The following is a 66200-nucleotide window of genomic DNA, read 5'->3' on the forward strand; positions in this document are numbered from 1 at the left end:
TCCTGTCTCTCTCTGCTGCATCCACCAGCCCCACTGATGGTGCGGTCATGAAGACTGAAGCTGAGGATCCTCAAGGCTACTCAACACAGGGTACCTGGAGACAATTCCGTCACTTATCAGAGAGATGCAGGGGCAAGTACGCCTGGCCACATAGGCACTCGCCAATCAGCCTGCTGAACAGACATGGGTTTTATTTGCAATGCTTGGGCAAAACATATGGGAGCCAGAAGGGGACCATAATGTTATCACCAAATGAGTGGCCGTTTAGGGATGACATAGTTGTCAAGCCAGAGGTGGGATGACCATACCTTTTGATTTGGTTACTAAGTAAAATTCTAATTATATTCCACCTATTCTCTTTACCTTCAACATATCTGACAGGTCACTAATTTAGGATTCTGCCTATGTCTCACAACCTACTTGGCTACTCAACATCCATCCATGTCTCTTAAGCTACTAGCTTTCTTCTTCTCTATGCTTGACACATTTTGAGTTTCATTCATCCTGTTTACTTTTCTTGTCCTCTGTAGCAGAACTGAATATTCTCAAATACAGCACACTCCGCTATAACAATGTTTTAAATGAATAAAATGAAATGCATAGGATTAAAAACGAAACCAGCTACATAAAAACACAGTTCTACATTAAATAAGATCTAGTAGCAGAAGGTGTAGTAACTACCTCGATTTCAAGTAGCGATGAACTTATATTGAGTTCTCGCCAACAACTGGAAAGTGATATGAAAACATCTGTGATGTCTATTGCTGACACAGTCACAGGTGCTAATACGCCTGGGATTTGTATTCTCGCATTTAAAATTCGTAATGAAGGAGATGCTAGAGGTCAGTTAGTACTCAGTCCGGAAAGTCTGCGGACTGTCGCCAGAACCCCCGCCGAAGGAGGGCCAGCCCGGGTGGACCTCCCTCTCGCAGATCAACCCTTGGCCCAGCCCTGCGCCTTCCAGCCCTGGGCGCCCTCCGGGGAGAGAGAGGACACACTTGTAAAAGGAGATGGGGGTAGAATTAGTTGTGAGAGCAAGTAAGCCTTGCTGCGGACAAATGGGTTAAAGGGGTGGCGCCGGCTCCTTCGAAGACCCACTGGCGCGACGCGAGCCCCGCCTCCGCCCGCAGCAGCCGCCCGCCGAGCTCGCGCAGCCGCAGGCGCCGGGGCAGCGCCCCCGCCCCCGCCCCCCGGCCGGCAGGGGGCGCGCGCGCCGGCGGCCCCGCCCCGTGAACGCGGGCGCCGGGGGCGTTCCCGCGGCGGGCCAGGCCTCGGCGAGCTCCCGGGGCGCGGCGGGGGCTGCGCGGCGCTCGGGCGCGTGCACGCGGGGCGGGAGCGGCGGCGGCACGAGGAGGAGGAGGATGGCGGAGTCTTCGGACAAGCTCTACCGGGTCGAGTACGCCAAGAGCGGACGGGCCTCCTGCAAGAAATGCAGCGAGAGCATCCCCAAGGACTCGCTCCGCATGGCCATCATGGTGCAGGTGCGGGGGGGCCGCCTGCTGCGCGGCGGGGCCGGCGCGGGGAGGGCTTGCCCGGAGGAGCGGGCCGGGCCTGCTGCTCCGACCCCGCGCGGGGCCTGCGGGCGCTCGGCTCCTCCTCCCGCGTGGGGCCCACCGGGGGGACCTTCCCGGAAGGTTTTGCTGATCTTGCAGGAAAAGCCCGGGAAGTGCATTCTGCAGCTCGTGGTGCCTTTTGCTTTGTAAAAATAAGGAGCCGCTTCTATCTTCATTTCTGGGGGGGGCGGGGGGGGGGTGGAGTGGAGTTCTTGTTTTTTTATTGCCATTCGCCTCAGGGGAAGGAAATGTGTGTGATCTTTGGAAGCTGGTCTGGTTTTGACCTGCCTTGTTCGGGAAGATTTTTGTCCTACATTCATGGTGGCGACTGGCACGTGAGGGTTTTTTTAAATAAAATCTATTTCGGGCTTTTATTTCAACTCCCGCTCACTTTGATTTTTTTTTAATTGTGCAAAACCACACAAGTCGATGTCATTTCTGTACAGTGCTTTCACTTTTGGCCTAATGCGTGGTTTAAAATAACGTTTTCCCCAAACTTTCCAGGTTCACAGGCGCATTCTCTTCTTGATGCATTTGCAGCCAGCTGGTTTGAGTGAGAGTGGCTCCCGGATTCCTCATCTGGGCTTCTTGACGGCTTAGGGTCCGCCCCCGGTGTTCGCTGAGGCTTCAGAGTGTCTGGGGGTGTTGGGTGGGCTGTGAGCTCTGTCTGAAGGCCCCTGCCGAGGCTGAGGGGTTTCTGCCCCTCCAGCTTGCTCATGTCTGCCTGAGTAATCTTGGTTCTCACCTGCCCTGCCCTGCCCCCCCCCCCAACATAAAGCTGTCTATTATCCAAACATGGTGCTCATGGTCAAGGTAATTTGGTTTTCCCTCCCTGCGGTGAGACAGTCCTGTGTTTTAGGAATGCTGGGATCACCTTCGCTGGATTTCCGCTTACGGGGTGGAAGAGAGTGGGTACCAAGTACTCAGGGTATCTCATTTTGTCATGTTTCAAGGACTGAGGCTGCCATCTTGGTATCCTCAGGGCCTACATAGCTCAGTACTTGCACACAGTACTTATGCAGTAAATACGCACTGAGCATGTCTTGGGTTCCAGGCACTGTTCCAAGCACTGTTTGGTGGGAGAGGCACCAAGAGACGCTCTGACCTTGGCAACTTCCAGTTTGGTTAAAGGGAAGATGACTGGTAATACTGTAGAGGAGTGGGTCCCACCTGATGGAGCTGGTGGGAGCTTGATTATAGGAGTCGGTTATTCACAGAAGTGGCAGGAAGTTGAGGACGGAGAAGCAGGCAAGGCGGCCTGCCATTTGAAGAACCATATGTCCCACTAAGCATCTTGCAACTTTACCCTGAATACATGGGCAGCCTGGTCTTAGGAAGCTCCCTCCTACTGCAGGGGGCTCTTAACATGGTGTCTGGGATGGTGGAGAGAACTCCAGGTCTATGAATTTAGGGGAGAAATTTACATCCCTTTGTTCACTAAACTCTAGATACAATTCATTATTTCCTCCAATTATGAATGTAAGCAGCAAAGCAGAGGCCTGTTAGCAGTAAATGATCTTTGTCACCTACAGTAATTACAGATATTTTCATATCACTTTGCATTTGTTGGGGCTTTCCCAAAATATCATTCACGCTCATCACTATTTCAGAATTACAGTAGGTCTTAGAATGGGTGCTAGATCTCTATTTAATGTTTTAAAACTCATGGCTTACTGTATCCCAGTAAGCTTTTTAAATGTTTTGATAAGTATTTCAGTATAATTGATTTCCTTTGTGAGCCTGTGTATTTTATTATGCGTTTTTAAGTGTTACTCCAAGGAAGGGACGTCCATAGGTTTAAATGAAAGAGGACCCAGTTCTATTGGGAAGGACAGACAGAAAACCTAAATACAGCCAGTGTGTAGAGGCAGGAAGGACACAGGAATTGAGAGGAGTGCTGGCTGTGTCTGGGGGAGTCGGGGATGGCCCCATTGAGGAAAAGACTGCTGAACCAGATAAAGTTGGACATTCTGGGCCCTCATTCGGCATACGTGATAGTGAAAGAAATCATTGTTACGAGTAAATACGGTTTTCTGTAATTGTCATCGGAGGTGGAGTTTTAATCCAGAGTCTAATGTTGGTCTTGTATGCTGAGCTGGCGGAGCCGGGAAAGAAAGAAGCCTTTCTTCTCTGTCTTGGCTTTGAATACCTTCTTTTGCATTTCTATGGGAGGCTTGTTCTCTCGGTATCAAATACCTGCTACTTTAGCCGGCCTGCCCTGGGCAGCCTCCAGGGGATGGGCTAGGACTTCTCCTTTAGACTGGGAGGGGGTTGTGGTGGGCCCCTCTGTTCCTCTGTCTTGGAGGGCTTGAGTCCCCCAGTGTGGCCATGTACAGTGCGGTACTGGTCATCCCGCTCTCTGTGGGCTGGATGGGCACTGGTATGGCCTGTTTCACACAGAAGGAAGCAGACAGTGGCTGAGTGAGGACCCTGCTATGTGGTCGATGCTAAGTGTTTGCTGAATCCACAGCCAAAGATTGTGCTGCTTGCTGGAGCTGTGCGGCTGCCAGGTAGTCTTGTGACCTTGGTCTAGTGCTCTTCCTGCCTTAGCATCCTGAGTCCTAAGTTCTAGGGTAAAGCTTTGCTTTGGTCAAGGATTCTTATCTTGAGGGAGATTGGGGGCCCTTACAGGCCCCCAAGCCTGTGCTGTGAGTATGCCTTTGGGCAGCACCCCTCTGGTGCCTGGCATAGCCACATGGTTGGGGACTGTCGACACAGATAATCCATAGTCAGTTTATAAATAAAAATTGGGATGAGTTTATCATGAGCCAAGTTCAAGGACTGTAGCCTGGTGCCTTCCTTTCCCAAGGAAGAAGGGCACCAAAGAAGTGGGGTGTACAGAGTGTTATATACTGTCTTGCAACAAAGAGCATACATCACATGTGACGGGACTATCTCTTTTACCGTTGTCACAAGTTACTTAGCTGGCACAGCAGGTCGGTGGTCAGCAGGTCAGGGGTCACAAGGTGAGCACAGCACATCAGTAATTAATCCTTAGTTTCCAAGGAGAGATGCTTGTCTTTAAAGAAATGCCAAGATGAGGCCAGCCCTGTGGCCGAGTGATTAAGTTCACGTGCTCTGCTTCAGTGGCCTGGGGTTTCACTGGTTTGGATCCTGGGCACGGACATGGCACCACTCATCAGGCCACGCTGAGGCAGCATCCCACATAGCATAACCAGAGGCACTCACAACTAGCATATACAGCTATGTACTGGGGGGGCTTTGGGGAGGAGTAGAAGATTAGCAACAGATGTTAGCTCAGGTGCCAGTCTTTAAAAAAAAAAGAAATGCCCATATGGGGGAAGTTACATCCCTATCTTTAAGGGCATCGTTCTAGGCTTTGGGACATTGTAAATGTTTAAAACAGATGTATAATGCATGCTCAACAGACCACATCGGGCCCTTTTGGAAAAACTCCAGTATATCCTGTTGGTTTTTATTGATTTATCGTTTTTCCCCTTTTGATCACTAATCTTTTGATAGATAGCATTGATGATCAAAATATTGTCCCTTGATGCCAGGGTGATTGCTGCCTGCCCTGGGTCCATCATGTCCCTTGGTGCTAGGCTTTTATCTCATTTATTTTCCCAGTTATCCACACTGGGGGGGAAGTAAACAAGCATAGATATACACATATTAACAGGAAGCATTTCATAAGTTATATAATTTTTCAATCAGTTTTCAATCATTGCACAAACATTGTGCGTATGCTTTTACATGACTCCTCATGCTCACATTGTTTACAGTTATAGAACAGGTATAGTAACAGTGACGACAAGTCAATATTTGAAAAGATTAGTTTTATGATGAGTTCTTTGGCATAGTCTTTATCAGAAAAGGAAATTGGTCCAGGATTGTAAGACTGATCGACCATCTCAAGTCACTGAGCAATCATTACTCCAGCCTGTATACCAGTCTTCCAACACTGAGTAAAGAAAATAGTAATTAGTTTGAATATTATGACTAAGACAAGAATAGAAATAGGAATTGCAATCCAGGTCCAAAAAGGAAACCAGTCTCTGAAAGGGGCCGACCAAACAAGTCAAGACTGGGTGTAGAATCACTTAAAATCTTCACCTGCTTTTTCATGTGCTTTAGCAGAGATAACACATTGGACGATTCATCAGATATAAAAACAGCATTCAGTTCAAATGATTGTGTATGTACCATCTTGGGATTAGTTAAAATATCGAAGGCCATTCTATTTTGAAGGACAGCCTTTCTCATTAAAGACATTTCAGTATTTAATGAGGCTATTTCTGCTTGACTGTTGTTAGGGGCTTGTTCAGTAAATTTAGTCAAGGCTTCTATATGTGATATGACGTCTTCTAGCCTCAAGGAACAAATTGAGCCACTTGGTGGCCATACCAGTGGAACACCAAATGAGCCCATCTGGCCTTAAAGAGAAGAAGATTGGCAGCAGGTGTTAGCTCAGGGCGAATCCTTCCCTGCATCCTAGGGAACCTCAGGGTGCAGTGTTTTAGCCGTCCAGACAGTGGCCAAGGCCAGAGGTTTGTCCCACGTAGCTGTTGAGTTTCATTAGGAGCCACCCGATAAATGCCTGGCCTTCAAGACCATTCTGTTCAAACCAGTCACTTTCTTTAAGTATGACAGTATTCTGAAAACCTTAAATGGAACAATTATAAAATACATGTATGATTTAAGCATTACAAAGGTTTAAATGAGGAGATAGGAAGTTGGGAATACAGGCCTGGTCCGGAGTCTTAGGACAGCTGTCTACAACAGATGCCGTGTTCTCGTCCTGGTTTGGAGATATTTACATTAATCAGTTGAAGTCTGGTGTCGGAAAAAGGAACTGAAACCCACTCAGGTAGTGAAGCCTTTTTTTTTTCAAATGAGAAATGTGAATCCATGAGTCTGTGCCTTTTGATTCTGCAGCACGTGAATTGGTTAAAAGTACCTGATAGGGTCCTTTCCGACAGGGCTGCAAAGAGTCTTTTATCTAATGTCTTTTCTTTTCCTTTTTTTTTTATTTTAAAGAAAGACAGCAGTTTGTTTTTTTTTAAAGATTGGCACGTGGGCTAACAACTGTGGCCAATCTTCCCCCCTACCCACCCGCCCCCCCCGCCCAAAGATTGGCACCTGGCCTAACAACTGTTGCTGATCTTTTTTTTTTTTCTGCTTTATCTCCCCAAACCCCCCCCCGTACACAGTTGTATATCTTAGTTGCACATCCTTCTAGTTGTGGGATGTGGGACGCTGCCTCAACGTGGCCTGACGAGTGGTGCCATGTCCCCGCCCAGGATCCGAAGCCTGGGCTGCCGCAGTGGGGTGCCGAACTTAACCACTGTGCCACGGAACCAGCCCCTCTAATGTCTTTTCTAATAAAATCTCGAGATCAGAGTCCCTGATCTTAAAGGTCGTCTTCTCCCGTGAGCTCACTGTGAAAAGAATCGGCTACCAACGTCTCATTTCTTTCAAGTGTCTCAATGAGACCTTGACAATAATTAAGAGATCTCCTTTAAGCAACATTGGTTCAAAACATTCTTTCGTCTAATTGCGTAGGCTGTCCAGTTATCGTCTTGAAAGGGGCAGCCGATGATTACCAAAGGACGTAGATCTAAGCTGGAGGAGCACTACAGAAGAACTTTTCGCTGTGAGAGGTTAAATCTTCTGAAAGCTTTGCCAATTGAGTTATGATTGTGCCATTAGTTAAAATGTATTATTGGCCAAATGTCACAAATAGATAGAATTTTTTGTCTGGTGAAATGAATTTGCTGGTCTCTGTGTAACCCTGTAGGAAATCCCCAAACAGGAATTGCCCTTTCCAATAATAATTTACCTAAAGCCGTTGCTCTTCTGCAAGGAAAGGCCTTAACCCAATGTGAGAACATACAGATCATTACAAGATGTATTTATCCTTGAGATGGTGGCATTTAATCAAAGTCCAATTGCAGTGCCTCAGAGGGTCCCTGGAAGAGGAAAGTGGCCTCGTGACTCATGAAATAGTTTCCTTGGATTCTATTTTGGGCTTATAGCACAGTGAATATAGGCTTTATGAGCCACTGTGGGAGAAAGTTTCCTAAAGTATTGTTTTCCCCGAAAATCATCATATCAGATACCCAGTGGGTTAAGTGGTGCATAAGCTGGAGCAGTGGCAATTGTGCTCCAGTAGACACTATGGGTTTTGTTTTTGTTTTGGGTTTTTGTCGGGCCGGGGGAGGTTGCTCGGGAAGATTCACCCTGAGCTAACATCTGTTAGCGGTCTTCTTCTGTTTTGTTCGTGGGTCACCTCCACAGCATGGCCACTGATGAGCAGTAGGTCTGGGCTGCTGAAGTGGAGCATGCTGAACTCAACCCACAGGCGACGGGGCTGACCCCACTATGTTTTTTTTTTTATTGGGCCTGAGCCACATCTGCATGGTGGTGTCAAAAATTCCCCCTTTTGTTGCTGCCTTCGTTTCTCCTCTTCTGTGGCAATTTCTTGAGTCTGTAGGAGGAAATCTTTTTCTGGGTTGACAGAGTTAATAGAAAGTGGGCATTCTCGAGGCTGGACAGCGTATTCAGCTTGATAATGTCCTTGCTTATCGTTTAAGACCCATCTGTAAACCAAAGTAGATAACAGAATGCAGTCGTGGTGTTACCAATTTTACCTCCCTCTGACGGGACTCCAGCCCACATTTGGGGGAGCTCTGGGGAAGGGCCCATGGGTGGGCTCAGGCCCACAATCCGTCCCTTCACCGGAGGGTTCTTTTCTGTTCAGTGTCATTGATTTGAAATGAAACTGAAGCTGAGCGTGCAATGGCACAAGCTTTTAATCAATGGCCAAAGAGTGGAGCCATGGGAACTATGTTCTCAAAGCAGCTTCTCAGCTCTTAGGGCAAGTAAGCAGCTGTTATAAGAGGCTGAGGTAATGAAGGGGAGGAGTATTCATGGTATTCGGGGAGCAGGGTGGGCTTTCTGGGGGAACAAGGGTGCCACCTCTGTTCTTTCCTTGATTGTGTCCTGCCGTTGCCATGGCGCTGGGGGGTGTGTTATGTAGCATGGTAACATATTACAGTGAGCATATGATGAGCTGCAGGTCTGTGTCAGGTCAAGTCAGACTGCCATGTTTTGCCTGCAACCAGTTGTAACTGGTTTCAACCATCTGTCTCAGCCATCTCCTTCCTCGTATTTTCCTGTAAGCTAAAGAGAATGGTTAGACTTCTGAGCAAGGTTGTGGTTAATGTCTTATGGGAGACAGTAGTCATTTTCCTCCTGTGGTGCTGGAAGCAGGGTAGCAGGGTTAAGATGGTGAATAATATTTACCTATGCACTAGAACCTAAGAAGGTTTGTCACCATTTACTTGACACAGCTTCCCATGCAATTTAGCATACCAAACAAGCCTAATTCGTATCTCCCTCTTTATAGAAAGAGAGAACAGATCTCTTTAAGAAGTCCCCAGGGGTCCTCTGAAAATGCTCAGAGAAATTTTCAAGTCAAAAGAAAGACTTCACTTTGGATATGAATATTGGGGAGTTTGTCAGAAGTATGAAAAGGTTTTAAAACACTTGGTCAAACAAGATCAAGTGCATGCTGATCTCTTGTCACTGTGAAACAATGGTTGCTGTGAAACAATGCATAGTTACCATTTAACCAAAGTGAGACTCACTCAAAAGTAGGGAAATCTTTTTATAATCTCTTTATCAAGAGCAGACTACAAGTCCAGGAAAGTTATCCTTTTAAGAAAGAAAAAATCAAGTTCTAATTTTCGTACCAGCTTTTTATATTAAAACTTACTCGGATAAATAACCTTAGCCAATTTGACCATGAATCACATATGTTAATTAGAATTTTTAACCTTTATAGACCTTAATTTTTTAGTGGAAGCTAAGAAATAAGCAATTACAAACTGTCTTCTACATTAGCATCCTGTGACTTGGCAAATTTAGAAATACCTTTCTATAGTTTCTAGAAACATGCTACTTCATAGTATGATTTTTGAATAAAATAAAGATATTTTTACTAGTGGACCCAAACATCTTTTGGTTTTTCTGTAATAAGTCAAAAATAGATAAACCTATATTTAGTGATTAACATCTAATATTTTATCTTATTGGGAAGTGATTTAGGTACTCAGTAAATTTTATCGTTTAATTCAAGTAGCAAAACTCTAAGGTTTCAAGTTACCAAAGGGTTTTGAAATTATTTTAAGTACGTACACCATAACATATAATTATTGTTAAAAAGTTCACCCAACACTCTTCTCTTTTTCACACCTATTTAAGTTACTTGTTTCCATACTGATAACTCTGAAAACATGTTTATTTTAATCAAACCAGCAAACTTAAATAAGCTTTCACTTTTCAGAATTGTTTGATATCATGTTAGCTTGAAAGGCATTTGGGTTAGTTTCCATTACATTTATAAAAGCGCTTATTTTAAGCCTATTAAATAGCGCTCTTTAGGAGTTACACCATCCGGAGGTGAGATATCACACACAGACAGAGCATCCACAGACATATGTGCACAGAGACTCCACAGCTATTGTTTTAAAATTCTGTCATGAATCAGGTACGGTAATACAAAGTTCCGTAGTCACAAAAGAATGATTGAATCCAAATTTTGTTTTAAGCTTTTTCTACTAACATTTGCAGAGAAAACACTCAAGGTGCTAGATTTTGGACGACGGTGCTCTTAGGGCCATTTTTCTTTTTTTTCTTCAGTCTTAGGAATCTGTGATGGTCTAGATAGCAGTTCCCAGAGAGGTGAGGCAGTAAGCCTTTTTGAGATAAAGGAAATGGGTGGGATCTGAACTGCCTTTCGAGCTGCTTTCCACTTTGGCAAAGGTTTGTAAGTCCAAGACAGTTGCTCTTAATTTCCCAGAAATTTGGGTTGTAACTTAAATGATCTTATAGATCAATACACCTGTCCACCTACATCACCCTAATTTACTTCTTTTCCTCTGGGTGTTTAGTTTTATTTTAACTTAGGGAAGAAGACCTAAAAATTCTTCTCGAGCTCTGAATATCAGCTTCTTGTTTGGCTGAATTTCTGGTCATAAGGTCCTAAATGCTTTCATATCCTTCTCAGGTTTCATCCAGGACAAACAGTAGCTACCTGGCAGTATTGAATAATTCCAGTAATTGTTAATGTAGCAATTTCCCAGAAAGTCTTTCAGAGTCACATTAACTCTGGGAGTAGATTATGGGGGTGTCTTAAAGCCATGGCCTAATATAGTTTCCTTTAGGTACCTTTCATAACTTAATTTTCTATTAACTTTTTGCAACAAAACTTTCAATAAGGTTATTTTGGAATTTTGAAGTCTTTGTTTGTAAGTGCCCTTCTTAAATGATGTTATCTAATTGGAACATTCCTTCTGATGGCCTACGTAATTCTCCTGAGGCCGGTGGCAGTTTGGTAAGACCCATTCCACTAATGCAGTGCAACCCACATTTCTGTCTGACATCTCTGACCACAAAATGGGGTATAACCACATTTTTGTCTGACTGTATTTTGGGGCCCCAAACTGACGATTATTAAGCCAAGCCCTCAGGACACGAAATAAGCTTAGTAAGTTATTTTTGGGTTTTTTGCTATTCTTTCTAAATATTTACAGCTTCCAGAACCTTTAGTTTGAGCCATTGTGGCAGAAGTTGGTGAGCTTGACTTTTTAAAAAATTTCTCTATTACCTGGCTTAAAAAGGAGCCCCATGGTGGCCAGTGCGATTTTAAATTATCCTGGGTTATCTTGCCAGCCATTTATAGCTATCCCCATTTCGTTAAGCACTTGCAAGTCTCAGCATGAAGCTGGCCGGAGTTCTGAGGGGAGGCTGCCCATTCGGGAACTTGTCAGCTATTAGAAGCTCAATTTCCTGCTTTTAGGATCATTTTGCTATAAAGTCTGAACAATTTCTAGGGACAGTGTAGTGGGTCAGAAACGTGCTGTTTGTGAGCGTTACTCCCTAAAGAAAGGTTGTAAGCACTCTCTTTTGTGCCTTAGTTTCTCCTGCCGGCTGTCTAAAACTACTGTATGGGCTTGGAGCTTGTGGGCAACCAGCCCTCTTATGCGTGTCCCTGGACAAGCAGTCACTTACTTAAAGTGAAAGATCACGATGGAATTCCCTCTGGGATGGTTGCACATCTGAACCTCAGACACTTCCGCTGGGTTCTCAATCACCTGAGAAGGCCTTACGGCTGGGAGGAGCAGTGTCCCTTCTCTCTGGAGCTGAGCAGGTTCAGACTCTCATTTCTCTATCAAGCAGTTCATTCAGGCTTTGTAAACACAGTTGTTTCCAATTTAAAGGCAAATTTAAAAGGTCAGCCTGCCCCATTCACTCCCAAGTTTCCCCTAGGATCCCCTGGCCTAGGAAGTTCCCCTAGGTTCCTCTTACCTAGGAGATGTACCTGTACCCCCTTAATACAGTTAGTCTTAAGGCTTGAAAGAACTCATATAAACTTTGGACAATCGACTTAAAATGAGGAGGTCCAGGTTTCAGGAGAACTCACCAGCATTGCCTGAAGAATGCAGTGATCTGGGGGTGCTCGTGAGCCCCTGTGGGTACTGAACACCGGTTCATTGCAGATTTACCGTAGTCTGAAATCCTGCCAACTGCACCAAGAAATCTCAGTGCAAATAATCCATAGTCAACCTATAAATCAAAATTGGGGTGAGTTTATCATGAGCCAAGTTTGAGGACTGTAGCCTGGGACCTTCCTTTCGAAACCAAGGAAGGAAGGGCACCAAAGAAGTGGGGTGAACAGAGTGGTTATATAGCACCTTGGAGCAAAGAGCATACATCACATATGACTGGTCTCTCTCTTTTACTACTGTCATGAGATGCTTAGCTGGCACAGCAGGTCAGTGGTCACAAGGTGAGCACATAGGTGGGTAATTAATTCTTAGTTTCCAGGAAGAGATGCTTATTCTTGAAGAAATGCTGATAATGGGGGCAAGTTATGTTCCTGTCTTTAAGGGACATCATTCTTGTCTTGGGATATAGTAAATGTTTAAGGCCGAGGTACAGTGCATGCTCAACAGGCCACGTCAGGCCTTTTTGGAAAAACAAGGTCAGGCCGAATTAGTTTTATCCCAGATGGCTTCCTCATATACTTCAATGTGTATCCTGTTGCTTTTCACCGATTTGTCAGGACACAGCACCCAGACCGAGGTTTAAGGAGCAGGTGTGGGGCCCTAGCAGAGCCAGGAGGAAGTACCACGACCATGAGTTCCAGTGTGAGGCAAAGCCACTGAGCCATGTGCCCTCATTTGCATGAATGTTGTAGGACAGGTAGACAAGGGGTGCCAAGGCAGGAAGAGCCAGATCAGGGCCGCTGCAGATGATGTCACAAGACAGCTGGATGCCTAAGGATGTGTTGGCTGCCTTGGTGAAAGTCTGAGAGCCAGAACACGAGTCCACTCTGAAATGCCGTTTGTTGTCTGGTTTGGGGGGGACCATCTTGTCCACAGCAGGAATACCCCCATCCTTCATTTCTTCCCTCCACAGACACTTGGAGGGCCCTCTGTGAGCAGGCACTGCTGGGTGCTGGCAAGACCAGCATTGCGCGCCTCGGGGATGACCCTGTGCAGGATACAGCCATTGATCAAATAATCACCTAGATGGGTCGTTCTTACCTGGGGCACCTGAGGAAGTGCTGTGTGCTCTGTGTAGGGCTGGGGAGCGGAGGGAACAGCTCCTGCTGCTGAAAGCCCAGGCTGCTTGGTGCTGAGTTGTCCTGGCAGAGCCCCAGCCCTAACCTTACAATTTAATGTGTTGAATCCAGAGAGAGGCCTCCCACGTAGTAGGGGAGGGCAAGTTGGGAGACGTCACTGGTTTTTCAGAATATTTCCCCTGTCCTCCATCCTAAAAGTTACATATAGTATTTATTTTAATGCTGTTGTAGTATTTTTATTCCATCTGCGTGACATTGAGGTTTATGTTCTATAAAAGCAGACGTTTGGGGCCTCTCTTGCTTCAGTCAGAACCGGTTGTGTATTTTTAAGCAGCACTTCCTGCTGAGCAATGTAGTGGAAAGAACTGCGGTGTCGGGTTCAAGTGGGGGCTGAGTCACTTGCTGCCTGGGTGACCCCCTCTCCTTTAGGCTTCTGTAAAATAGGGGTGCCGGCTCCCCCCAAGAGGCAGTTGTTGGGTTACACATGATGGCTTGTGAAGGGCGCTAGGGACCCAGTAAATGCCAGTGTTCGTTCCACTCCTAGTCACTGTCACCGTCCACTCTAAAGCCAGACAGTGCTGGTGCCTGGGTGCCTGGGAGCACGAGCCTGGCACCATCACAATGGAATGGATGCTGTCAGAGCGGTACCTCCTGAGTGTGAAGCAGTGAAGAGGGGGGAAGACGATTCCTGTGCTCTCTGCGTCCTTCTGGTTGGTGTAAGTTAAATTGACGTGAGACAGAATAATGGAGAAAATCAAACAAAGCTTAATAACATGTATACATGGGGAAACCCAGGAGAACCGAGTAACTCGTCAAAATGGCCAAAGCCACCACCTTGAATACCATCTTCAGCTAAAAACAGAGGAGGAAGTTGGGGGTAGTGGTTTGGGACTTCACAGGGGAGAAAGGCAATTCATGTGGAGATGGAAAAGCAAGTGTTTGATAAACAAATGTTTGCTGGGCCATCTGTAGACAACGACCAGAGAGAGAGAGAGAACTTGGATAAAAATGGGCTTAGCGAGGATCCTACCCCATCTGTCATGCCCAGAGATATCTATGGCCATGGCCTGTCAGGCCTTCTGTCTTCAAGTTTTTTTCTTTTAGGCAGTTAGGGGGAAAGGTCAAAGTTTCTTTCAGAATCTTTTGTCCTTAAAAATAATCAAGCCAGGGGCTGGCCCCGTGGCCGAGTGGTTAAGTTCGCGCACTCCACTGCCGGCGGCCCAGTGTTTCGTTGGTTCAAATCCTGGGCGCAGACATGACACTGCTCATCAAACCACGCTGAGGTGGCGTCCCACATGCCACAACTAGAAGGACCCACAACGAAGAATATACAACTATGTACTGGGTGGCTTTGGGGAGAAAAAGGCAAAAATAAAATCTTTAAAAAAAATAATAATAATCAAGCCAAAGAGACACATATTGGGGTGGCCAAGTCTGATCCCCCACAGTAGCAAAGGAAAGGAAAGACCCACCGTGAGAGGGGAACCACCACATGGCTGGACTTCCCGGTTTCTGTTCCGGGAAATGGCACTCCCTGAAGGCCCCGGGGACTCTGTCATCGGCCCTCTGTGGCCTGCCTCCCGGAACCCATTCTCTTTCCTTCTTCCTCATAGAAGTTAATTCATTCCACTCACATCTGTGTGGCTGCTGCCAGCCTGGCACTTTCTTCTGACACATTTTCTCTGCCTTGCTCATTCTCTGAGGCTCATCCCTCATTCTTCTAACTGCAAAGGCCCTTCAGAGCCCTTTCTGGGCCACATGGGCCCTGCGAGTCCAGGCCTCATGGGGACAGTGGTCTGGCCTATCCCAGATTGAGACACAGACGTGTGTCTTCTGTGCGTTTCACCATGCTGTGAGGTAGTTCATGTCACTGAAATGTCGTAGCGTGTGGGTACAAGGTACGTGGGGCAGATGCTGTTCAAAGACACCACTGTTCCCATGGGTGTTCCGTGTCCCAAGAGAGGGGACGGCAACAGCAGGCAGCAGCTTTCTGAGGTGTGGAGGAAGATCTGAGGAAAAATGCGGACCAGGGTGGTGTTTCTCAGCCGTGTGCAGCTTTCGCTTGCGAGGTGAAGGACCTAGGCGAGGCTGTCCTCTGTCTACAGATGCGAAAACAAGGGTTTAATGTGTTCAGCTGCAGAGGGCTGGGCTCGGGGCCAAGGTGGAGGCTTCCTGTTCATTTACCTCCTTCTGATTCCCGTCCTTCTAGTCGCCCATGTTCGATGGAAAAGTCCCACACTGGTACCACTTCTCCTGCTTCTGGAAGGTCGGCCACTCCATCCGGCACCCTGACGTTGAGGTGGATGGGTTCTCGGAGCTGAGGTGGGACGACCAGCAGAAGGTGAAGAAAACTGCAGAGGCCGGAGGCGTGGCAGGTGCGTACAGACCAGGGAGGCAGCAGGTGTTGCCCCCCAACCACGGAGCTTCCAGGGGGCCCTTTTCTAAGAGAGCAAAGAAAAAGTCCTTCAGCTTCCCCCCACCCCATTTCACACGTGCATACAAAGAACAAGGGACCCCTCATTGACCCAGCGTTGTCATGTTGCAGGATGTTCTATTTTTCCAGATGCTTGAAATGTAGCCTTTAAATTTGTTGCTGTTGTTTTTGTTTCTAACAGACTATTTTTTAGAGCAGTTTTAGGTTCACCTCAAAATTAAGCAGAAGGTACAGAGAGTTCTCATAAACACCTACCCCCACCGGCACAGCCTCCCCGGCCAGAATGTTAACATTTGTTACAGTCTGTGAACTGGCATTGACATATCATCATCATCGCCGAGTCCATAGTTTACCGTAGGGTTCCCTCCATTTTATGGGTTTGGACAATGTATAAGGATATACATCCCTCATTATAGTATATACAGAGTAATCTCACTGCCCTGGAAGTCTTCTGTGTTTTGCCTGTCCATCCTCCCCTGTAAGCCTCACAACCACTCATCTGTTTGCCGTCTCCCTAGTTTCGCCTTTTCCAGAATGTCATACAGTTGGAATCATATGTAGAATGTCCAATAGTTGGAACACACAGTATGTGGCCTTTTCAGGCTGGCTTCTTTCACTTAGTCATACATTTAAGGTACGTCCATGTCTTTTCGTGGCTTGATAGCTCATTTACTTTTAGCTCCGAGTAGTATGCCATTGTCTGGATGGACCACAATTTATTTATCCGTTCATCTGCTCAGGGCATCTTGATTACGTCCAAGTGTTGGTAATGACAAAGCTGCTGTAAACATCCATGTGCAGGTTTCTGTGTGGACGTCTGTTTTCAGCTCATTTGGGTGAATACCAAGGAGCCTGCTTGCTGGATTGTATGGGAAGAGTGTGTTTAGTTTGGTAAGAAACCGCCAAAGTGTCTTCCAAAGTGAGTGTACCATTTTGCATTCCCACCGGCGATGAGAGTTCCTGTGGCTCCAGGTCCTTGCCGAGCATCTGGTGGTGTCAGTGTTTTAGATTTTGGTCGTTCACATAGGTGTGTAGTGGTATTTTGTTATTGTTTTAATTTGCAGTTCCCTGATGCCGTATAATGTTGAGTATCTTTTCCTGTGCTTATTTGCCGTCTGTGTATCTTCTTTGCTGAGAAGTCTGTTCAGAAATTGTGCTTATTTTTCGTTCATTTTCTTGTTGTTGAGTTTTAAGAATTCTTTGTATATTTTGGATAGCAGTCCTTTTTTTTTCAAGATTTTATTTTTTTCCTTTTTTTCCCCAAAGCCCCCAGGTACATAGTTGTATATTCTTCATTGTGGGTCCTTCAAGTTGTGGCATGTGGGACGCTGCCTCAGCGTGGTTTGATGAGCAGCGCCATGTCCACGCCCAGGATTCGAACCAACGAAACTCTGGGCCGCCTGCAGTGGAGTGCGAGAACTTAATCACTCGGCCACGGGGCCAGCCCCAAGCAGTCCTTTTTCAGATATGTCTTTTGCAAATATTTTCTCGCAGCCTGGCTTGACTTCTTTCTTATTCTCTTGACACTGTCTTTTACAGAGCAGAAGTTCTCAATTTTAATGATAAAGTCCAGCTTAACTGTTGTTTCTTTCATGGATTGTGTCTTTGCTGGTATATCTAAAAAGTCCTAGCCATACACAAGGCCGTTTAGATTTCCTCCTCTGTCACATTTGAGGAGTTTTATAGCTTTGTGTTTTACATTTCAGTCTGTGATCCATTTGAGTTAATCTTTGTGAAGAGTATAAAGTCTGTGTCTGGATTAATTATTTTGAATGCAGGTATCCCGTTGTTCCCGCACCGCCTGCTAAAAGGGCTGTCTTTGCTCCATTGTATTGCGTTTGCTCCTTTGTCAGACGTCAGTTCACCGTTACTTGCGTGGGTGTGTTTCTGGGCTCTGCTCTGGCCTGTGCATCACTTTGTCTAGTTCGCCAGAACTACGCTGTCTTCGTTACTGCAGCTTTACAGGAAGTCTTAAAGCCAGGTAGTGTCAGTCTTCTGACTGTTCTTCCCTTTCAACGCCGTTGTGTGTTCTGGGTCTTTTGTCTCTATGTAAACTTTATAGTCAGGTTGTTGAGACCACAAACTTAACCTGTTGGGATTTTTTTAAATTTTAAAGAGTCAATTTTTCATCACTTTTTGAAGATCTTCCGAGACTGCGTTCTCATTTCTCTGCTTCCTAAACTGACCCCGTTTCGCCTGTGCTTGTGACTCTAGTGGATGGGAATGCCAGCCGTCCTTGCCCACGGAGCTGTTCGTGCCTGTGCCCAACTGTTTTCTCTGTCCCTCTTGCAACTGTCAGTATGTTTGTCTCCAGTTGCTTCTGATCTGCTGGAAACTGAGAGATCAGTGACACAGCTCAGAATTGTGAATAAAGATAATAGTAAATTTGCCAAGAAAGGGTGTGGAGAGACAGTATGTCAGTTTTAGCAGAGAACAGATGTAACAGAAATTTTTCTTGGTCTGTGGTTGTTTTCTCTTTTGTGTTCAGTACAGTGGAAGTTATCTGTTAAGGGACTTAGATATGTTATATCTAGTTATAATTTATATGTCTCAAATTATATGATTTTTATAATATGAAAAGGCATAGTAATTTTGCTGTAAATGCATTTCTTCTGTGAAACCATCATAAGTCATAGTTAAGATCCTACCTACTAATTTTCCAGAGATTTTTCGTCCAAAGAGCCTAACAATGTATTTAGACATTCAGAAAGTTTAAGTCATCCCAGATCCTGTGATTCAGAGACAACTATCATTGACATTGTGGGGTGTCTCCCTAGAAAATTTTCTATTCAGATAGTGATTTGTGTGTGTTTATTATGTTTTTTCTTTCCTGCAGAAATGGGATCTTACCCTTAGTATTACTTTTTTTAAAAGCTCAGTCACTTTTTCTGTGGTCGGATGTACAGAACACAATATTTAACTTCTTAACCATTTTTAAGTGTACATTTTAATAGTATTAAATAGATTCACTTTGCTGTGCAACCATCACCACCGTCCATCTCTAGAACCTTTTCATCTTCCCAAACTGAGACTCTATGCACATTACACGATAACTCCCCATTTCTCTTCCCCCGGTCCCTGGTAACCACTGTTATTTCTGTCTCTATGGTTATGACTACGCCAGGTACCTCATGTAAGTGGAATCATATAGTATTTGCTTTTTTGTGTCTGACTTATTTCACTCAGTGTAGTGTTTTCAAGATTCATCCATGTTGTAGCACATGTCAGAATTTCCTTTTTGAGGCTTTATCCCTCGTATGGATATACTGTATTTTGTTTGTTTATTCATCCATCGATGGACATTTGGGTGGTTTCTACCTTACGGCAGTTGTGAATAACGCTCCTCTGAACATTGGTGTGCAGCTATCTGTTCCAGACCCTGCTTTCTCTTCTCTTATGTATTCCCGGAAGTGGAGTTGCTGCATTGTATAGTAATTCTGTGTTTAATTTTTTTGTGTGTGTAACCACCATACTGTTTTCCACAGCAGCTGCACCATTTATATCCCCACCAGCAACACACAGGGTTCCGATTTCTCCACGTCCTCACCAACACTTTTGTTTTCTGGATTTTGTTTGTTTGTTTGTTGTTGTTTGGGTTTTTTGTTTGTTTTTTTATAATACCCATCTTAATGGTGTCAAGTAGTATCTCATTGTGGTTTTGATTTGCATTTCCCCAATGATTAGTGATGTTTGCCTGTGTGTTATACTTTACAGCTTAATATTTACTCTCTGCGTGTTAAAAGATATGCATTTCCATCATATTTTAAAGGTATGTAGTATTCATTTATTGAGGTCTTGCTAAATTTTGTGCATCACTGAAGCATTTGACGTGTTAATTTCGTCGAATTCTTCTAGCCCTTTATCAGTTTGTACAGATGAGGAACTGAGGCACTGAGAGGTTGGGGAACTGGGCCAAGGTCATAGTGGTGGTAAATGAGCCAGGATTCAAATCCACACTGTGTTCCTTTTGAGCCTGGACTTTCAACCACTTAGCTATATTACTGATGAAGCTCCTGCAAACTTCTTGTACCTCCCGGGCACCTGTCCAGTTATTTCCTTGATTCCAAGAAGTGGAATTAATGGTCAAGGAGGTGAGCTGTTTTAAGGCCTTCTGTGTGTGTCAAATTGCCTTTCAGAAAGGTCACGTCAGTTATGCCTGTACCAACAATGTGTAATATACCCCTTTCTCCACTTTCATGTCATTCCTAAGTGTTTGTATTCCTTTTAGTTTTGCTCCTAGTGAGGTGGAACATTTTGTTGGGTGTCTATTAGTCATCTGTATTACTTTGATAGTTGTGTGTGTCCTTGCCTCATTTTCCTTTTGGGGTATTTTGTCTTTTTCTTAATGAAATGTGAAAGATGCTAATTCTTTGTCATCTTTGCAAATATTTTTCCCAGTTTGACATTTTTCTTTTATATTTGTTTATGGTATGTTTTGTCACATGGAAGCTTCACTGACTAGAGGTTCTGTAGTCTTCTCATTTATACTGTCTGTTTTTGGTATTTTAAAATCTTTCATCTGGAATTTTTTAAATAATTTGCATACAGTTATATGCACAAACTTTAAGTATACCGTTCCATGAGTTTTGACAAACGCATGTACACGTGTAACGTACACCCTGACAAGTTATAGAGCATTTCTGTCGCCCCAGGAAGTTCCCTTTGGCCCTTTCCCAGCCATCGTTCCCCACCCAGGTCACCACTGTTCCAGTTTCTACCTCCCATTGATTAATTTTGTGTGATTTAGAATTTCAAAAAAAAAAGGAATAGTGTGTAGTTCCCTCATAAGCACCATGTCTGGAGACTCATCCAGGTTGTGTTCTGTGTTGTCAGTTCTTTTTTATTGCTGTGGGGTAGTCCTTTGAATATTTCAGTTTGTTTATCTAGTCTCCTGTTGGTAACTTTTGGGTTGTTGCCAGTTTGGGGATATTAACAAATACATTTATGTGCAAGTCTCTATATAGACCTGTGCTTTGGGTTCTCTTGGGTAACTATCTAAGAATGGAGTGACAGATCATGTAGTCCGTGTCTGTTCAGCTTTTTAATGAAACTGCCAAATCTTTCCAAAGTGGCTGTACCATTTTACATTCCCACCAAAGGTGTATGAGAGTTTCAGTTCCCCCATAGCCTTGCCAGCACTTGGTATAGTCATTCTATTGTTTTGTTTTGGTTTTGGTTTTGTTTCGTTTTTGAGGAAGATTAGCCCTGAGCTAACATCTGCCACCAATCCTCCTCTTTTTTGCTGAGGAAGATTGTCGCCGAGCTGACGTCTGTGCCCATCTTCCTCTACCTTACATGTGGAACACCTGTCACAGCATGGCTTGACAAACAGCACGTAGGTCCCCACCCAGGATCTGAACTGTTGAACCTCGGGTCGCTGAAGTGGAGCACACGAACTTAACCACTACACCATGGGACCGGGCCCCCTTGGTCACTCTTTTTAATAGTAGCCATTCCGTTAGGTGTGTACTGATATCTTCTTGTGGTTTTAATTTGCATTTGTCTGTTTATTACTGAGCTCTAGGTATCCTTAGAATATTCTAGATGCATGTCCTTTATGAAATATAAATAATGTAAATTCCTTTTCCCAGTCTGCGGCTTGTAGTTTTAATTACTGATTTTTTTGAAGAGCAGTAGTTTTTCGTTTTGATGAAGTCTAATTTGTTGGGTTTTTGTTTTTGTTTTTGTTTTTTTTGTCTTTTTTGCTAAATGCTTTCTGTCTCCTAAGAAATCTTGGCCTCCTCTAAGATCATGAGGATGTACTCCTTTGTTTTCTTCTAGAAGTCTTGTAGTTTTAGCTTTGATTTTTAGGCGTCTTATCTGTCTTAAATTAACTTTTGTGTTAAGTGTGAGGAAGGGGTTGTTTTCTGTGTTTTTGAGGTGGAGACCTTTCTTTTCTAGCCCCGTTCGTTGAAAAGACTTTGGCTTCTTTGCCAACAGCAGTTGACTGTGTAACTGTAGGTCTGCGTCTGGACGATGTTTGGTTCCATTGATTTGTCTGTCTAACACCCCACTGTCTTAGTTCCTATAACTTTAGAGTCAGTCATGAGTCACGTAGTGTCGTTCCTCCAACTTTGTTCTTTTTCAATATTGTTTTTACCTAAGTCCTTTATAGTATCTTATAAGTTTTGTGGTAAACTTGTCAATTTCTTCTCCAAAAAAGCTTGCTAGGATTTTGATTGCATCATACTGAATCTGTGGATCAAATTGGGGATAATTGACATGTCAACAAATTGAGTCTTCCAGTCTCTCCATTTATTTGGGTCTTCTTTAATTTCAGCAAAGTCTTATAGTTTTCAGTGTGGGGGTCTTCTTAAATTTCTCTCTTAAGTATTTTATGTGTTTTAATTCTAATTGAATAGTAGTGTGTTTTAATTTCCTTTTCTAATATTTTTATTGCTAGTATAGTAGTCCCACCTTGTCCGCAGTTTGGCTTTCCACGGTTTTCAGTTACCCGTGGTCAACTGCAGTCCGAAAATATTAAATGGAAAATTCCAGAAGTAGAGAACTCTTCAGTTTTAAATTGCATGCCATTCTGAATAGCATGATGCAATCTCGTGCCATCCCGCTCCATCCCACCCGGGACAAAATCATCCCTTTGTTGGATCGCGGCCATTGACATCACCATGCTTCTGTGATCCTCTTTCTGACTTGTCGATAGAAAGTCAGTAGTAGCCTAATACCACGTCACAGTGCCTGCGTCGTCCCCTCACTTCATGCCAGCACGTAGGCATTGTGTTGTCTCACAAATCACAAGAAGGGTGAGTGCAGAGCAGTAAGATATTTTGAGAGACACCACATAACCTAACTTTAATTACAGTCTCTTAATTGTTCTAGTTTATTAGCAGTTGTTTTAACCTCTTACTGTGCCTAATTTATAAATTAGGTTTTATATAGGTGCGTATGTATAGGAAAAACATAATGTATATAGCGTTTGGCCCTATCCATGATTTCAGGCCTCCACTGGGGGCCGGGGGGAGACTAGTGTCCATAGAAATGTTTTTTGTGTATTGACCTTGTGCTCTGCGAATTTGCTAAATTCGCTTACCAGAGCTCGTAGCTTTTTGTAGATTCCCGAGGCTATCCTGGATGTGCAGTCATGTCCTCTGCAAATAGAGATGGCTTTCTTTGTTCGTTCCTAAACTGAAACCTTTTCTTTCTTTTTCTCGCCTCGGTGCACTTATTAGAGCCTCCAGTGCAGTGCTGACTACAAGTAGTGAGAGAGGACACCGCGTTCCTGATCTCAGGAGAGAGACAGTCTCGGAGTTTATTTATTATAAGAAAAGAATCTAGTTTTCCTCCCAGATACTTGGCCTCTTGTTCCCAAGACTCTTGACTGAATGATTCAGCCTTTCCTCACTGATGAGAAATGCCAGCTTTACTGTGTATTTAATTCTTACATATGCTTGTGTCTGTTTCTGTATCAAGATACTCCCTGTAATTCAGTGTTTAACTTTGATATGTAAATGTATAATGGAAATTAGAAGGCGGAGTTAGAGTTTAGTATGGCTCAAGGCTTTCCTGGGAGGCACTTGGTAAGTACTTTCCAAAGTGAGGGAGGGGCTCCAGAGGAAATGCAGAGAAGGTGGGAGGTGAGGCGGCCACCAGCTAGCATGCTGCTGTTTCTGAGAGCCTGTCAGAGAGAGGGCTTTATTTTACTGTCATTAAAGAAGCTCTCTTAACCCACCACGGTGGTTAGGAACAGGTGTGAAGGAGATGAACCAAGTGTGGTCGCCCAAAACACAAGGTCGTCCTAGCAGAAGAGCCCGGGCTGGGGGGGACAAGGACAGGACTCTGGAGCGACACTGAGGCTGTCGAGATGAGCATTGCTGTGTTTGATTCTTAAGGCAAAGGCCAAGGTGGGTCTGGCAGCAAGGCGGAGAAGACGCTGGGCGACTTTGCGGCTGAGTACGCCAAGTCCAACAGGAGCACGTGCAAGGGCTGCATGGAGAAGATAGAAAAGGTGAGAGCTTGGGAGTTCTGACCCCTGGCTTTCTGGACTTCTCGCGGTGGGTGTCATTGGGTATCTCGAGAGAAAAGAAAAATCAGGGGCTCTAGGTGCTAACTCAACACCCGTGGTTAAAAATACAGTGAAGATCTTAGTAGAGACGGGAGGTGACAATGACCTTTCTTCTAGACAGGTCTGGCCCTGATTACTCACGGTCCAGGCCTTGTGTATGTGCTATGTCCCTCTTAGGGGACCTGAGAGAATCTGGAAGCATATACACGGGGGGTCTCTTCTGGACTCAGCTGTGGCTGGGGGAAGGCTATTGGTCTGACTTGTGGTGGGATTAAGTTTAAGGAGTGGGTGTGTTCCCAGCTGTGAGCCCCCAGGTTTCTTCTGTTGAGTCAGGAACTTCATTATCCAGCCTTTCCTACTGATTATAGTCCTTGAACATCTGTGGGATGCAGATGGAAGGGTAAGCCTGTGCCCTCCAGCCTTGTCACCCTTCTCATCTCACGTAACCTTCTAACTGATTAGTTTAAGGCATCGATTGAAGATTTCTACCTCCTCCAAGTATTGTACGGGAAATCAAGGTGAGCCGCCAGGTGTCTCCAAAGGAAAAACATGAAATTGCTAGATCTTCTCCAGCTACCGTCAGCCCCCAAAAATTTGAGGTGAAAGCTAGGGTTCTGAGGGGATTGCCAGAAGCTGTGTGCTGTTGAGTGTGGCTTGGCCTGAAGGCGATAGTTAGTGTCGGCGCCCCTTGGGCTGAGTTTTCCAGATCTGGGGCTCACAGGAATGACCACTCGTCTGTGGGCCTGGAAATTGTCAGCCTGGGCAGGATGGCAGGACCAGGTTCTAGCTTAGGGGCTTTTTACCGCTTCTTTGGCGGTCTTCATAGGTTAAGAGACTGGAGTCTAGGGGGTAGAGGGGATTGCAGAAAATCCCTGTGGAGTTGGGGGCCTGCAGTGTGGCACCCAGCTGCTGTTGTAGGCCCCAGCTCCGCCTGGCGTGCTGTAGTAGGAGGTGTTCTTATCCCTGCTCCAGGTCAGCAGAACCTCTCGGGGAAATGTTACTGCTTCCTCACCTGCCCAGGCAGGTGGGTATATGCATGTAGCTGATTGGAATTGACCCCATTTTAAATGGGGGTGCTGAGGCCTGAGGATAACATACAACCCTTGTTGGCATAAAAGAGCCAAAACCTCCCAGCTGCCCTCACGTTGCCCTTGGCCTGGACCTGAGGCCCCTCGCTGGCTGGAGCACCAGCTGGCTCCTGTTGCCCCCTGGGCCCCTGATGTTTCACCATCCTTCCTTCTCTGTCTCCCGGTACCACATGTGGTTTTTCCTGCAGGGCCAGATGCGCCTGTCCAAGAAGATGCTGGACCCAGAGAAGCCCCAGCTGGGCATGATCGACCGCTGGTACCACCCAAACTGCTTCGTGAAGAACCGGGAGGAGCTGGGGTTCCGGCCTGAGTACAGCGCGAGCCAGCTCAAGGGCTTCAGCCTCCTGTCTCCGGAGGATAAAGAAGCCCTGAAGAAGCAGCTCCCGGGAGTCAAGACTGAAGGGTGCGTGGGGGGCCGTGGGAGGCACCATCATGGCTCAGTGACAGGCTTGTTGGAGGCCCGAGACCCCACAGATTGCACACCACTCCTGTGTTTGCCCGTGCTGACCGTCAGAAAGCCAGGGGATGTGGACTGGGTGACGGTGGCCACACAGCTCTGCCCTCCCCCAGCTGTGGGAGTGGAGGACAGTGGGGAAGGGCTGGAGGGAACTCCAGTGTCCCTTCCTGCAGCTCCTGGGGTCTGTGCCCCCTTCCACCTCTGATCCCCAGGGACAGGCAGAACGAGCGGGGCCGACTTGCCCACGATAGCCTTTCAGACATTGAGAGACACTCCTGCCCTGTCTGTGTAGTCCCCTTGCCTAGGAAAGCCACCAGGTTTCCTCTGACCCCTTTGTGACACGCTGTCACATCCCCACGGCATCCTCGTGTGTGAGTGTGTCCCTTTGTGTCTGGGTCTCTCTGAGAACAGTGCTGAGAGCATCGTGACTACTGTTAGGGGCAGGGGGCAAGGGGGCCCTGGCCATCGATAGGAATTTCCTTGCTTTAGAGTTCAGGATGGTACGGGTTCCATATGGTCTTAACAGTTAGGATGGCACGACCTGTGAGTAACTCTCTTGAGTCCGTGGACACTTACTCTTTCCTGTTTTCCTTCTGCTGGTCGCTCGGCCCCAGTCTATGGTTGCTTGGTCACCAGCACACCCAAGGCCTCGTGGTAGGGCTGTGGTGTGCACCCTGCTCTTGAGACAGTGACTGTGGGGCGTGTTAGGATCAGGGTGACCCTGACCCCCCTCACGCAGCCTTCAGGCTTTATTTCAGTTCCTAACACACAAGTTCCTTGCACAGCACTTGTGGTTCTAGAACGTGTAAGAAAACTAGAAAATCGGGCCCATGGATTAAAAAGTTCTCAGGGCATCACAGCACGTGATGTAGGTGTGGGAACACGTGCGCTCACGTTTATGCCACGACAACAGCCTGAACTGACTGTGCACTTTTGGCGTGCCAGGCACTATGCCAAGCACTGTGTGTGGGATGTTTTATTTAACCATCACCACAGTCCTGTAAGGTAGATGGTATTCTTTCTCCTGTTTTATCGATGAGGAAGAATTCAAGGGTTTGAATCTCAGGTCTGTGTGACAGCCAAAATTGGGTCTTAACCACCATGGCTGTCCTGCCCTGTCTTTATTGGCTCCTGATGACCCTCAGTGCGCTCCCTCAAGTCAGGCAAGATGCTGCTGAACTTGGTCGGCCGTGTTGCAGACTGTTGACAGTGCCTGGACCATCAGTTCTTCATTGGGCTCTAACTAGCAGCGCAGCTCAACCTGTGAGAACAGACTCTTGGCCGTAGAGGCCAAGCCGTTTGGCTTGAAGAGCTCGGCTCCTGGCAGTGTGCTTTGTCTTCCTGCCATCCAGCCCCTCAGCTATGAGCTTATCTCTAGCACAGTCCCTCCCAGAACCTTCCGGGCCGTCTCGTTGTTACCAAGAGGTACGTGGGGTCTTTGACATCAGATGGGGCCTGAGCCCTGAATCCTGTACTGGGCTGTTCCAAGGCCCTGGAGCAACTTCTAACCCTGCTCCTTGGCAGCAGAGTGTCTTCTGAAGTCAGTTGTAAATCCTGCGTGAGCAGACAGCGAGCTCCTGGGAGCACTGAGAGAAAAGCGGGTGTGAGCAGGACCTGGCAGAGAGGAGTTCAGTGACGTTCAGATGCTGTGACACCCAAGTCACTGGGTTTCAGAGTTTTAGTGGCTCTGTTTCTTTCTCTTATTTCCTGTGTCTCTTTCAGAAAGAGAAAAGGCGATGAGGTGGATGGAGTAGACGAAGTGGCCAAGAAGAAATCTAAGAAAGAGAAGGACAAGGACAGTAAGCTGGAAAAGGCCCTCAAGGTGAGTTCTGAGCTGTCTCCTCTCACTGCTCTATCTCCATTCTCTTCCTCATTCTAAGAAGAAAGTTCAAGGAGGTGCGTGCGTCCCACTCACTAAGACCTTTAAGAATTCCCAAGTTGATAGTTGTTTTAAGTAGCATGGCTTTTTCCCCATATTTTCTTCCCTCTTCCAAAAGAAACAGTTCTTTCTTGAAGGAGGATCCACATTAGGCTCTAGGTGCCAGACCAGCGGCCATGCTCCGGCGGGAGCTAAGCCATCCGTTCCCACTCGGCAGCCTCCCCCTCAGGTGGTAGGCTCGTACTTCGGCCACACGAAACGTCCCTCTGCACCCTGCACCTGTGGGGTCGCTTGCAAACTTTGGAAACTGATTATTAAATTCAAGGAAGCCAGAGGTTCTTACAATAGACAAATGGCTTGAAGAGGCAAAGTTATTCCGTGATTTTTTTAAATGAAGATCTCTTTTTAGGAAAAAAGGAGTAGAATGCCTATAGTCAAAGAGGAGAAAACCACCATGAAATCAGTCCTCATTGCCCAGCGAGTCATCACTGTATTGGTTATACGTGCATTGAAGCAGATTAAAAATTATTAATCAGAAAATGCTGGATGTTTGGGAAACCCAGGGAGAACAGTCAGTCTCTTCTTGGGAACGTGGTTTCCATGAGCCATCTGCCCAGTTTTTTGCCAGCGGTGAAAAAATTGGAAGCGATTTCTGATCTGGTTCCAGTTGCTTGATAAGAATCACAAATTTGGTGTGATTGTCCTTCAGTAAAAAAAAAAAAAAAAAAATGTGTCTGCTGTGCACCAGATCTGGCTGCAGGGGAGCTGTGGTGCTGTTTTGCGTTTGGGTTTGGTGTTCTCTGTCTCCAGTGTTGTCAGAGGTAAAGTCAGCAAATTGAAAGGCTCCCACAGCATGCCCACCCTAGTGCGTCTCTTCCCCCTGGCTTCCCATCCTTGGTCACGTGGGTGAAGTAGTTCTGCTTCTTTCTTTTAAACTTGTGCTTTCAGACTTTTTCCTTGTGCCCCCTTGTCTCCATAACTGGTGGCCCAGCACACGGTGCTACAGGGAGGGGGGGGTGACTGAGAGCCCTCACAGTGAAGCTGGGAAAGAGGCATGAGTGTGTGGGGGGCAGCTTTGTCAGTTAAAATCCTCCTCACTTGGTGCTGATAGAGACCCGTGGGTCCGGAGGGCTGGCATTTTCATCTGTGTTTTGCAGAGCTGGGCTCCGAGGCCAGGTCACCACCCTGGAGAGGGAGGGCGCTCACCCTGGCCCCAGCTCTAACCCCAGGAGGCTGGTGCCTCCCTCAGCAAAGTGTTGTGAGAGTAAATGGCATGACGTGAAAAGGTCACCTGAAGACTAGGCTCTGCATAAACGTTACCTTAGAGATTTACAGCTCCCTTTGCAGAAGAGCTTCAGTCAGTTCTGCGTGATACTGAGTGTCGTCCACTCCTCAGGAGATGAGCAGTGTTTGGGAGTTGTGCCCCTTGATTTCAGGCTAGTGGAGAACAGCCGCGCCCCACCTCCCTTAGGGCCGGACATGGGGCCGGATGGACCTGGTGCTTCCAGGCTCCTTCCTGCGTCTCCTGGTGTTTGTTACTGAGGGATGGCTTCCAGGGACCCTGGTGGCCCAGCTCCAGCCTTACTGTTCCCCTGCATGGTCTCCTCCCCATCTTCCACGGTGTTCTCCAAGTGGCCACATGCCATTGATATCTGCAGGAGGGTGGTGGGGCATACACTTCCCTGTTGATAAGACCAGCTTAGTGGGAGCAGCTCAGCTAACCCGCAAGGACGTGGTGGGAGGCTGAGCAAAGCGGACTGGAGTCTTCTCCGGTTGGGTTTCTTCCTTTGAAAAGAGCTGGTGTCTCAGCTGCTGGGTCTCATCCATAGGCCCAGAATGACCTGATCTGGAACATCAAGGACGAGCTAAAGAAAGCGTGTTCAACCAACGACCTGAAAGAGCTGCTCATCTTCAACAAGCAGCAAGTGCCATCCGGGGAGTCAGCGGTGAGCTGCCTTTGTGTTAAGTGAGACGCGTGCGGCAGCCAGCTCGTGGTGGCGGGACTGTCCTAACGGAGTGTGGGAACCCTTCCGATTGCACAGCTGCTGGTTTTAATCGGCAGGGGTGAAAACTCAATGTTCATGTTGCATGGTCATCACCATCATGGTCACCATTTCCCAGGGACAGGACCGGACAGGCTCTCACGGGCCCTTCCAGACGTCCTCCATGTGTTAACCCTGGGTTTAGAGTTTTGGTGAGGACTGAGATGGGCTCTCTATTTGCCGTGGGTGTCCATGCCACATACTTCGGCCCGAGGAATTCTCTTCCGCCTTCTTCCCGAACTGCCCGAGGGCTGCGAGGGAGTAGAGACCCCTCGTGGGAGGTAGGGTGCTGGCATCCTGCCCCTTCCTCCTGCGTTGCTCTGTAGGAGAGGTTGCACTGCTCCTTGTGCAGAAACAGTGGATCCTCCGGACTTTGCTTTTATCTCCAAGTCACTGGAGAAGGGGGAGCTGCAGGGACACCACTCATGGAAGTACGGTCTCTCAGAGTACAAACATCCAAGCCCCAGCTGTAAACCAGCTGCCCCGGGATGTCAGAGGCCTTGGGGTGAGGTCTCTGCGTTTATAGTGAGCGAAGGCTGTGCAGATTCTTCGTCCCATGTTGGTAAACGTCCCTCTCTGTAACAGCTCCTTTCCCCTCTGACTGACTCTTCACTGGCTTCAGATCTTGGACCGCGTGGCTGATGGCATGGTGTTTGGTGCCCTCCTTCCTTGCGAGGAATGCTCAGGCCAGCTGGTCTTCAAGAGCGATGCGTATTACTGCACTGGGGACGTCACTGCCTGGACCAAGTGTATGGTCAAGACACAGACACCCAACCGGAAGGACTGGGTCACCCCAAAGGTAAGGGGTCATGGTGAAGGACATCCTGGGATCTTAGCAAAAAACATCGTCCCACCTTCTGGGCTTGTCCACACTCCAGGTCACCATGGCTGCAGCGCAGTGTTCCTCAGACTCCCGTCCTCAGCATCAGAATATAAAGTTACAATGTTGGGCCCGTGCATTTGCAGACTACACCACTGGAGACCACAGCTCTCCTAACTGGAGCACAGGTCTGTCCAGTTGGTGTGAAATCCCCTTGCCTGCAAAAACCATGGGCTATTTTTATTTGTTTGCTAAGTGCCTGCTCTGTGCCAGGCACTGTTCTAGGCACAAGGGACATAATGGGGAATAAACGGATGATAATTCCTGTCTTTATAACAGGAGAGTTTTTCTTAAGGATATTTCCTCATCTTAGTGCCAGACTGGTAGGTGGGCCCAGAGTTCATGTATCTCCTGTTGATCTCGGTCTTTTTCCCTTTTTTAATGGAACTACCTATTAAATTCTCAGAATTCAATGGGGGACCCTCATTTGGAGCCGTGCTGGTGGCAGCTGACTGCTGAGTCCGCCGGCGCCCTCAGACTCAGCCCAGCTGGCGCCTGGTGTAAGCGGGCGTTGCAGTCGGCTGCTCACTGGGATTTGGGGTTTGATCTCCATCCAGTTACCCCCGTGCTTACTCCTGGGGGTTAAACATTTGGAACAGTGGCCTGTAGGAAGCACTCAGTAACTGCTGCGTAAGTGCCACTTGGCACCACTTGCTCAGCAGCGTCTGGAATGGAACGTTTTTCCGCTGGCCTTCTTGCCCTGGCTTGTGTGTCTCTTCCTGCCTCTGTTCACTATGATCATCACACTCCCTGCTCCCTCCCAGGCCTTCTCTCTGTGTGAATGATCGCCCTGGAACAGATCTGAACTTGTCAGTTCCCCCACCCTTAAAATCTTCCCGTGAGTCCCCATCTCCTACAGAAACGTTTTCCCAGTTTTTATGAGTGTGCAAATGTTTCACACCCATTTGTGGATCTGTCTGCCTTTTTACTATCTTTAAGAAAATAGTAAGATGATAAGTAATATGGACTGTTTTGTGTTTTATGTATCAGTTGCACAGTATCTATCTATTTTTTTAAGGGTTATTTTAAAAGGGTATCTGCACGTGCAAGACATTTTTTCAGGTCAACAGCATGCTTGCTGCCAGTGCGAGTTCATGGATTCACAGACCCCCTGTAGTGACTGCTGCCCCCAGGGTTGTGGCCCCCAAAATTGAAGTCAGCTCCTTAGCTTGAATCCCCCCAAAACGCTCTAAGAGCTGGCTCTGTCGGCCTTCTGCAGCCCCTCTGCCACCCTTTTTCTCATAGACCACTCATAGCACCTCTGCACGCGCATGCACGCACACCCACACTCCGCCCCCCATCTAATTTTTTACAGTCTCAGCAGTAGGGAGCTAACTACTAGGGTTCCCAGCACACCACGATATGTCAGTCACATGCCTTTGCTTCCATGGCCCCCTGCTTTTTCGGCTCCTAGCCAACTCAGCAGGTCGCTCCCTCCGAGGAGCCCTCCCAGCCTTCTCAGCCTTGCATCACCCTGGCATCTCTCTGGTGTAGACTTGGTCCTGTGTTCAAGTTTGCCTTCATATATCTGACTCTCGGTCAAGACCGAGCTGCTTTCTCAAGGGCAGAACCTGTCTGTCCAACCTCACTGTGATATGTGGCATGTCGGATGCTCAGCGTATGTTGGAAACAATCTGTCGCTTCTTTATCCAGCGGGCATTCACTGGATGTGGGTGGAACAGGGGCAGGCTCTTTCTTGATTGGATGAAGACTTAGCATAGAACCCATGGTACTCCTGAACTGCATGTATTTGACATGTGTTGGGAGACGCTTAGAGCGAGGCCCCTTGTAATCACCTGGGGTGAGATGGACTGTGCTGGCAGTAGATGTGAATAGAACACTGCCTGTTGCTGGGCTGTCTGCATCCCTGTTCCCTTCTAGGGAGGGAAGAGAATTACCCTCTTTCCTCTCAGGTGGTAATCTCTCTCCCAGAGTGTGCAGTCTTGGCTTTTGGTCACAGGAGGGACATGTGACCCCAGAGAGGCCTGTTGACTCTAGGCGGGAACGACTCGAGAATGAGGCCTGGAGGCCGTGGTCGGGTTCCAGCAGTGGTTGAGAACCAGATTGTCAACTGATCTTTTTTTAAAAAGGAAAATATTTTTCTCTTAAAGCATCTGCAGTCCCAGCTGTATTTTAAGTGTAGATCCTCTAGAAGTAAGTACTTCACCAACAGTAATACTATATTTCATATTAGAAACTTGACATTTTCCTATTTATGTTAATCTTGATTAATCTGGATAAGCCAAATCCTCTTTGCTCTATTGGGTGGTTCTTTCAAGGGAGAACTGATTTCTTAACTAAAACTGGATTTCTTTAGGAATTCCGAGAAATCTCTTACCTCAAGAAACTGAAGATCAAAAAGCAGGACCGGATATTCCCCCCAGAGACCAGCGCCCCAGCGGCAGCAGCACCCCCGCCCTCCGCGGTCTCAGCACCCGCCACTGTGAACGCCTCTGCTCTGCCAGGTACAGCTGCAGGGCTGGCTGCAGGCGGCGTGGGCTGGGGCCCTGATCTTGCGGGGAAGAGGGTGTCCTTCTGGATTCTCTGTCTGTGGATCTGATGGGGAAGCCCTGCCCTGCTTCTCCCCTCCGGCAGCAGGAGGAGGAGGTCTGGGAGGGGGGCCCCTAAGAAAGCCAGGTAGGCAGCCTTGCCTGGAGTGGCGTTCAGAATATCCTGCCCGACTTTGCACCACGGAGCATCTTTCCAGGTCTTGCTCCCCTGCTTCCAGGCAGCCCTGTACCCATCAGTCATCCTCATCCTGCTGTGTTGCCTGGGTCTCTGTTGCATACCAGCGGAGACCTGCTGTGTGTGTTGTCAGCACAAGGAGTTACTGATCCGTAGTGGTGGGAAATGCTCCATGCCAACGAAGACAGGTCAGTTTGTGTTTTTCTGGCAGGAGAAACCCACCGCTTTGTTTACTCAGACACATGGAATAGGCTAATGGTTAGGGCCACAGTTTGACGGGTGGAGGACGAAGGTCTGTCCCTGAACGTGAGACCGTTAGTGACCTCCTTCTGTACCCCGGAGAGGGACGTGTGGATGTTCGTCCTGAGTCCACTCCGCTGCTTGCATCCTGGGTCCACAGGCACATGTCGCGGGCCGGGCGGGGTCAGCCCCTGCTCTGGGGATCCCTCCTGCTTTCCCCTCACTTACGATTCACACAAACTGAGTGACTTTGTTCCCCATGCAGACCTCTGCCCGTTTCAGTGAAAGTCTGTCGGGGTCCCCAGTTGTTTGCTCTCACTTGGAGGGTGTCTCCCTACAGCATATCTTGTTCCAGAAAAGTGTAACCAGCACAACATTCCCATTTGCCACAAACAAAGGCACAGCCTCTCCCGGGGCTTCCTGCCCTGTGGTCAGGGCTGGACACCTACAATGCAATGCCAGGGTCCTTTCTGCCCGGCATCAGTTGTCTCAGCTCAGTGTGACCATGCTGACCCAAGCTTTGAGTGGCTGACGAGTCTGGTTTTTTAATACGGGGTTCATCAATAAGTATTCCATAAGAACTGCCGTTTATTTTTAGCTGTAAAGAGGGAGCAGAGTAATAGTAGGAATTGGGAGTTCTTGTGCCCACCCCTTGTTGTCCCATCGCACTGCCCAGCCTCCTGGTCCCCTCTGCCCAAATGCAGCCTCCCTAGTCTGCCTGTGGAGCAGTCCCAGGAGCCCCCGTCTACCCCGGATCACGGGTGGCAAGGCTGGCCTGTGGGTCGAGCAGCGTGATTGCGGGGTTTCTGCCCCACCTGGTCCTGTCTGTGCCGAGGGATGAGCACAGGTTCTCAGGGGCAGTTTCCTGTCCTCTGCTTTCCTGCTTGCCCCTTACATCTGTCTTCAGAGACTTTTCCCTCAGGAGAAGCTGGTCGGAGCGGGGTGCTGAGGCTGTCCAGGGGCCCTGCAGCCTTCCTGGGGAGCCGCCCTGCCTGATGGTCCTGTCTTTCATCCCAGACAAGCCGTTATCCAACATGAAGATCCTGACTCTTGGGAAGCTCTCCCGGAACAAGGATGAAGTGAAGGCCATGATCGAGAAACTGGGGGGAAAGTTGACAGGCACAACCAGCAAGGCCTCCCTGTGCATCAGTACCCAAAGTGAGTTTAATCTTGTTTGTAAGACAGAGAGAGTGCTGTGTCTCTCACGATTGTGATGAGGATGCAGTGAGGTGAAGTGCTGAGCACGGTGTCTGACACACAGAGGGCACTCAAGCAAATCTGTCTCTTATCAGCATCATCCTTGAGGTTCTTAGGAAGGGAAGCCAGCTTGTACTTGGCATCGCTGCTCCATGTTGTGTGTGTTCACACGTGTCTTCTGTTTCCAGCTAAGGCTGTAGCTGACTGTTCTCACACCTAGCACTGATCCATGAGATGGTGGTAGGTTTGCTGCCAAAATAGAAGTTCACAGCTTAAGTTTGTTTGGAAAATGCAGAGTTAAAGGAAGGTAAACAGGTTTCTTTGCAGGCTGATCATGCTGACGGCCGTGTGAGTCTCCGAGACCAGACAGATCGTATACGGCATTTCCCGTGTGAATTTGGCTTCAGGGTCCTTTTTCTGTGGAATGCCTAGTGACATCTCATTCCATGGAATGGTTTGGAGAAGGTGGCACTAACTCACACCTTAGAGAAGGGGGAATGTGGCTGATATGAAACGGCTGTTGAGTTAAGCCCATGCGCACTAGATTTGGAGGGAAAGGAAAGCTGTGTGTGATGAGGTTTGGAAGTACTCAGTAAATATGATGCTAGTAATTTGAGCTTTAGGTTTAGTTTTAAACTTATTGTTTAGTTTTGGTTTTTTTTTCCTTTTGATTTGAACAGAGGAGGTGGAAAAGATGAATAAAAAGATGGAGGAAGTGAAAGAGGCCAACCTCCGCGTTGTGTCTGAGGATTTCCTGCAGGACGTCTCCACCTCCACCAAGAGCCTTCAGGAGTTGCTCTCAGCCCACATCTTGTCCCCCTGGGGGGCCGAGGTGAAAGCGGAGCCTGTGGAAGTAGCGGCCCCAAGAGGGAAGTCAGGGGCAGCGCTCCCCAAGAAGAGCAAGGGCCCTGTCAAGGAGGAAGGTGAGGCCCCACCCGGAGGGCCAGACCCAGGGGTGCCAGTGGCCCCATTCTGCTATGGGTCGTGGGCCTATCCCAGGCTAGCTGGGTCTCTGCCCTTGTGGAGCCTTGCCCTTTGTGCACCTGAAAGGGGCTCTTGAATGCTGCCGCGAACAACTCTCTGAATTCGTTTTCCCCGGCCCAGGATGGTGGGTGCAGATGCAAGAGAAACAGCTCACTTGCCTTGCGTCTACCTTCCCCTTAACTCTAATTTAATGTTTTTGTTTCTCCATTCCCTTCCAAGGAAGCAACAAATCTGAAAAGAGAATGAAATTAACCCTTAAAGGAGGAGCAGCTGTCGATCCTGATTCTGGTGAGCAGAGCGGACTGTGCTCACCAAGTTCGTTAGGAGACCGGGTGGGAGGGAGCCTCCCCAGTCCTGGGAGTGCACGCCTCCTGTGGGGAACCTCCCGAAGGTGGTGGTCACACATCCAGGCAGTTGTGGGCCCCGCTCCTGGGGACCCCCTTCTCCCTGGGCGCCCTGGCCCCTCTGTGGGGGAGAAAACTGTAGGAGCTTTTTCTGCAACAGGTCTGGAACATTCTGCACACGTCCTGGAGAAGGGTGGGAAGGTCTTCAGTGCCACCCTCGGCCTGGTGGACATCGTGAAAGGAACCAACTCCTATTACAAGCTGCAGCTGCTGGAGGATGACAAAGAAAGCAGGTGCGTCCTGGGGGCAGGAGAGTGTCTGCAAGGCGTGCTGGTTCATGCAGTGCTGTCAGCCTCATGAGACCGGTACCTGGCGAATTCAGTCTCCTCCCAGCAAACACGGGGTCCACGCCTTTAATGAGAGAGGGAAGAAGCCATCCCCCCAGACAGCCTTGCTCTCCTGCGTCCCGTCCTGCCCTCCTCACAGGATGCCATGTCTCGTCTTCTCCCACCTTTCTTTTCTTGTAGCCACTAGAAGAATCTAGATTTTCTGATACCTTTACCTGTGTTTTAAAACTTCTGAAGCAAATAGTTTAGCAGGAACTAAACGTTACTCTTTAATGTTACTTCAAACACCCCAGTTACTAAAGATGTTTGAGTTTGCTTTTTTTATTATTATTATAAATATGGTGCACTAGGCCAGGGCTCTTTCTGGGATGCTGAGGGGCTGGGCGGGCTTCTCCCATCCACACCCTTCAGGCAGGGTCGTCTTCACCTCAGAGCTGATGGTCCCTCAGTACAGCCAGCGTGGCCTGGGAGCTGTGGAGCTGGAAAGGTGTGTGGAAGGAGCTCTTACTAAATTCTGATGGTGAAAAAACATTTGGAAAAAGTTATTGTCATATGTTAAACTGGACCATTTCTTTTTAGCAAATGAAAACAATGTACCTGTTAGAACTCCAGGAGATCCCAAAAGCTTTACTAGTTGAAAGGCAAACCCCCGTGAAAATGGTAACCCTAGTCAGTGCTGCCTCAGTTCGGAAGCACTAATGGCCCGTCTTCAGCTTTTCACCAGACTTTGCATGTAAAAGGTGGACATCAGAATTGACTGTAAAAGAGTACAGAGTATCTGGTTGGCTACTTGAAGTTTGTGAAAAAATAAACCCTATATCATTTAGTTTATTACCTAGGCTTGTCAGAGATTTCAAATTCAAAAAATGGTTTTTTACTTGTAAAACATACGTCCTAAAAGCTAGATGTACATTGTAGGACAAGAGAAGGAATACAGTTTTTGTAGAAATATACAGGGGACCTTAAACTGTTAAATGACAGGCAGTGAGAATGAAATTGTCCACCACCAGCAACAGAGACTCTAATGGGGAATGTGGGTGTGTACGGTCTTCTGGTGGCTTAGATTTATTGTTTTTTAGAGTGAAAGGGTAGTGTGGGCTGTTAGGATCAGAAAATTTTTTCAGGCTAGGTCAGCATGGCGTCTTACAAACATTTCCATGGAAGGAAACCCAGCAGAGAAGGAATTTATATGCCTCTGGGCAGCAACCCAGAAAACCAGCAGGAAGCCCCAAATTTTCTTTGAACTCTGGTTTTATCTTAAAAATGCATACAAATCTTGTGTTTGGGTTTCTGGTATATCTGTACTTACTAGATGGAAAATTTAACTTATGCATTACGTTACTTCCACTGAGAAAAATTAATGCACCCTAAGTTAGGCACCTAGGGTACCATACCTGTGAATGTGCCTAGACTGAGATGGAAACTAAAAATGATAGCCTGGGTCTGTAGGCTGACCCTGTGTGCCGCTGTCCACCCCTGCAGTTTCATCACGTCTCGGCCTCTGATCTGAGCCAAAAGTTCGTCATTATTTTTAGGGTATATCATTAATGGTTGCATTACCTTGAACATGTGATTTCCAGACGATACTTGGTGTTATTTCTTTGGGGAGAGGAATTGGACGTTTCTATGTAAAAGGCCTAGAGGCCCCAGGATTGGCTCCTCAAGCGTGGCTGCCAGATCCAAGCTTAACCTGTTCTTTGTTACTCTTTATAGTGCCTTTGCCAATATGATTTGAAAGGGCGTTCTTTAATTATTTTAAACTTACTGTAACCCTCAGTTTAGAAGTAAAATAAAGTTCCTAATTGTCATATGGGTTCCTTTTGTTTCTCGGTGTCAGTCACCATCATTTTTGGGTGTTTGTAGTTCTTTCGTGCCCAAGTGCAAAGGCAGGGAAGGGAAATTCATCCTGACCTGTGACCAGCTGACCCGCAAATTCGTAGCTGATGCTCTACCTCTCCCCCCACAGGTACTGGATATTCAGGTCCTGGGGCCGTGTGGGCACAGTGATTGGTAGTAACAAGCGGGAGCAGATGCCGTCCAAGGAGGATGCCATTGAGCACTTTATGAAATTATACGAAGAGAAAACTGGGAATGCCTGGCACTCCAAAAACTTCACAAAGTATCCCAAAAAGTTCTACCCTCTGGAGATTGACTACGGCCAGGTAAGCACTTCCTGTTCTTAGCCCATCTAGTTCTAAGAAAAGGAAGGGAGACCATGTTTACAAAACACGCTGTGGATCACATGGTGTCACTGGTGAATGCTACCAAATGTGTAAAGAATTAATACCAGTCCTTAAACACTTCCCAAGTCATTATATGAGACCAGTATTACCCCGATACCAAAGCCAGACAGAGACATCACAAGAAAACCAAAGACCAATATTTCTATGAATATAGATGCAAAATCTTCAACAAAATACTAACGAACTGAATCAAGCAACATCTAAAGATTCATATACTGTGACCGAGTAGGATTTATCCCAGGAATGCAAGGTTGGTGCAACATCAAAATCAAGCAGTGTCGTATAGCGTGTGAGTAGAATAAAGGACAAAAGTCACATGGGCATCCTAGTAGACACAGAAAAGGCATTTAATACAATCTAGCACCCTCCATGAATAAAATCCACACCATGAAATATGAGACTTTTTTTTTTTTAAAGATCGACACCTGAGCTAACATCTGCTGCCAATCTTTTTTTTTCTTCTCCCTGAAGCCTCCCATACATAGTTGTATATTCTTGTTGTTGGTCCTTCTGGTTCTGCTATGCAGGATGCCGCCTCAGCATGGCTTCATGAGTGGTGCCATGTCTGCATCCAGGATCTCAACCAGCGAAAACCCAGACTGCCAAAGCAGAGCGTGCAAACTTAACTGCTCAGCCACAGGGCTGGCCCCAAAGTATGAGAGCTTGATGAGAATAATTTTAGCATTTTTAAGACCATCAAAGAGGGGAAGGCTTTGAAGTTCTCTCTAAACAGAACTGGGAGTAACACATGGATTTCAGATAGGGCTTCTTATCTGAACCTGTGTTTCATCATGGATCGTGTGACCTGGTTTATCATCAAGATAGAATTATAGTGACTTGACATGCTCTGCCAGGTCACCGGTTTTGGGGGGTGGGGTCTATTTTGAGGTATAATTGACATTTAACATTGTATTAGTTTCATGTGTACAACATAATGATTTGATATTTATATATATTGCGAAATGATCACAAGTCTAGCTAACATCCATCACCATACATAGTTATAAAATTTCTTTTCTTGTGATAACTTTTAAGATCTCCTCTCTTAGCAACTTTCAAATATGCAGTGCAGAATTAACTGTAGTCACCATGCTGTACATCACAGCCCTCTGGCTTATTATTTACTTTTTAAATTTTACTTTACTATTATTTTTTTATTTTACTTTACTATTATTTTTTAATTACTTAATATTTAATTATTATTTTACTGTATGGTTTTTACTTTACTATTATTACCATTATATACTTATTATTACCAACTTCCAGTTGGTGCCTTTTGACCACCTTCACCTGTTTTGCCCACCCCTCGCCTCTGGCAACCACTAGTCTGTCTCTGTGTGAATGAGCTCCTGGGTTTGTTTTTTGAGGCCGGGAGGGAAGTTGAACTGCATGTAAGTGAGATTGCACGGTATTTTTCTTCCTCTGCCTTTTCTCACTTAGCATAATGCCCTCAGGGTCCATCCATTTTGTTGCAAATGGCAGGATCTCCTTCTTTTTTATGGCTGAATAATAATCTGTTCTCCGTATTTTCCACATTTTCTTTATCCATCTAGGGGTGCTTAGGTTGTTTCCATGTCTTGGCTGTTATAAATAATGCTGCTATGAACGTGGGGGTGCAGATATCAAGATAGTGATTTTGTTTCCATTGGATAAATACCCACGAGTGGAATTGCTGGATCATATGATAGTTCTAGTTCTGATTTTTTGAGGAACCTCCATACGGTTTTCCATCATGGCTGCACCAGTTTACATTCCCACCAACAGTACACAGGGCTCCCTTTTCTCCACATCCTCGCCAACACTTCTCTCTCGTCTTTTTGAAAATAGCCATTCTAACAGGTGTGAGGTGATATTTCATTGTGGTTTTGATCTGCATTTCCCTGATGATTAGTGATGTTGAGCATCTTTTCATGTACCTGTTGGCCATCCTTATGTCTTTGGAAAAATATCTATTCAAATCCTCTGTCCATTTTTCAATCACATTGTTTGGTTTTTTTGCTGTTGGATTGTATGAGTTCTTTATATATTTTGGATATTAGTCCCTTATTAAATATATGATTCGCAATTATTTTCTCCCATTCAGTAGGTTGCCTTTTCATTTTGTTGATGGTTTTCTTTGCTATGCAAATAGGTCACAATTTTTAATTCCAAATTACTTCTTACTAATTTCCTAATATCTCTCTTACCTCTATTTGTAGCTTGGCCATCTCCCTGCATACATTACCCAACAGTTTTCAGTTGTCTTTTGGCTATTTTTGTGGCCATTTTGTTTTAACAAAATACCTGCCTTATTCTTGTCAAAACCTATTAACTTACATAATCAGGGAAAAAATACACATTTATTTTGCAGGAGAAAGATTTGTAGATGGGTGCAGATTTTTTTTTTTTTTTTTTAGGTTGGCACCTGAGCTAACAACTCTTGCCAATCTTTTTTTTTTTCCTCCCTGCTTTTTTTCTCCCCATATCCCCCCAGTATATATATATATAGTTATATATATATAGTCTATATATAGTTGTAGGTCCTTCTAGTTGTGGCATGTGGGATGCCACCTCACCATAGCCTGATGAGCAGTGCCATGTCCGTGCCCAGGATCCGAACCAGCAAAACCCTGGGCCACTGAAGCAGAGTGCACAAACTTAACCACTTGGCCACGAGGCCGGCCCTAGATGGGTACAGATTTTAATTCCAAATCTTTGAGGCCTAGCATGTCTCAAAGGTGGAATTCTTTAGTTTCTAGAAAGTGTCATGAGTTCTCGGCACTGAGATCAGAATTTAACTGTTGTCTAATATTGAGGTAGAGGCCTTGGACTTTAGGGTTGGAGAGACTTGATCTGACTCAGCAGTGCCCCCTACTGAGTTAGTTTTCCAATTTCAAAAATGTTGTATCTGTTTTCGAAATTTTTGAGAAAGACAAAGGTACGAAAAATAAAAATCATCCAAGATTAACCACAAAGTCACGGTATGTGTCTTTCTTCAGTCTTCTTTCATTTCACGGGTACTTCTTCCCACAATAAAATTGGAGTCTTTCCTTCCGTACTGTGTTGCGCCCACCTGCTCTGTGCCTTAATGTACCAGGAATGTTCCCCATGTCTTCTAGAATGGTGCTATCCAAGAAAAATATGTGAGCACCTATGCAGTTTTAAATATTTTAGTAGCTACATTTTACAAAAACAAAAACACTGCAATGAATACTAGGAATTTATGTAACCCAGGACATCCAGAGTATATTATCATTTCAACATGTAGTTATCAATAAAATTATTGAGATATTTTACATTCTTTTGTTTTTTTTTTTACCAAATCTTTGAAATCTGGTGTATTTTTAATCCTTACAGCACATCTCCATTTAGACTAACTGCATTTTAAAACCAGTGGCCGCTGTGTTAAACTGCACTGACTCAGAGCATCGTTTCTTAAGGCTATATGGAATTCCATGCTGTGGATGGCCGTGATTCTTAATTTACCAAACACACCCCCCCTGCCCCCCAAATTAGGCATTTAGATTATCTCCAGGTGTTTGTTTATAATAATGCTGAAATACATATAAACATCTGTGTACCTGTCTGATTATTACCATTAGAGATGGAGTTGCTGGTCACAGAGTATATGCATTGAAATAAGGCTTTTAACACATTGATCGTTTTGCCTTCCAGTGAAGTTATCACCAGAGGACAAGAGTGCATTGAAGACTCAGTGTTTCCGCATTAAGAGTAGATCTGGTGATGTTGACAACCCCAGCCATGAGCACTGACACAGCACGGGTTCCTCTGCAGCTTAGTGAAGCCAGGCAGATTCCAGGATCAGAGCCCAGTGCCCGGCACCGTCACTCAAAACAAATACCAAACACTGTTAGTTGCTAGGAACACTGATGGACAGCACAGTCCCTGCCCTCGTGAGGTTCAAGAGTGAGAGGAGTTAGGGCATTTTCAATACCGTGTGGTCTTGGCTTAGCCTGCGTTCTCCAGATAGCAGGAGTAAAGTCTTGTGCTATTAGTTTATTAGGAAGTGCAGTCCCAGGGCGCAGGGGGTGGGTTGGGGGCGTGAGGCAGGAGGGGACAGAGGGTTAATGCTGGGATGTGCTCTGACATTGTCCAGCTGCCTGGCAGGAAGTGGGACTGGCCGCTTGATCCTTTGGACTACAGAGAAGGCTGTACGAACTTAGTCTTACAGTTGCCCCAGGGGTGAGGCAGTGCAGGAGAGAGGGAGGAGAATTTGTCCAGTGTCCCCTTAGTCCAAGGTTCACCCTCACAGATGCCCAGAATTTCTGGGCTGGACATGAGTAGGCACTGGGCAGGTTCCCAGGCAGGGCACCAGCAGCCCCAGTGTGGGAGGCGATCATTAGGAAGTGGTGAGGGTGCAAGGGGAGTGCTAGTCTGCACAGAGCTGGCTGCTGCTCTGGCGTCTGGAATAAGAATCTGGAGCAGCCAGGAGGACGTAGGGGTACTCAGAAAGTGTCTGATCCCTTTGCAAACTCACACATGCCCCTTCTGGCAGCTGCTGCCCGAACCTTTCTGATGAATGCTCAGCCTTTTTCTTTTTTTTCTTGAGGAAGATTAACCCTGAGCTAACATCTGTGCCAGTCTTCCTCTGTTTTATATGTAGGTCACTGCCACAGCGTGGCTGCTGGTGCATGGTATACTTCCACACTTGGGAACCGAACCCAGGCCGCCAAAATGGAGCACACCAAACAACCACTAGGCCTCAGGGCCGGCCCCCAACACTCAGCCTTTTTTGCTGGTGGCGCTCCATTGTACATCCTTTATCTGCAGCCCAGACCCCAAAACAACACGACCACTTTGCTTGGGTTGTTTAATTGGGCCTCTTACTGGTTTTCTTTTTCCTGTAATGTACCCTTTTCCCTAAAGGATGAAGAGGCGGTGAAGAAGCTGACGCTAAACCCTGGCACCAAGTCCAAGCTCCCCAAGCCAGTGCAGGAGCTCATTAAGATGATCTTTGATGTGGAAAGTATGAAGAAAGCCATGGTGGAGTATGAGGTTATTGCACATTTGTTTGATCTGAGCTGTCGCGGGGGTTGACAATTAAAGGGCTGAGCTGCTGGCGAGCTTGGGGCTGCTCTCCTTGGGTATCGGCTTTTCTTGCAAATCCTTCAGCCTGAGTCAGATCTGGCAGGAGTGCTGGGGCCTGAGCACTTGGTGCTCTGCAAAGGATGGTTGGACTTGCTGTGAAATGGATGGTGTGTTGGGGAGAGCTGGCCCCTGGTCTCCAGTCTGCTTGCTCTTATCTCCTTGTTGCCATGGTGGGTGTGTAGGCATCCTTCTGTGGCCCAACCAGACGGGCCAGTGGAGTTGTCATGGGAAGTCCAGGACGTGGCCTCCTTAACTGTAAAAGAGCCGCCGTGACCAGCCTTGACAGAAGTGCAGAGAACTGACACCTGCTTCATCGGATAAAATCCGCACCAGCTGTTTGTAGGAAGAGGATGGGGGTGGGGCTGGATGGAGTGGGGGTGATGGTGGTTAGATTAGTCATGCTCCTCCCTGGGGCAGAATAGTGGGGACCACAGGCCAAGGCCAGGCATCCCCATTTGTTCTCCATCCTGTCTCCCCTGGGAGATGAGTGCAGAAGGGCCCTTTGTTCTTGCCCCTGGCGTCAGAGCTCTTGCGCGCTGACCTGGGACTTCCGAGCACAGATGGCCCAGGTGCTGCTGGTATCTGGCTGGCAGACACTCTCCCTGCTTCCCCAGCCGCTGAGCCCAGACACTGCACACTGCTCTGAGAAACGAGCAGGGACGAGTGAAGAGAGCAAGAGGTGCAGATCAGTCTTGGCCCTTCCACGCCTTCTCCGAGGGCTTGCTTCCCACGTCCTTTCTAGAGGCTGCCGGCCAGTCTGGGAGAAGGGGACGGGGGACAAACCTGGGTGGGGTAAGCCACTGGCAGCCTCTTCCTCCTCAGCCCCGTGCCTCCTTCTGGAGCTCGGCCCACAGGCCTGCTCACGGCTCAACTGTGAGGTTGAGAACAGGGTGTCCCATTACACCCTAGCCGTCCCCAACGGGTGTGAAAATGGCCAGGGCCTTTCAGCCTTCCGGTTCAAATGGATACGTAACCTGGCTTCTGTCTGGGCGCTCTGACTAGTGTGAACAACTTTGATGGGCCCACCGAGAATGTGGGCGTGTGAGGAAGAGGGGGAGCAATGTGCTGCGGGCGGGAGAGGGTCTCCTTTCCATTAGTGTTTTAAAAGAAACGCCTCCCGCGTCATCTCTTGTTTGTCTGTGCTTCATAGAACCTGTCGGCTATTGTCAGACCCAAGTCTCTTCCTGTGAAACGACCTTTTTCTGTTGGTTTCCACCCAGAAGAGTAACTAGTTTTGCAGGAGAAAATGGCCAGGGCCTGCTGCCAGAGCGGGCTGGAAGGCAGCCTGTGGGGACGGTGGGAAGCAGGGTGGCTGCTGCAGCCTGACGGGTCCACGTGGGCTTAGGTGACCAGGTTGCGGGGGGGCCTGGTGCCCATGTGAGGAAGGCGAGTCCACACCAGAGCAGAGAGGGCTGGGTGCTCCGTTGGCGGCGAGGAGAGGTTGTGTGCCGTGTCCACAGAAGGCTCCCTCTGGTACGGCTGTGGCTCGCGTGGCCGCGCCATCCCTAGGCAGCAGGCTGCACCCGGGTTTCTGTCCGGGCGTGGGGGCGGTTTGTGCTGACCGAGCCCTTCTCTCTTCTTGTGGCCTCTGTGTGCTTTGAGGGTGTAGGTTAGAGAGACCAGGTCTTGTCTTTAAAACAAACACCAGAGTTACAGACTCGGTGCATACTGCTGCCTTCAAGGCATCCCCTCCCTGGTCGCGCTGCTCTCACTCACGGCACCCGGAGAGCTCCTGCTGGGCGCTCGCCTCAGAGCCGATTGATGACCAGTCCCTTCTAAAGCCAGCTGCTCTCCTCGTTCTTGGCTTCAACTGTTTAACTCTTTCCAGAAACAGGGTCTCCCCGCAGCACGGGGACAGTGTTATGGGTAAAGAGGCAGATGTGCCACAGCTCGTGGTCCTTACGGGACGCTGTTGCCGCTGGCCCCTGCTTGGTGCCTGAGGAGCTGCGAGCCGTTTCGCATCGTATTTAATTTAACCACCAGAGTGGTTCTGTTTCTCGGATGCCTGTTGAGCGCGGTCCCTGTCCCAGGCACTGCAGACGCCGGCGGTGCAGAGAGGGATCAGGTGCCGTCTTGGGCCCGGGAGCTCGGAAGGGTCCATTGGGAATGGCCCGGAGACAGAGTCAGGATGCAGAGTGCAGGGTCCACTGTGTACAGATGTGCGAGGGGGCCGAGCAAGCAACACAGGCAGGGTCGCTCCCAGAGGGAGCGGGTGCCTTTTGAGGAAGGTGGCCCCATTTTGTGGATGAGAAACCGAGGCTGAGAGCGGATGCACCACTAGCTAACTGGTGGCCAGGCCGCCTGGCCGCAGATCTCATGCTTCTCCTCCACACCTTGTCACCTCTGTTGAGGGTGGTTCCCAGGGCGTTGTGGGCAGTAGCAGTGTTGCTGGAACAGTGTTCAGCCTTTTGGGGTAAGTGATTTGAAAGGGGCAGCATTGATTCGAATATAAATATGTGTGTTCAGGAGTGTGTCCTTTTAAAATGATTGTCACCACTTGATGGCTCTTGTTTTCGGGCTGGGAACTGCCTTGGCTCTGAGACCCCAGGGAGGCCACCTGGGCTCACCCTCATCCTCGCTTTGGAATTCGATGGGAATTGTGCCATATCTTCTAGAAGGGCTGGGCTCTTTCAAACTGCGCGCAGGCCCTGGTTGGCCTATCCCTGCCGTAGATGAAGTGAGCTAGAATCTCCCCTCACACAGACTCCTGTCCCCACAGTGAGGGTCAGGCTGCAGACTCTGGAGCTGGGGCCGTGGTCTTCCCAGGAGGACCAGGCAGCCTTCTGACTGCATCCGTTGGGGACCCAGGAGGCGGGGAGTGGTCAGTGCACTTCTCCGTCTTCATGCTGCACCGTGCCCACCTTTCAAAGGGAAAATCCCCTGTGTCCTCAGATTGACCTTCAGAAGATGCCCTTGGGGAAGCTGAGCAAGAGGCAGATCCAGGCCGCCTACTCCATCCTCAGTGAGGTCCAGCAGGTAAGCAGGGCTGACCGTCCTCCCAGCTGCCTGCGGGTCCCCAGCCCACCTCCCGTCGGGTTATAGCAGTACATTTACTCAAGGTTAATGAACTAGACGTACTGAGCCATGGTTCATGACGGTTTAGATTTTTTTCAACTCAACAATTATTGAATTGTTGAAAAGTATGACTAATGCCTGCCACTTGCAAAAGGCGGTCACAAAACTAATGCATTAGCAATGTTTTCAAGATCAGATATGTAATAAGCTCCCTTTAAGTTGATGAGGAGTTTGGTTCTCCTACCTGATGAAAATGTTCTGATTTTATCTTGTGTGTCCTTAAGAGTTAGGCTGAGTTTATTTTGCACTTACTAGGAAATCATCAAATCGAAAGCTAAATATTTTCTTACTTTCGTTCATGTTCATTCCACAACAGCTTATCTACCAAGGTCCCCTCTGGTCCCCGGAGCCTTCGAGCTGCACCCTGAGGGGCTAGAGGGTTCCGCTTGTGTTTGGGGTGGGTTGCAGGCCTGGCTTGTGGAAGAAGAAAGCACACAGGAAGCTGAAGTGGGGCTGGGAACGTGGACGTTGTGGCTGGTGCTGGAGAAGAGGCCCTGAAACGTGGCAGTTAATCCGGTTACAGCGGGTCCCAAGCAGTGACCTCTTTCTTTGTTACCCACTGGCTGAGACCTGAAAGGCTTTCCTGAGCCCAGGCTCTGCCCTGTTCCAGAATCCCCAGCTAGAAGGTCTGGGATGGGGTCCTTACCATTGCACAGAGTGAACTTAGCACAGACAGATTTACAGGCTGGAGAAAGGCCTGTGTCACAGTGAGAAGTAGACATGGGGCCTCTGGCCTACAGGGTGCCAACTCATTGCTCCTTTACCATCGTGTGGTCACCCAGGATGTCTGCCAAGCATGCAGGGTCCCAGTGGTCCAGCTTCTCCATCTATTCATGCATCTATTGAGTGCCTTCTGTGTCTAGAGCACTAACTGGCACTGTGGCAGGAAGGGGAGCTTATTAGCCTTTCTGTGGCAGGCCACCTGGACCTCCAGGTGTGATAAAAAGGACCTCCCTGCCTTAAAGGTAAAAGTCAGTGGATGAAGGGGGGCCTGACTGAATTTTATAGCAATAGGGTTTTTCCCCTTGCAGCGTTTTATTATGAAAAGTCTTCAAACATACAAAAAGTGGGAAGAATCTTAGAGCAATTCCCGTGAACCCACCGCCTAGATGCTACAGTTAACATTGTGCATAGCACTCGGGGGGCTTTATAGGTCCATAGTTACACTGTTTGTACAGATGAAATTTTGTATGGGAAGCCGATTGTGTGCTGAGCCACACAGTGTAAGGATAGGAATCCTGCTGAGTTGTGTGACACCAGCAGGAAGCTGGTCTCGCGAGAATTTCCCTGCGTCTGCTGGCTCATGCACACACGAGGCTACCTGGGGACTCCACTGCACACCCCCCTGCCAGAGGAGAAAGCCCGGCCCAGTGTAGGGGGCTCGGAGCTGCTGCCTCAGTCTGTTGCCTCTGTCCCCTCCCCTACAGGCGCTGTCCCAGGGCAGCGGCGACTCCCAGATCCTGGATCTCTCAAACCGCTTCTACACCCTGATCCCCCACGACTTTGGGATGAAGAAGCCTCCGCTCCTGAACAACACAGACAGTGTGCAGGTAGCGCCGACGTGCAGGAGGGAGCCGCGGGCCTGGGCATTGCTCCCCGCGACTGTCCCTCCATGTCATGATCCCTGAGGGCAGGGGCCGGTGCTGGAGGGGCCGCCTCTGCACCCTCGTTTTCCGGTGGGGTTTCTACCCACATTGGTGGAGACAGCCTACAGGCAAAATTGATGGGTTTTCCCGCCCCTATTCTGTCACATCAGTCTGGGGAAGAGAGCCATGTGCGCAGGAGAGGCTGTCCTCTTAACCGCATGTCCCTCCCTGCTCTCCCTCCCTGCCTCACAAGGGAGCCAGTGGTAGGTCCCCACCTGTCACCAGTGTGTGCAAGGGGAAAGGCAGTTCTCGCCATAGCCGTGTAGCTTCTGCTTCTCCCTCCCCCAGGGAGCAAGAAGTCCTCAGGAGCGTTCACTATGAACGACAGATGACAAGCTGTCTCCGACCAGCTGGGAGGCACCCCCCTTCACTGTCTCTTTGGGCCGTCATCTGCATTTGGGTTTTCTGTGCCAAAATGGGAGGGCAAGTCTCTCCCTCACCTTGGTACCTCGCTCAGGTTTTTCTTTTTGTTCATGCAGGCCAAGGTGGAAATGCTGGACAACCTGCTGGACATCGAAGTGGCCTACAGCCTGCTCAGGGGTGGGTCTGATGATAGCAGCAAGGACCCAATTGACGTCAACTATGAGAAGCTCAAAACTGACATTAAGGTAACAGGGCCGGCCCTTTCTGGAGCATCCTGACTGCTCATCCCAGGAGCAGCGGTCCCCACACTCAAGTGTGTGTCAGGATCTCCTGCAGAGCTTCTTAAAACAGGTTGCTGGGGCCCGAGAGTTGGCCTTCTGACAAGGTCCCAGATGTTGCTGCTGGTGGTCCTTTGAGACCCTCGGAGCATTTCACTTATAAATAAGCCCTTGTTTGCAAGGCAGCCTGCCGAGCCGGGGCCTCAGTTTGCTGGAGAGGCTGGTTTTTGAGGGGCCTTACAGAAAGTTCTTTACTCCTTAACGTAGAGAGGATCTCTGTTTTTGGAGACGCTTAGGCATGGACTCTGGAAGGTTTGTTACTGGTATTCCGTGTCAGAAGTGGAAATGCCTGATGGCAGCTGTAGTAAAAATGCAGTGCCCGGGCTCACCTTGTCTGGAGGTGAAGTGGCCGCGTTGGTGCACACAGGCCTTGAGCCTCATTGTATCGGATGCTTGGGCAGCAATCACCCTGCTGGCGCCAACTGGGAGGCCTTTTTGCTTCAGCTCTGAGCTTGCGCGGCCCCAAGCCTGGTCTCCTCCCGTGTGCCTCCCTCCCTCTGTCCCTGCCTCCTCCCCTGCACTGCTCCAGGGTTCAAGTGCTCCCGAGTCTGGAGGCCTGGGACGGTGGGTTTATGTCCCTGAGAATGGCCTTTGCCCCTTGCTTCGGACGAATCCAAGCTCTGTGGGTCTGTGCAGGCTGAGGCCCCAAATGTCACTTGTTTTGTCCCTGGGGTACCTTCTTGATGGGAATGCTGTGGGTGGCATGGTCCTTTGTGAAGGGTTGTTATTCTCTCTCTTTACAATTCTGAAACCCTTTAATTAAGAGGCTATGAGGAAGACCAGAATTCCTGGATTTTCTGGACTTTGGGTAGGAATATGAAAATATAGGAGAACACACGTAGCGTTTCTCAGAACACGCTTACGTCTGTTTAGTATTGAAGACATCCACCGGTTGATGGGTATTTAGTGGGTGGATGCTCTGAGCCGCAGTGTATGTGGCCCTGAGACTTCAGAAGAGGCGGAGCCGTCCTCCCCTCCTCAGAACCCCTGCAGCTGATCGCATCCCTGCTGCCCTGATCGCAAGTGTTGGGCCGTGGGACTCTCCCAGCCCACGTGTTCTAACTCTGAGGAGCTGAACCGTTACCTGGGAGCCAGCTCCTGGTTCTGGAGGCTCCCTGTTCACAGTGAGCCCCATATTTCTAGCTTTCCTGATATCCCAAAGACAGAAGGAACGCTGGGATCCTCTCACAGCCCAAACAGGGAAGAAGCCGATGCCTGAGGACGTGGGACCACTGGCCCGGCACACGGCCTGTCTCGGTCCTGCCTGGGCTGCTTCGATGGCCGCCGTGTCGATCTGTGCGTTGGCTGAGCCTGTGATTGTTCCTCCTGTCTCCAGGGGTCTCCTTTGCTCTAATTCCAAGACACCTTTCTTGTAGGTGGTGGACAAAGATTCCGAGGAAGCCGAGACCATCAGGAAGTACGTAAAGAACACGCACGCGACCACACACAATGCGTATGACCTGGAAGTCGTTGATGTAAGAACCTCTTGTCCCTCCATCCCCTTTATGACCTGCCAGCCCTTCCCTGCTCCTTGTTCCAGCCTGGCCGACGTACAAAGGAGCAGTTTGCTTTAAATAACCTGAGGCAGTGACTCATGTACTTGTTGAGCAGAAAAATTAGCAGTCTTACGGTTTTGAGGTGGCTTTTTATCCTGTTTTAAAGGACATTGCCTGTCCCAAAAGCTAGTTTTAGAATCAGAAGATACTATCTGAGATCCAAAATAAAGTGTTTCCGGCGTGCATCTGCTACAGGTGGTTTTCATGTTAATAGCTGGTCTCTGCCAGACGGGACCTTGGCTGGCCGTGTTGCTCCCTCCCAGCCGGATTGGAACACCTTATGTACTGCAGCAGATCTTAAGGTTTCTAGCTCTGGGGACACCTGGTCGCCTCCTCTGTCTAGTCAGATCTTTCCTTTAACCAGAGTAACCCATGGCTTCTTTCGTCTCTCTCCTTTATTTATTCCCGCCACCAGATCTTTAAGATAGAGCGCGAAGGGGAGAGCCAGCGTTACAAGCCCTTTAAGCAGCTGCATAACCGGAGGCTGCTGTGGCACGGCTCCAGGACCACCAACTTTGCTGGGATCCTGTCCCAGGGTCTCCGGATAGCCCCACCTGAAGCGCCTGTGGTAAGTGCCTGGCCTGGGGAGGTGTGGGGCCGGCATTGCCCGTCTCTGCGGTTATCTCCGTAAAGCTTTACAGATCCTTAGGTAGAAGTGCTCCGGCCCCAGTGAGGAAGGGGCCTGTTTAAGAGGTGGGCGTTGGCTCAGCTGTGGCTGACGGGTGGCTGTCGCCAGGCATTCCTCCCCAGACCCTCAGCCAGAGCCCCAGACAGTGCTTTCATCTCCATTCTCCTAACTCTAAGTCTGTCGATGGTGTGGCTGCTCACAGATAGAGCCTGGGTTCTGGAACAAAGGAAGTAAAGTGTCCGGGCCCCGCTGTGAATGCTAATTGGCGTGTTGACATGCAAAAAACAGACTTTGGCCACAGGCCAGGCTGGGTTCAGAGCTGCCTCTGCCACTGCCCAGCTGGCGGCCTGCAGGAGTTTCACTGTCCTTCTCAGGAGAATATGGTGATAAACGAGGAAAGCCCTACCCAGACACGGGGGTCGTTATGTCCCTTACGGGATTATAGAAGTGACCAGCTGGACGGGACCTTAGAAGTGGCCTTCAAGCCTCTCATCTTAACAGTTGTGAAAAGTGAGAAGCGAAGAGGTTTAATGACTCACCGGTGTGTGTAGTAACCTGTGACTTGGGCAAATGGCCTAACCAACCTCTCTGTAGCTTGAGTTTCGCTTACAAAAGGGAGCACAAAGACTAGGCGGCACGCTGGGGCGTTCGCAGTGCCCGGCACTAGTCTAAGCGTTTACAAACTCATTTAAATTTTTCACAACCGCCCCCTGAGGTTCTTTTCCCCAGTTCAGAGAAGAAAGTGGGGTCCAGAGAGATTAAGGAACTTCTTGCGGCCCCTCCGTGCCTGGCGGAAGTGGGATCTGAACAGCCTGGCTTGTGAGCTCAGGCCTTGAAGCCCCCTCTCGGGGCGCTGGTGTCGGCCCTCAGTAAACAGACAGAGCTGTAACTTCCCATTAGAGGGTTTTCAACTGTGCCTTTTCCGACCCTCCAGACAGGCTACATGTTTGGTAAAGGGATCTATTTCGCTGACATGGTCTCCAAGAGCGCCAACTACTGCCACACGTCTCAGGGAGACCCGATAGGCTTAATCTTGCTGGGGGAAGTTGCCCTTGGGAACATGTGAGTACGCCTGGCTTTGGGGCTGGGGCCACTTGATGGGGATGGATGGGGTGGGCTGTAGGGAGGAGAACTCCCCTTGGCTGGGAGGTGGCCCTGGGAATTCCCCACCAAATTATGGGACCCAACAGTTAGGTGGCAGGTGGCAGAAACCAGTTTGAGTGAAGTGAACGAGGGGGATAGAAGAATCCTCGCGAAACCCAAGGCTGGGAGCACAGCCAGGCCTCGGCGGGAGCTGTGGGCTGGGAAGCAGAGGTTGGCTTGCACAAAGGGTGGTCGCCCCGCAGCGCCCCTCCCCCTGCTGATGTTTAGATTTTCTGTTTGAGATCAACTGAGATCAAACTGGAGTCTCCATCCCAGTTGCAGACTCCGTGCAGAGGACATCTGACTGGTCCAGCTTGGACTGGGTGTCCACCTTGGTCCTGTCAACTGTGACTCGAAGAGCAGGGTTACGTAATAGGCCGGGGATCATGGACCAGACAGAAACTTCCAGAATGGGCAGCCATATCTCTAAACCAGCCCTTTCCTTGAAAATACCCCCCGTAGCAGTGATCACTGACACAAACTCTGTTCAAGAAGGACTGTCCCTTCAGTTTCGGGAGCCGGAGTAGGGGGCGCTCCTAGCAGGGCAGTCAGACTGGGTTCTCTGGGTGCTCATCTCGTCTTGTCACTTGACCTTGTTCTACTAATCAGACTTTGGTTTGAGGGCCTGGTGTCCTCGGGGCTCTTCTGAGACTGTCCTGTCTCAAACAGGTATGAACTGAAGCATGCGTCGCACATCAGCAAGTTACCCAAGGGCAAGCACAGCGTCAAAGGTAACGTGCTTCCAAAGCTGCTGCTGCAGCCACGCATCCTGGACAGCATGGGGAGGGAGCTCTCTTCCCCAAAAAGGCTGCCTTCCTGTGGCTAGCTGTTGAATGGCTGGAGGTTCATTAAAAACAGTCTCACTCTCTGTGGCTGCAGCTAGTACCACGAATGCCCTAGAGCAGAGGCTCAGTTCGAGCCCAGTAGCGCTGGCTGTGGGTTTTAACCTGACTCTGAGCTCCAGCACTGAGGCACCTCTGGTGGCATGGTGGTACCCGGAGCATCTTGGATTGCTGGAGCCCAGAGCACCTGATGGTTTAGGGCCTCCAACTGCCTGGCTGAAGTGACTGCTTGGCAGAAATATGATCCTATGGTGGGGGAAGGGGGGTGCTCCTATTATTAAAATCAGTCAAGGCGGATGCCCTGGGAACTTGATTTATAACCTGCAGTTTTCTGTCTGGAAGGACAAAGCGTGGAATTTGTGTGTCTTTAAAATGAACACATAGACCCAACGTAAAATCGATCTCATGACCCTGGAAGATTTTCAAGATCCCCTCTCACAATTCATATCTCTTGGTGTCTCCTTTTTTGCAGGTTTGGGCAAAACCACCCCTGACCCCTCAGCCAGTGTTACTATGGATGGCGTGGAGGTGCCCCTGGGGACTGGGATTTCGTCGGGGGTGAGCGACACCTGCCTGCTGTATAATGAGTATCCTTTTACAAGTGCGCGTGCTGCACGAGCCCGCGGGGATGTCCTGGGTCTGTCGAGCCACTTGCATGCAGCCAGTTTACCTGGGGCGGACTGAGGAGAGACCGTCCTGTCATGTGTCTCCTGGCGAGCAGTTCCCCCTCAGTGGTCTCTCCCCACCTGGTTAAGCCTTGTTCACAGGGTGTGACCAGCGCCCACATCCCACCAGCTGGGGGCAGCACGGGCACCCTCCATTGTAAGGCCGTTGGCTCCTTGACGCGCTTCCCTCCAGGTACATTGTCTATGATATTGCTCAGGTAAATCTGAAGTATCTGCTGAAGCTGAAGTTCAATTTTAAGACGTCCCTCTGGTGAACTGTGAGGGGTGGCTTCGTCGCGGCCCAGTGGCTCTGGTATGAATTTGCCTGCTGGCTGTGCCCTGGCTCACTGGGCGGGCGCCTCGGCGGCGCTGCCGAGGGATGGTCCTTTCACGGAGTCTCCTTAGAAGGGGTTTTATATCAACACTCGGTCTCATGTGAAGCGGTTTTTCCCAGCTTTTCAAATCCCTTGTTTGTGTTGGTCGGGGGAGGGGGGTGGGGGGAGGGGGTTGTTTGGGGTTTTCCCTGCCAGCCATAACCCTGGTAGGTACAACTGACAGTAGAGGAAAAGTTGGGAAGAGGTTGGGGGGTTTTTTTGTCTAGACTAGTCCTGTGGAAAGAACCGAGCCACGTTAGCACGTCCGCCTTCCTGGTTTCCCACAGAAGGAAAAAATCTCCCACCCTTATTTCTAAGTGTTTGTCTTTAGTTTTGATTCTGGAAAAATGTTAAGCATTTATTTTGAGGTAAAAATAAAAACTAATTTCATACTATTTAGATTTTCTTTTGCAATTTTTGTCACCCTTTTAGCTGTTTTTGGTGGGGGGTGGGGAGGACAGTGGGGAGACCAAAAGGAGGAACATGAACAATTTCTCATACTTACAAACAAAAAGCGCTTACCTTTTCTAGAGACTCTTGAACATGGAAGCTCTCAGAGTATGTGGACTAGTACATTAAAGTTGTATTTAAAATTCTCGACTTTTCCTATGAGCAGTTTTGTCTTCCAAATTAAAACTATGTCGCCGATATACGAGGTTTAATAGTAGTTCTCAACTAAAATGGAAACGGCTTCCATATGTGTGTTTAGTCTCATTCTGACTGCAGAGTTGGGTAATCTTCAGTTTCAGGGTCCGGTATCTGTGAAACCCCAGGATGGGCCAGGCAGCCAACAGCACTGCCCAGTGGGCACGCCCATCTGAGTGGCAGGAACCCAGACGCCAAGCGCAGGGAGACACTCCTGCTTTTCTTCAGCTCCCCGGATACACTGCAGTGATAAACCTCTTGTGCCGGCCTGTTCTGGTCTATGGAGAATCACTGTACATACACCGTATTGCCTCGGAGTGCCGTGCATTTGAGAATGGCGCTTAAATGTCTACATTTCAGTTCCCTGAAAGCCAGGATGGTCCCTACAACACTGTTGACCTTTTAGAGAAGGAGAATGGGAAGTGTAGGCCAGAAAGCAGAGCCACGGGCAAGAGGAGGCAGCAAAGTGAGCTGATGTCTCAAATCCGAAAGTTACACTGGGTTCTGTGGTGAGGGAAACAAAGGCCAGACATCATTCGAGGCAAGAAAGAAGGAAAACAAGTTTTCTCTGAGTTGAGCCACATTTAAATGATGATAACCACAGGTGCACTTTATGAACTGTGGCTATGTCCTGTAGTCCCCATGCAGTTAACAAATACAGGCCCAAGCTTAGGTCTTAGATGTCAGATACAGAAACGCGGGCACGTCCACTTGATAAGAATAGAGTCCTTGTCTTTTTACTTCCCTTAACTTTTGGTGAAAATCTTTATTTGGCACCTTTGACCCGAGACCCACCCCCTCCCCAATTAGCCAGCCATTGGGTAAGGCTCTCAGGCTCCCTGACCCTGAGCACTCTATTCTTCCCGCTTCTCATCAGCACAGAGAAGGGCGGTCACCTCACAGTGCCTGATCAAAGTATTTTGGGGTTGGAGTGGTCACTCACTGGGTTCCCTGTAATCAAACTGATTTCTTTCTTAAAGAGAGATTCACATTTCTGAATCCATTTTTTTCTTCTAAAAGGGAACCTACCGTATTATGTTTCAGTATTCACATTTTGGGTTGCTTTCTTCACTTTAAAAAATGTAAGTCCTGGGGGCCGGCCCCATGGCCAAGTGGTTGAGTTCCCGCACTCTGCTTTGGCAGCCCAGGGTTTCGCCAGTTCGTATCCTGGGCATGGACATGGCACTGCTCATCAGGCCATGCTGAGGCAGTGTCTCACATGCTACAACTAGAAGGACCCACAACTAAAAATATGCAACTATGTACCGGGGGACTTTGGGGAGAAAAAGGAAAAATAAAATCTTTTTTAAAAAAAAGAAAAACAAATGTAAGTCCTCTCTCCACATGGCAGCTAAAATGCGTGCAGTTAATTTACAAATTTTTCAAACAGCTTGCACAGAAACATGGGGCACTCAGGGAGAGGAGGCGCTGCCCTCCCTCCGGCCTCTGCCTGGAAACACCGTTGGCTCACTCTTTAGACCACACCGTTCCACACAGCCGCACGCGCACCTGTATAAATATTCGAAGCAGAGGCGCCACAGGGGACTCCAGTGTGTTGACCCGTGGCCTCTGCTCTGGCAGTGCTCTCGCTTCACTAAGGACATTGATCTCTTTGGGAGGAGGACAGTCCTTCGGCATCCTGGAGCGCTTCCTTGAAGCTGCTGTTGCATGGTGTGTCTGGAACTTCACCCTGGGCTGAGCCTCAGGCACTGCTTCAGGCAGTCCCCTGAAATCCGGGTCGCCTGGCCCCTGGTGCACGCGTAGGACGTACTTTGTGTGTTAAGTATTCACACTGAAAGCCTGTGAGGTGCGTTGTCCTTCTCCGAAACCTGGCATTGTAACAGTCTTGCACCGTGTAACCATGTTTCAGTCAACGACAGACCGCACGTGTGACGGTGGTCCCATAAGATTAGTCCCACAGCCTCAGTGTGTGGCAGGCTGTACCATCCAGGTTTGTGTAAGTGCACTCCGGGATGTTTGCAGAGCAACCAAATTGCCTAACAACACATTTCTCAGAACGAATCCCCGTTGTCAAGAGACACATGGCCGTGTTGAGATCTCAGTATCAGGAGTGGTTTGTCTTTGACCTGTTGGCTGGTTTTATTACACTCCAGTGTCACCTAGGTACTTCAGGGATTTCACATTTCCTGAAGTGATAGTACAGCCTTTCCCTTAAATTGTCTCAATTCCCAAAAGATTGGGAATTGTTTTTTCAAGGAGCAGTGTCTCCACCACTTCTCCAGGCAGGGTCTTTGAACTGCTGACTCAGTGGGGGCCACGGCTGGTCTGGCGAGCGAGGTCTGGTGCAGGGATGAACAGCAGCCCCCTGCCCGCTTCGCTTCCGCCGTTTAACCTCTGCGGAGAAGGTTAGCAGCCTCTATTTGCCCGTTTTTCTGGTTTAAGAGAGCAGTGCCAGTTTTCTCATTGTTCACTAGTCTCTGGGAAATCTAGGTTAAAAGAAGATACGTTCTTGGAGACTCATTTTAAAAAGTGAAAAAATGTGGTGTGTAAACATTTTCCCCACCGGGGCCTTGGCCCTTGTGTAGAAGTTGCCGACTAGTGGACGGTGCCGGTATTGGGGACACCTGGATGTTAGCACGGTGGGCACGGTGGGCCCGAGGGAAGCCGTCCACTGCCGAGCTGTTCACAGCCTTGCTTCTGACCGAGGAGCTCATTTCACAACACAGCAAGTGCAGCTGTGGGCTCGTGCCCTTGAATTAACGGGTTTTGCCACACCCAGAAGTGGCCTAATTAAAAGGTGGAATGCCTCTTAATGGTGCCAGTTGTGAGACAACACCCTGAAGGGGTGGGGTTCCATCTTACGGGATCTAGTATAGGCTTTAAATCAGAGCCCAATTATGTGGTGCTGTCCCCTGCAGCCACAGTGCATGGGTCTAGGAACCAAGGGGTAGAGAGGGAGGTGCTCCTCTCACTAGTACCACATCTCATCCCCACCCAGAGGTTTTGCTTCCCCTGCTCGAGCTGCTGGTCGGGAGGTCTCAGTCCCTCAGGGAGCAATGCTTCCCCTGGGAGACAGGCGATTGTTCCACTGAATTGGAAGTTGAGCCTACCACCTGGCTGTTTGGAACTCCTGAAAGGCCACTGTCCCCACAAGCAGAGAAAGGGGTCACTCTGCTGGCTGGAGTGACTGATGACCAAGGGGGAAGTGGGACACTGTACCCTGGAGGCAAGGACAATGTCGGCAACCCAGGGGGTTCTCAGAAGCACCTTTTAGCCCTGCCGGGTCCAACAGCACAGGTGGTGGAAGCAGCGGCCACAACAGCGACAGGGCTGTTGAGGGCTCAGACCCTCAGGAAGGAAGGATTAGGGCACTTCACCAGGTAAGGGCTTCTGGTCAGCTAAGGTTCTGGCTGAGGGTGGAAGAAATATGGAATGGTTAGCGGAAGAAAGAAGTTACAGATAACAACGATGGTTTGGGGACCAGTTGTAGAAATGAGGACTGGAGCAACCAGTTAGGGGGCCATAGACAACCATGGCCTGAGTCTAGGATTTGTGGTGATGGGTTAGAATGGCTATAAGTATACACCCGAACTCTTGTGTCTGGAGTTTCTGTAAATGTCTGTGTAGGTTGCATTTGCAGCCCTGGATTCCTCACCCTGGAGTTCAGTGGATTCTGGACTCCACGACGGATGCTGGTGCCCTGCCTGCTGGAGAACCAGCGATGGGCTCAGCTTGGGGGAAGCAGGGGCAGTGTCCAGAGAAGAGTCCCTGTATTTTCAGGGTCGTCTGAGCCAGGGCTTCCCGCTGTCTGGCCCTTTGAACGAGCGTCTCTCCCACTGACTGCAGAGAGACCAATCAAGCCATCCTGAATCCCTGAAATCTGGTACCCACCGCTTAGCGTTGTTGTGCGAATGTGTGTGCTAATCCCTGTAAAGTACTGAGCTTCGTTCCTGGCCTTGATGCGCCCTCAGTAAATCTCGGCCATTATTGCTGAGATCCCAGAGAATGGTGTTGCTGGGACACAAGTCCAAATAGAAAGCCCCAGATAAAAAAAGGAGAAACCAGGGGCCAGGACAAAAAAGAACTAAAAGCCTGTGCTTGTAGGGAGCTGTCGCACAGTATTGGGGAAGGAGGCCAAGGCTGTACAGGTGCCCTTACGCCCACCTTTTCAACCTCGGTGAAACTGTGCCGTGACACTGGCCTCCCTCCGTGTGGCCTCATCCTCCCTTTCCTCCCATCGTCCACCTTGACTGTGAAGGGACCAGACTCCAGCACAGTTCCCCCCAGGCCCAGCCCCACTTCAGGCAGGCCTGCTGGGGCTCAGAATAGCCCAGCTGCTGTCTCAGCAGATGGCCAGGCTAATTTTAGCCATGTGGTACTCACCCGGGGACCAGGCTGGGCTTTTTAGATTTGAATAAGCCAGTGTGCAACTTTGGTTTGGAGCCAATAACAAAGCTTTGAGTTGTTATGATCTATGTGTCTGCCTAGCACTTTACAGCATTCCAGAAATATAATTTTTAAAGGACTTTGTTTCTCTGAACCGACAAGAGGCCAAGCTATAGAGCCAGCAGGCAGTCAAGCGTATGGGGTGCTGGGAACAAGCCAGGAGACTGCACGCTGATGGAGACAGTGACTCCGGCTCCTGCCTCGCTCCCCTGATCATGCAGACAGCAGGTCCTCCGTCTCCTGGGCACACTTACCTCTCATCACTCTCTTTGTCAAGTGAAAGAAGAAAGCCAGCATCTTAGCGTCCCAGTTCATCTTCTGAGCCACTTCTGGATGATGGGCTACATTTTGATCCTGTGGAAGGACTGTGATCAGGAAGGACTTAACCACAGATGCCAGTGAGAACCTACTTTGGCACTTTCATATGCCGTCCCTCATGATAACGTAGCTGAAATAGCAGATGCGGAAACTGAGGCTCCGAGAGCTAAGAGACTCTGACCAAGGTCCCAGCATGGGTTGGAATTTAGCAGGTTGAGAACCTGTATTTTCCAGCCAGGTGTTTCTTACTCATCATCCCTTTTCCCATCCCATCCCAATGAAAATTGCCTTTCATACAAATTCTCCCAGAAATTTAAGAGACAGCCCAATGTGGCTTGGGGGCCAGTGTTCCAGCCTCCCTTTGCCTTTCTCCAGGCTGATGACTGGTCACCGAAGGAAGGAAGGTCATCGAAGGAAGCTGAGGACCAGAGAAGACATCACTGGAATGAGACCAGTTCACAGCTTCCTAAGCTGGGTCTGTGAACTCTCAGAAGATGCTCGACTGTCATCAGGGAAGCCACTTTGTCAACAGCTGCTTTCAGCTACAAGAAAAGGAAAGCCCTACCAGCAACGGCTCCAACAAGAAGGACAGGCGTTATCTCTGTCAACAAGTGGACAGTGGCAGGATGGGTGAATTCAGCTCTGTATTTCTCTTGTCTTTCTCTTGCAAGATGGCAGATGGACTCCTAGCATCAACATCCAAAGGCAGAAAAGGGAGAGTTGCCCCCTCATTCTCCTCTTTTTATCAGAAAGAAAAACTCTTCTCCATTGCTCCTGGTGGACTGCTCTCCCAGTCTCATTGGCCAGGGTTGGGATGCATGCTCGTGCCCCAGCTCCAAGGGAGGTTGGACATGGAATATTGGGCATCTTCAGCCTGTTTAGGAGAGGTGCGTTCTACCAGTAAGGACGAAGGGGGTCAAGAACGGTGGCTGAGTGCATGTCACTCCCGGGAAAGTCTATGCAGAAGTGTAGGCTCAGGCACACTTGTTTCTGGGCAGCGGATCTATAGAACCCATCAGATGCTGAGCGGTCCGTTAGTGCAAGGACTTTCAGAACCACGGCTGTAGAGGACCGCTGAATCTCCCTCAGCTCCTGAACGTTCTGCATTTGTCAAGAAAGATGTACCATCACAGAAATAGAAACAGTTGCCCAGAATAGATTAAATGGTGGTACTTAGTGCTAATCTCACAGTCAGGCTTCGATGACACTGCTGAGGTCCTTGTCAGACACCCCTAGGACAACTCAGTGCTTCTTTCCCTCAGCTTGATTTTTTGCTGTGAACTGCAGTGTCTTTGCCCAGAGGATCGTCCTGCTTGTCTGGAGTCCGAATCGTTTGCTTGAGCAGTTACTGGATTCCAGTTGTATTGATGGTGATTCCAATCCTTCTGGGGGTTGGCAGCCACTGTGGTGCCCAGGACACCGGGAAACAGCTCCAACTAGCATGACAGTCTCTGAGGAGATCTCCCTAAGGACGAGCGCCGGGTGGGCACAACACTGAGCCCTGGCATTGAACCACCACCTGGTCTCCTCTGGCACCTTCCACATTATCCCCAGGGCAGGAACCATCTCCAGGCAGGCCTTGCCTGGGGACAATGACTGAGGAAACACATGTAACACCACTGCCAAACTCAGGGACGCTTGACAAAACACATCTTATCTACATTATGTTGAACAAGCACAACTTGTGATCAAAACCATTTCTTGAGGCCGGCCCCATGGCCAGGTGGTTGAGTTCGCAGGCTCTGCTTCGGCGTCTCAGGGTTTTGCCGGTTCGGATCCTGGGCGCGGACATGGCACCACTCATCAAGCCATGCTGAGGCGGCATCCCACATGCCACAACTAGAAGGACCCACAACTTGAAAAAAAAAAATACACAACTACGTACCAGGGGGCTTTGGGGAGAAGAAAAAAGACAGATTGGCAATCATTAAAAAAAAAAAAAAAGCATTTCTTCTTCCGCTGCCCTTTCAAAAAGAGCGAGGCACTCTTTCTCCTGCCACTGGAAGAAAATTCTGCAGGCAGCCTCTGTGACTCTTCGCTTCTGCAAAGACAGATGGCCTTTCACACCCCACGGTGATGCTAAGCTTCAAACACAGTTTCAACTCAGCAATTGGAATGCCCAGTCCAAGACGACAGTCAAATCTCTGGACTTGACTCAGCATCACCGGCTGCCCCTCCCTTCGCTCAGCTGGGCCTGCTTCTGGCTGAGGGCCTGCGGAGGAAAGGGACGCCGTTGCTCTATTTCCCAGCCTCTCCTCTTCCTGCCCAAGTTTCTAGCCTGTGTCAGGGCCCCGGGGAGGGAAGGGATAAAGGCAGGGGATAGGAAAGGCCTCCCCCTGCAGTGGGCCCTGGTTAATCGGGCTCTGGCAGGAATGTGACGCTGGCTCACTCTTAGGGTGCTTTCATCAGCTTTTCAGGGGGTCCCTGCTTGGCCCCTCGAACCAGGCAGGTGTGTGTCTGTTGTGGTCACCTGTGCAGGTCCTAGCAATCAGGCATTCACCTCCAGCTTCCTGCGACCAGGCTCCCTCATCCCCATGGGCAGTCCCACTGGACAGGACCCAAGAGGACTCCTCGCTGCACTCCCCCTGGTCGTCCACACCTGGCCTGCGTGCGTCACCCACACAATCCTTGCCCTGACCATCTCTAGGAGCTTGGCCAATCCCAGTGCAGTGGCGTGCTCAAACCTCTCCTGCAAAGTAGTCAGTCGGTCCTGTGTCTTTGCCAAGTGGGAGACAGACCCTGGTCCCCTGTGCCCCCAGCGGAGGGGTTACAGAGAAACTCTCCGAGGAGACAAGCCACCTACTTGCCCTTCATGGGGGAAGAGGATGGGTCCTTGGCACAGCCTTCTTCTAAGACAGCCTTCTTATGAAATCTCTCTCCACGTGCTGAACCCCCGTTATGTCGCCGACCTGGCCGAAGGGTCTAAGAGTCCTAGAACTCCTCTCAGACTGTTTCCCTTTCACACCTGTGGTATTTCAAAGTCACCATCAGAACTTCACTCTTATCCTATTGCACACTAATTTTACTCTCACATCAACTCTGTGAGATGGATGTTATTATCCATAGTCTACATAAGGGAAACTGAGGCACAATGAGCCTAAGTGACCTGCCCAAGGCCATACGTCTAGTGGAAGACTGTTCTAGACATGCCTTTCGTTGTCTGACCTACACAAATCCTGCTGAATGGGTGGACCGAGTGAAAACCCCATTCCCCTAACCCAGGGCCAGCGGCGGATGACCAGTGTGTTCAGTAATTTGTACAAAGAGAAAAATGATTGCACCCCAAGGAATCTTTTGGGAGTGATGGGAGTGTTGTGTATCTTGATTGTGAAGTCAGTCATTGAGCTAACACTTTAAAGAGATGCAGTTTATTGTAAGTTACACCTCTATGAAGTTGATTTTAGGGGCTGGCCCCGTGGCCGAGTGGTTAAGTTCGCGTGCTCCGCTTCGGTGGACCAGGGTTTCTCCGGTTCGGATCCTGGGTGCGGACATGGCACCGCATGTCAGGCCATGTTTAGGCAGCATCCCACATGCCACAACTAGAAGGACCCACAACTAAAATATACAACTATGTACTGGGGGGGCTTTGGGGGAGGAAAAGGAAAAATTAAAAAATCTTAAAAAAAAAAGTTGATTTTAAAATACCAATAGATTAAATAATAGGAATAACCTTTGCCCGTCAGTGGTGAAAACTAGAGCTGAGATGTCATGTAGACCTGGAATTGGAGCCAAGTTGGACTCTGCGTGATGAGCTGATGGAAGTCATCAAAGGGAAGACAGGTGCCCAGCAGATTTCCAGAGAAGCCAAGCAGAGGAGACCATGTGGCCCCACCCCCAGGCGCAGGAGCAGACTTCAGCTCCTCTCTTCTGTTCCCACTTCCTGTTTCCCACAGGGCCCGATCCCCTGGTTCCTTCCTTTGGATCAAGGTCTCCATAACTTTATCCTAGGGCTCCCTCTTCCTTGAGCCAGTCCAAGTGGGCGTCTGTTCCTCAATCCAAGAGCCTTGACAGCACGTGCAGCAAGGGGACCCAAGTTCAGGCTCTTGGGCCCGAATTCTCTGCCAGTGTTCCTGTCACGTTTCTGCTGGGCCGGAACACGGGACATGAGGCTGGCCCTCTCTTTCTGGGACCTGTCTACACATCCAGGAACCCTGGTATCTGACAAGCTCACCCTCACGTCCCTACAAACTGCCACCAGGGCCTCCTGGGAAAAGGGGCAATGAACAGTGAAGGTTATGATGGCCTTCCAAGGCCAGACAATCAGCCCCATGCAAGGGTGCTCCTGCTCAGAGACATGTGCCAGAGAAGCCACAGAGACTATCACAGCAGGTGAGCTCATGGGAGCATCTGAGTCTGAACCAGGGGACCAGAGGGACAGAGCCACCGATGCCTCTAAGTGAAGCAAGCACTGGGTTTGCCCAAAAGTAGGTTACTGCGAATCTTCTGACCTCCTTGTAGCTTGAAGGGCAGGGGGCCGAATGTGGCAAGCCCACAATCCGAAGCCCCGGGGGTGAGAGTGTGGACTTCAGCCAGACTGCCTGGGCTCCAGCAGCTGTGAGACGTAGGACAGGTTACTGAACCTCTCTGTGCCTCTTATTCTTGACCTGTAAAGGGGGGATTACAAGACCTTCTCATGGAGTTGTCCTGAGGACTTACGGGTAATTTTTCTCTCTAGTTTTCCTGAGTTACTAAGGGGTGAAGCACTTAGGTCAGTGCCTGGTACACAGTTAGTGACCTGTGTGGCCCCAGCTGCAAGGACCACACGGCTTTGGAAAGTCTCCTGATAGTCGACACTGAGCTCTTCCCACCGGGGCCCCAAACACCCCTCCTCCCAGCTACCTCCATCGATGTTAAACATTTCAGCTATCGCACTTGCTCATCACACTATCTACGTATACTAATCTCATTAAAATGGAAATTAGACTTGAAGCCTGTTCAATAATGTTTATTAAAATTTTTTCAAACCCATATTATACAGCATGATGCAATTCTATGAGAAAAAAAATTAAAATATACATTCATAGAAAAAAAGATGGAGAAGAAAATTCCAAAATGTGAAAGGAGCACTCTCCAGGTAGTAGATTTATGGGTCATTTTTATCTTTCAGGTTTTTCACATTTTTCCATAAGAAGCCTTTATAATCAGGTGATAAACACAATAGACCTTTTTAATATGGTTGGGAAGTCTCTCTGTTTCCCTGTCACACTCTCATTATCCCTGCACTGGTCTTGAGTCCCCTAAGTCTTCTGAGGTTCCCCTTGACAGACCCTGAGTGGCCTTCTGCTGGTGCCTCCCCTCCAAGGCGGGTCATCTGCCGGCTCGTCAGGCACCTTAGCCGGGGCCAGGGCTGGTCATCTCCAAGAGGCTCCTGACCTTTACTCCCAGCACGCATGCCCGAAAGACTGCTGCTGGCCAGGGCTTCTGCGAAGACTTTTCCCAGGCCTCATCCCTGGGTGGGGTACCATCCCTCACTGGAGAGAGACAATGGGGCTCTCGTTTTCGTGCCTGAACCACTTGCAAAGGGCTGATTGCCTTTTCCGACTGAGAAGCTGGGTTCACAGAGGAAAAGGTCCAGTTGGTCAAAGGTGGATTCTGAGGGGAAGGGATCGGTGAGCTCTGCCAGCTGATGGAGGATAGGGAGAAGGACGTGTGGAGCGGGGGTCCCCGCTGTGAGAACGTGGTAAGGTTCTGGAACCTCAGGAACTTCGCCTCATCGGCCCTGACCGGTAACAGTTGCCTGCTCCCATAGTGATTAGCAGGAAAGCTCTTGAAATGAAAAAGGGTCTATTTGTTTGCCTTTAAGAGCAGCAAGGAAGAGGGAAGCGGGGCAGTCTGGGCCCCACTCTTCACCCTCTGAGGGGCTCACGGCTTCCGGCAGAGGGGAGAAGGCTGGGGGCGGCCTGACCCGGGGGGCTGGGGGCCTGAGCAGTGGGAAGCCCAAGTCTGAGACCCCAGAAAACCCCCTCACATAATAAATCCCACGTCCTAAGTGAACCCCAGAAGGCTGGCTAAGACCCAGGATGTCCCCCTGTAAGGTGCCAGGTGTCCAGTCACCCCACCGGGCCCCCTCCTTTCTCCCATTCGGTGATAAATGGTGTCCGCTGTGAGGACACACGGGTTTAACTTGTGAGTGGGGCTGAGAGGTCATCAGGTCGTACCTGCTTCCCCAGGAGTGGGCTCATCATTCATTTTCTGAGGTGCCTTCATGCCACAAACGCTGTCCATTCGCATCCACAGAGGGCCTGTGAAGGGAGGCCCCCTCTGACAGACAGACAGACAGACAGACAGACACTGTTTTGCCAGCACCTCCCGTTAACACTCAGATCTCTGCCGGTGCTGCCTGAGCCTGACAACTCTTCACAGCCCTGCTTGTTCCAAAGGTGATCAAAAGGGCAGCAAGAAGTAAAACGGGCAACGTTGCCAGGCCAGGAAAACACCTGGACCCTGTTTTTTAAAACCCTTTGCTCTGCTGATAATTTGCCCCAAGTGCTCAGCCGAGGCGTTTCAAGGGCAGGTAACCAAGAACATGAGAATTTTTCCCCTTTGATCCATCAAAGCACTGGACCTAGAAAGCCATTTCACATCCAGAAGCCTGTAAGCACTTCCTTCTCTGTTTTAAGAAGAGAAAATCGTTACCAAGAAGAATGATTTTGTAGAAAATCTTGAAAAACATCTAAGTATAAAAGTTAAGTATATTCTGTTCTTTCCTATTCCAAGGAACCCTCTTGGAACCACCATCTTGGAAACTGCTGGTATTTCATGGAAAGCAAATAAATTAAAGGACTGAAATTAAATAAGTCGTCAGGGAATGGTGAGTGGCTCTGAGCACATCCCTACCCCGCCCTTCACTTTCTCTGATGAGACAGAGAGAACCACCTTTGCCCGCAGCGTGAACAGTCCTGCTTGTATGACATCTCACGGTGAGGGAGGTCTTGAAACCTCAGCCAACCTTTCCCTTGAAATGGAGTCTCGATTCTCCGATCTGTAAATGTCAGTGGCTCAGCACCTCCTTTCTGCTATAGCATGAAATACAGTGACACAGTAAGTTGCAAGGATCTTGGATTGAAAACCTAGGAGGAGCTAAGGAAAGGAACAATGTGAGAGC

The 66200-nt window shown here is 48.7% G+C and overlaps 1 protein-coding gene across 1 annotated transcript; it reads left to right on the plus strand.

Annotated features, from left to right (window-relative positions):
- The first annotated feature begins 1211 nt into the window (after positions 1–1211).
- On the plus strand, positions 1212–54120 carry PARP1 (poly(ADP-ribose) polymerase 1). The gene is made up of 23 exons (XM_070602661.1): positions 1212–1481; positions 15377–15542; positions 23449–23564; positions 24898–25112; positions 26889–26988; positions 28875–28991; positions 29710–29886; positions 32285–32432; positions 33910–34050; positions 34770–35012; positions 35293–35361; positions 35578–35710; positions 37731–37926; positions 42874–43002; positions 45988–46071; positions 47598–47720; positions 48296–48424; positions 49894–49992; positions 50489–50641; positions 51636–51763; positions 52514–52575; positions 53159–53273; positions 53545–54120. The coding sequence occupies exons 1-23, from the start codon at positions 1362–1364 to the stop codon at positions 53624–53626; spliced, it is 3045 nt and encodes a 1014-aa protein (XP_070458762.1). The 5' UTR covers positions 1212–1361; the 3' UTR covers positions 53627–54120.
- The last annotated feature ends 12080 nt before the right edge of the window (positions 54121–66200 follow it).

Source organism: Equus przewalskii, chromosome 31 (genome assembly GCF_037783145.1).
Source record: "Equus przewalskii isolate Varuska chromosome 31, EquPr2, whole genome shotgun sequence".
NCBI lineage: Eukaryota > Metazoa > Chordata > Mammalia > Perissodactyla > Equidae > Equus > Equus przewalskii.

What these genes read in the sequence shown, in the direction of transcription:
- PARP1 (XM_070602661.1), top strand. Translation starts at nt 1,362, where the DNA reads ATGGCGGAGTCTTCGGACAAGCTCTACCGGGTCGAGTACGCCAAGAGC. An exon ending in TGCCATCCGGGGAGTCAGCG is followed by an intron (nt 28,992 to 29,709) that starts GTGAGCTGCCTT and finishes CACTGGCTTCAG; the next exon opens with ATCTTGGACCGCGTGGCTGA. An exon ending in ACCTGCCTGCTGTATAATGA is followed by an intron (nt 53,274 to 53,544) that starts GTATCCTTTTAC and finishes GCTTCCCTCCAG; the next exon opens with GTACATTGTCTATGATATTG.